The sequence below is a fragment of the Zootoca vivipara genome, chromosome 9 (genome assembly GCF_965207765.1).
Source record: "Zootoca vivipara chromosome 9, rZooViv2.hap1.1, whole genome shotgun sequence".
In the NCBI taxonomy this organism is placed as follows: Eukaryota; Metazoa; Chordata; class Lepidosauria; order Squamata; family Lacertidae; genus Zootoca; species Zootoca vivipara.
Genome location: NC_142592.1, coordinates 27613992 through 27685924, shown reverse-complemented (window position 1 = coordinate 27685924; position 71933 = coordinate 27613992). Strand labels below are relative to the sequence as shown.

At 42.7% G+C, this 71933-nt stretch overlaps 2 protein-coding genes across 5 annotated transcripts; both read left to right on the top strand.

Moving 5' to 3' along the window:
• Positions 1–13813: 13813 nt before the first annotated feature.
• On the top strand, positions 13814–38930 carry SAXO6 (stabilizer of axonemal microtubules 6). Of its 4 annotated transcripts, none has more exons than XM_035128308.3 (15): positions 13814–14031; positions 14740–14854; positions 15472–15692; positions 16212–16346; positions 17251–17430; positions 18404–18531; positions 19343–19442; positions 21188–21226; positions 21587–21762; positions 23029–23292; positions 24516–24658; positions 24838–24968; positions 31956–32205; positions 33146–33214; positions 37220–38930. In XM_035128308.3, the coding sequence occupies exons 1-15, from the start codon at positions 14014–14016 to the stop codon at positions 37333–37335; spliced, it is 2085 nt and encodes a 694-aa protein (XP_034984199.3). In that variant the 5' UTR covers positions 13814–14013; the 3' UTR covers positions 37336–38930. The 4 variants fall into 4 exon arrangements, with proteins under 4 accessions (XP_034984199.3, XP_088508046.1, XP_034984197.3 ...); XM_035128306.3 differs by having other exon boundaries at positions 13846–14031; positions 15472–15833; XM_088651920.1 differs by lacking the exon at positions 21188–21226.
• Positions 38931–50013: 11083 nt separating this feature from the next.
• On the top strand, positions 50014–54742 carry IL22 (interleukin 22). Its single transcript, XM_035127770.3, has 5 exons — positions 50014–50208; positions 51027–51092; positions 51195–51338; positions 51632–51697; positions 53325–54742. The coding sequence occupies exons 1-5, from the start codon at positions 50014–50016 to the stop codon at positions 53445–53447; spliced, it is 594 nt and encodes a 197-aa protein (XP_034983661.3). The 3' UTR covers positions 53448–54742.
• Positions 54743–71933: the final 17191 nt, after the last annotated feature.

The following is a 71933-nucleotide window of genomic DNA, read 5'->3' as shown; positions in this document are numbered from 1 at the left end:
CAACAAACTGTATTGTTACCGTATTTACATGGCTTGTAGGATCAGGACTTTAAAGTCACTGTGTCACATGAAATGCAATTCTACCCCCACCTGCTAAAAAACCATTTTATCTGAAATATAGCACAGAGCTTATTTCCTATGCTTTATGATTACACCATGAATTTTAAGAGTAGATTCCTCTTTCAATAGCAATAGCAGGTCTTTGCCTAATGTTTGTCAAATGTTTGTGCTCGAAGTCATACACAGAGCCCAACAATGATTCACTATCAGTAATTTTCCTGCCCTTGCAAGTCATTTCACCCACGTCCTTTGCAATTCTAAGAGAAGTGTCAAGTGAGAGACTCAGCCATAATCTCTAGCCACATGCGGAATATGACATGCAGCCTAAGCAACTTGAAGGGAAATGACAAGGCACATCTCCTCTGCCATATGGACTGCACAATTATCTTGAGTTGTCTATTTCAAAACCAGACTTATCTTTCAGCGAAAAGTTCCTTCTTGTTTAGGACAATTCAGGCTCTTGATCAACTTGATGGTCCAAGTAAATGGACAGGACAGAATTTTAGTGACATTCAGAAATGCAGGTTCATGGCTCATTAACTTACGGTACTTGCTTAAATGATGGCAATAAATAATCTTTCTCACACAGTAAACATAGATGGGGCAAAGTGAATAAAGATGGTGCTATTCACTTGGAATATCCGTACCACAGAGGTGTACTTATTTTACAAAACAATATTTGTTAGCATGTGGTTAAACCACTGAGCCTAGGGCTTGCTCATCAGAAGGTCGGCGGTTCGAATCCCTATGACGGGGTGAGCTCCCGTTGCTTGGTCCCAGCTCCTGCCAACCTAGCAGTTCGAAAGCACGTCAAAATGCAAGTAGATAAATAGGAACCGCTACAGCGGGAAGGTAAACGGCGTTTCCATGTGCTGCTCTGGTTTGCCAGAAGCAGCTTTGTCATGCTGGCCACATGACCTGGAAGCTATACGTCGGCTCCCTCGGCCAATAATGCGAGATGAGCGCGCAACCCCAGAGTCGGTCACGACTGGACCTAATGGTCAGGGGTCCCTTTACCTTTACCTTTACCTTTACCAACCATCATAAGATAGGCGTGAATTATAAATACAGTGGTACCTCGGTTTAAGTACACAATTGGTTCCAGAAGTCTGTACTTAACCTGAAGCAAACTTTCCCATTGAAAGTAATGGGAAGTGGATTAATCCGTTCCAGACGGTCCGTGGAGTACTTAAACTGAAGCATACTTAACCTGAAGCGAACTTTCCCATTGAAAGTAATGGAAAGTGGATTAATCCGTTCCAGACCGGTCCACGGAGTACTTAAACTGAAAGTACTCAAACCGAGGCATACTCAAACCGAGGTATGACTGTAATGTAGAGTTGCCATACACCTGGAATTTCCCAGACATAGCCGGAAAACTGCAGTACCTATGTCAGCAGTGTCATTTTGGGCAATTTCCCTTAAAGTAACTAAAAAAACCCAACTCAACAACTTTTGTGTCTGGATTTTCACTTTTTGAAATATGGCAACTCTAAATAATGAAATGTTATTAGTCAGCCCAAATGACATATCTCTGTCATTAGAAAGGCTGCCTAATGCAGATGTCATTGAGATCAATAGGGCTCTGCATTTGATTTTTTTCTGTTTGTGTTTCTATTTAGATTAGTTTACATTATTTTATCTTACTGTACTATGGAAAAGCTTTAACAAAACCTTATGAAAAAAAGTAAAAGTAAAAAGTCCTCCCAGCTCAGGGGGCATGAAACCAGCTTTGTACAAAAGACTTCTCTTCAAGAAATGAACTGCTGAGGGGACGTCCATGCAGAGGGTTTTGTGTGTGAAAGAGACATATAACAGCCTTGCACATCTGACACCTGCAAGTCACATTGCTAGTAACAATGCAAATTGCTAGCTGCAGTGTCAAACTGAGGGCACATGCAGTGTGCAAATATCTTCAAGTGTACGGCTTGCTGGATCCAAACTTTACCTTCCTCTGACAGATGGAGTCTTCCGATGGAAAGATCTGATATGAAAGCCACAACAAGTATCTATGATACAGTATTGCTGCCATGTCACCAGAGTGCAGGAAAATAAAACAAAGTGCTGGCTCCAAGGGCCCATGTTTCTTTAACACTCCAGTTAATACTTGGCCTTTGGCCTCTTGTTTTAAAAGTCTGATCCAAGGCATGTAAAGCAGCATAGGAATTCTCTGCCTGTGCCATTGCCTAATCATTTACTCTGGGTGACTCTACACCTCGTTAATCAGTGCAACACATAAAGTTTAAAATGGGAGCATTCCAGATTCTTTGTGCTTTCCATCTCTCAGATTGTCATGAGCTGATAATGACCGTAGCCAAAGCTATTGGCTGAGGCAGGATCAGGTAACCTTGTGCCCTAGAACAGTAAAGTCTCAGAAGAAAATAAATTAGGGGGTTGATTAAATCACCATGAATTTTATTTTCGGTGCAGAAAACGTCAAGCAAAGCTATAGCATGCATGAGTTGTTCCAGTTTAATGAAATATTTCAACACAGTATTTCAAACTTCGTGCCCCCCCCGTTAACTTGCATTGGAATCCTATGCCTCTAAAAGTCCCTGCTTGCGCTTGTGTATGAAATAGGCTACTTAGCTCTTAATACTACCACTGAAGACTTGTGCTCTCATAGATGTGTCTATTAAACAACATACAGGATGCGAAAAAGTCTTTGACCCTGGCTTTGTAAATGGAACTCTGTTTGGCACCATTAGCCGCAGTCATATATTATCCACATGTATCTTAAAAATGAATTATTCAGCATTATTACTTATAAATGATGCCAATCACGGAACAGTCCACTTTCCAATCCTGAAGGTTTTTCAGTGTCGGAGACAATTGCTTTCTAGAGTGATGATAACCCCTGAAATAAAGTTATAGCAATGTGTCAATTATTAATTTAAATTTAGCTGCTGGCTTTAATGCTCAGGATATAATATTTCATCATCAAGCATAGATGTGTCATATCTTGGTTCAGTAAAACCTTTTTTTTATTTCCTTCAGTGGCATGCTCTTGATTCCCAACCATGGCTACGTGGGCACAGACATTACAGCTGTATTTGATCTATGTGCTGTTTGTGTGATATATTGACAGACAATTTTCTAAACAGCGTGCAAGAGAAAGACAATTCCATTAAAAGAAAAATACAGCACAACACCAATAAAACAGCAGCATAAAAGCATATATATGGAAAAGCAAGAATACAGGGGATTCAAACACACAAAATGTGATCAGGGAAAATGTGAGCCAAAATAAGCCTTTACAAGATGTGTGAAGCAATTGATGGTGGCTGCTTCATGTATGACAGAGGGCAGGGCATTCCATAGCGCAAGGGCAAAAGTGGAAAATGTCCATTTTTTGGTCACCACCGATGGCATTCTGTATGGTGCAATGCCATGGGAAGAATTTCCTCAGCTTAGGGACAGGCAATGTAGTTCCTTCCAACTATTGTTGGACTACAGCTCTTGTCATCCCTCATCATGGGCCATGCTGGCAAAGGCTGATCGGAATGGTAGTCCAACCACATCTGGAGGGCAGCAGGTCAGTTATTGCTGCCTTAGATTATCAATTTGATATTACAGGTCTATGCATGCGATCTTTCAGGTAACCTGGTCCCTAGTTGTTAAGGGCATGATATAAGAACAGTAGTGGGGAGTGCCTGCCACTCCCCAGGCATTTTTGCAAACAAACAAAAATATTAAAAAATTGTCCAGTAGCACCTTAGAGACCAACTAAGTTTGTTCTGGGTATAAACTTTCGTGTACATGCACACTTCTTCAGATACCCGAAGAAGTATCTGAAGAAGTATGCATGCACATGAAAGCTTATACCCAGAACAAACTTAGTTGGTCTCTAAGGTGCTACTGGACAATTTTTCAATTTTTCAATTTATTTCGACTACGTCAGACCAACACGGCTACCTACCTGAAACAAAAATATGTGATTTTTAATTGGATAGTGCAATTTGTGACTTTGGACCCATCAAGCCAAAATCAGGTGAAGTAATCCAACCCAAACCCATGTTTTGGTCCAGCATCTTGATTTGAAATAGTGCCTGGCATCCAAATACGGTATCACTGAAAACTGCTGCACCCACTTTGGGAACCTTCATACCAAGTTTATCAATGATATCTTAAGAGGCAGCCTAACCTATGCCCCCCAAATGGGCAAAGTCATGTCAAAGTCACATTTTGGTCCACCATCTTGATTAAAAATAGTGCCCAGCATTCAAACAGTGATGAAGAACACCCACACCCCCATCTTGGGAACCCTCATGCCGAGTTTGGTGCAGGTATCTTGAGAGGTGGCCACACCATGGGCAAGGTAATGCCAAAGTGACATTTCGACCTGCCAACCTGATTCAAAATAGTGACCAGCTTCCAAATGTCGACAAAGAGCACCTTGGAAACTTTTGTATCAAGTTTGGGAAAGATATCTTGAGAGGAATCCAAACAGAGAGAAAATAAACAAACAGACAGGCAAGCAAGCAAACAAACAAACAAAGAAAGAAACAGTAGGTAGAAGAGCCTGCAGAACCAGGCAATGTCCCATTTAGTCCAGCATCCTGTTCTCCCAGTGACCAGCCAGATGTCTGTAGGAAACCTACAAGCAGAAACAGATTAACATCAAGACCTTGAACATGCAGCCCCAAACTCAGCTCCTCAAGATCTTTATCCATTTAGCAGTTTTGGGGGGAATGCTCATTAGATATTTGAATAACATGGCCTGAGCACAATTTCATAACCATGACTTGCCTGCTTGGCCTCTTGGTCTTAAACTACTTTCAGAAGGATTAATGAATAAACAGAATGTTGCATAGATACTTATTTGTGTTTTGATTACTGTTAAACATCAGCTTTCTTTCTTTGCAGCATTGCCATTAGTGAAAGGCCTTGATGATACAAATATCTACCATATGCTAAATGTTTTCCTTTTGAGTGTCTCCCTGCAGTAATCCAAACACAATTGGTGATCCTAATGGATTCAGACTTGACTGCAAATTCAGCCTTGCATTATGTCAAGGCCTTCTGACTTAAACCCATTTTTTCCCTGGAAGCATGGAAATAAAAATATTCACTTGGAGGCAAATCCCACGGATTTCAACAGAGCTTACTAGCAGGAAGCTTAGGAAGGCAAATGGCAGAGGGCAGTTGTAGTAATTAAAAAAACCAGAGGTGGTATTGAAAGCCAGCAGAACCAACAGGCACACTGTCCAGATCATAGCATAAATCAAGGTGACCAGAGACATCCTGTAACCAGGCCTGAAACCAGATTGAAATGCAACTAATCAGTCCCTGCCACAGTCCCATACACACACTCAAACTCAGCAGACCATGGGAGAGGACGCTTGGGCAGAAAGACACAATCATGATAGGCCACTGCAACTCTCCTGCCTCATCCCCAGATCTAGTCTGCTGCTGTACAGAGAAACCTAAAGCTAGGAGAGATTCCCCAGCCAGCCGCCCGCACCCACACTTTCATCCAGCCTGGTCTTTGTAATACAAGCCAGGTCATTATGCAGCTCATCCTGGATAGGTGCTGTTTTGCCATTCACCAGCTTGGCATTGAGCAGCAGCACTTTCAACCCAGGGACACTATTTTCAAGTCTATCCAGGTTATTTGAATAGGGAAGGAGAGTATTGCAGTGCTTCTTTTGATGATAATGGAACTGTCTCCTCCCTCCACAGCAACGTCTGCCCTCTACAACTTTGATGGCCATTCCCTGGGTCTCAACTTCCCCTCCCCTCCTTTGGAGACACTGCCCTACCTATCTGTACCTTTACCAGTAGAAGTAAGGTGCAGATTTGATTCTAGGTGCAAGCAGTCCTCCTCTATTGGCCCTTGCCCTGAAATGGATAAGAAGAGACTGCTGCTTTGGGAAAAGCAGGAAAGCAGTTGCGCAGAATTCGATGTGACTTGATCTGGGTGCATTCATTAATAGAAGTTGTAGGCACAGGTGAGAGTAATGTGTGGGCAGGGAAGCGACTGCAGGCCACCGATAAGCAGACTTCCATATGTGGAATGATGCACACAAAGCAATTTTGTCGGAGATTAATGATAGTGGGCTAGGGAATAGCTTTCACTGGAGCTGACCTTGATAAAACCCTTCCCTTATGTTCAGATTTATAATCATGGGTGGGCTAGTGGATCGTGTCTTTAAGAATGCCTGCTTGACATTAACCACCCAGAAGCATCAAATTTGGAAAGACTCCTTGCACATCACAGTCAGTACGTTTCTTTTATATTGAGCCAACACCTTAGCAGTTAAGAAAAGCAACAGTGAGCAGAGCTGTTTCACACAGCACCTCAGGCATGGCTATTGTGAAGTGTTTTGACAGGGGAAATTTTTTTTCCCTTAGGGAAAATAAAAATAACAACAAACTCTCGCTGCTAAGGCAACAGCTTTTCTACAAGTTACCTACACATATTAAGAGCAGCCAGAGTTTATTTATTTAATTTGGAAATTGATAATATGCTTTTCAGTTTTAAGTAAATTAGACAGTCTTAAACCCCACACACTTTGTGGTTTATAATCTGGACTGGGGGTTGTAGTTAACAACATCTATATTCATTTTTTTTTAAAAAGAAAACTACTGAATAGCAATAACAGTAACAATAACAATCAGTGTTTTATTTTGACCAGCAGGATATCTAGTAAACCTTCCACATTCGAATCCTAGTACAGTATAGTGTATATTTAACATTCAAACCCTGCCTGGAAAGAGAGCAACTACGGTAAATGGGAGGCTCGTCTTACTCTGAAGGATGTGTAGGGAAGCAACAGTTGGCCCAATAAAGAGGGATGTATATCTGGGAAAGGGAGCTCTCTCAGAGATCCTGTCCTAGACCATTTGGCGCTTGGAAGGTAAAAAACACTACCATGAACTTGGCTCAGAAACAAACTGGTAGCCTTTCCCTGAAGAAAGCAGTAGGCATAGTTAGGTCCATCTTAACTTAGGATGGCTATATTTCAAGAAGTAAAAATCCGGACACAGATTGAGTAGGTACGGTACCTATATAAACATAGGTACTGCTACTACTACTACTGCCAGTACTACTACTACTATTTTGCCATGGTACACCTGCATCAGCACAATCATTTGCCCCACCATGTCTCTCCCATATTGGTCTCTGCAGCCACAGCAGGCACTGTAACTCTCCAGCGGTTTGACTTTACCCCCAATGGCACACTCTTTCATGGTCTCCTAAGACAGTTGGATGCCAACCACCTTATTTTGCACCCCCTTGGTTTAGTGCCCTGTGGGGGGGGCACTTGTACCACCCTACATCCAACTCTGGGTAATAGTACTCCCCCCCCAAGGCTTCCACTTGTTCATCTTAAATATGTTTTTGGTGGCTGCTCCACCTCATGGGTTGGGCTAGATTTATCAAAAGGCTGAGTCTGGAAAATCTCTAAAGGGGTGCGGCATAGACTCTAAGTAAAAAAAAATTGGCAGAGCCATACCAATTTAATAGCCAAATGTAATGCACTACAGTGCACTACAGGAGAAAGCTTTGCGGGTAGATTTTTAACATACACAGTATGTTTTATTATTTAATCATACAATGGGACTTTGATTTGAGTAAACGCACATGTGATCGCAGCATTATTTTGTGCTGTAGTGCAGCCTGCTGCAGTTTTCCCCAAAGTATTCCATCCTTCAAGCTGTTTTTGACTGCCTACTTCCTACGTGGCTGGAGGTCAAGGAAGTCCATTGGAAATGTTGATGAAGGAGGCTGGAATCAATTGACTGATTTCTCTATGGAGATGGAAGGCCACACACACACAGACCCGCTGCAGCTACATCTGCGCTACTAGAAATACCCATATTTATTTTAATGTAATCTGAGAATAGTGATATGTTAATGCCTATCTCAAGTCAATGTGTTGATTGGCGAAAACACGATATAACATTATGCTTGATTGTAATCCATGAAGCCGGAGTTTTGATAAGGCTGTTTGCAATTATTAATACATAATCTGGCTTCTGTGGCAAGTTTTCAAGGTCAGCGGAAATGTATTGCCTTAATGAGAACAGGGTGGTTTCAGACAAGGTGACTGCAAAACAAATAAAAAACAAATAATCTAGCATTTATTATGGGCAGATTTCTCTTGCAGCGATATTCACAGGCTGACATTGCTTTGTTTCTGGTTACAGAATGGACTAACTGTCCACTGCTGTTGTTCTCACCGTGGCTGAAGGCTTAGGGCCAATATTATCAAAGACTAAAAAAGAGAGAGGGGGGGGGAATGTGCCCTTGAACTCCTGCAGGGGTCAACTAGCTGGTTGACTTACCACCATCAAGACACATTAAGGATCCCCTTCTGGTTTCCTAGATGAGTAGTGAGATGGTAGAAGTAAGGCCTTAAGGACCATGTGTGGAAATATCCAGTTGAGGACTAGGTTCGTTTAACTGTGCCAAATGTACACAATCATTGCACTGTTAGAAATGGATCTTTAGTTCTTTAATCTCAGCTGCTTTGTTTATATATTTGCTGGGCTTTTGTTGTATTAATTTACAACAGAAAATTGCTTTTGCCAAATATGCATGGTACTATGATAAAAAACGTTTGTTGGGCTTTTAGTTTTGTTCTATTTTTTTTTGTAAACTGCTTAGATACTACTTTTTATATTGTGGTGTGTAAGCTTTAAATTAATAAATGATGTCTGTTTTGCTCACTGTTCTTTAACATTTCATGCAAAGGTAACTATTACTTTAAGTTCCCACACTGTGATCTATGGACCACCTGTAGTACAAGAGTTTCATTCAGGTGCTTTGTAGCATTGTCTGTGGATTTATGGCCGAAGCCGGGAGACAGCACATCCATCACCTTCAATATTCATATTGGTTTTTAATTGTATTTTTATTGCTTCTTTTCTTATATTGCATTTTATTGTATCGAGTTCTATGAAATTCAAATTGCAATACAATAAAACACAGTATCTAATAAATAAAAGAAGCAATTGAAAATGGAATTAAAAATCACCCGCCACAGAGCATTACAATAGTTACAGCAGGAAGGGAAAAAAACGTTAAATGGTCTGCCAAAACGCTTAGCAATTTTCAGATGGTCCATAGGGAAAATTAAATTTTAAAATCTACTGTGCAAAACCAACATTCACTTCCATATTCTGGTGGTAACTTACAGCTGATTCACACATATATGAACATTACTTGATCTGAAAGCTTCCATTGAAAAGCATTGTATTTGAGATGAGGTCAGGTAAGACTAAAGCTCTGTCTGTGATGGGTGGTGGCTCTTAACAGATCATCACTTGATGCTGCAGTTCATTGACTGATAGACATGGATACCTGAACTCCTTCTTGGAATCAATATACGTGGCAGAAAATTTGTCCTAACTGCTAGTGAGTTTTATGAGCATAGTTAAATATCTAATTATACAAGTCAGATAGTCTTCAACTTGTGATGCTGAAAATGTACATGTTTGCTGCTGGACATGAAATGTGTATACTTCTGTCACGGAGAGAAAACTCGGCTAATTAAAATAATCGTATGTGAGTTATGGTGCAATTTTCAGAAGGCCATATAATTCAAGCCGAGACAAAATATGCTACAGTGAATTGTGCTGTATGCGTTTTGCTATGCAGAAACACAAATCAGGCACCAGAAACATTGAACCTTGGTGCAATATTTTCTGAACTTATTCTGGTCTCTTTTTAAGCTGGCACCAAATACATTTACTGGTATTTATTTAAACCTGTACACACACACACAAAGCACAATGCATTGCATTAATATAAGATGGAGATAATAGCCAGGTTTCTGAAACATGCAATGAGAACACATGAATGTTAACCAACCTTATCTTAACTAAGGTGCTACTGGAAGAAATATTTTTTTAAAAAACTTATCTTAACTGTTGGTGCAGATTTCACTGAGTGATTTTATTGTACTGAACCTTACCAGAATCTTGTCTATATGCCACTTAAGGTTTAAGAATAGAATTGTACTGTATTGCATTAATGGCCTGCCACCTACTGGCAATAGTTCATATTTTGTTCATCTCACTGATTTAAATTGGCTAATTGCCAGTTGCTCAGTTGGGACGGAAGAGAGCTTTTGAAGAAAGAGGGGGCCATTTCAAGTTGAACAAAAGTTCTAAATCTATGATTACAATCAATTAGTGTATTAAACACTGCAGCCCTGTTTAAAATTTGTGTTCCATAATAGTCCATATTCTACAGAGACAAGCACTTTGTGGACCGCAGCCATTGTATTTACCATAATTAAAACTTTCACAGCAACAATAATATAGCTAGCAAATCTAGTTTAAAATTCAGAATTTTACCACTTTTGATTGTCACCATTTATCAGAATTGGATAATTCCTTTTGATTACTTAGCACTGTTCAAGGTCTGAGTTGCAAAATTCAGGCTGTAACTCTATACACAGTTGCATGGAAGTAAATCCTGCTGAACTAAATGGGGTTTACTTCTGTGAAGGTATGCACAGGATTGCACTAGAAATGGTTCTATTAATCCTTGCTAGCAGAGTTAACTATGAAGGCTACTCACTGAAATGCCAGATACATGCAGGGTTTTTTTGTTTTTGTTTTGTAAGGAGAGACAACCATGATTAATATATAGTCCTCCCCCCCCCACACACTTTTAAGCTACCCAGGCTATTTATTGATACGTGAGTATCAATAGGGAAATATTTAACAATAGCGATAGTGAGCTCCCACCTGTGTTTTAAAAATCAATGCAGCCCAAGCCCAAGTTTACCATCTTGGTGAACTAGGGGAGAGGAGAGGTTAGAGTGCTGAGTCCATTGAGAATATTTTTTTCATTTTTCACAAGAGTGTAGGGCTTAATCGTGACTTCCTGCCTAGTTTCCCTTGTAATGCTTTAAAAATAATGGAAGTTGATTTGAATAAAGCAAAAGACTATGCACATTGCCAACATCACTTACGCTCCAGAAACCTATTGTAACCTGTTATTTGTAGCTACGCTGTGTAATTTTACCATTGTTATGGGTAAATCCCACTTACTTGTATAAAAAAATTGTAATTACATTATGAGGTATCCTGTGAATAGGTACAGGGAGAGCATGCGGGGCTGTGTGAATAGCACAATTTAATAACCCGGCCCCTGACCGAAGAATGATTGCATATTTACAGCTACAAATTGAACATATACTTATTTAACGAAGGGCAAGCAGCTGCTGTTTCGCTGCAGCCAAAACTAAACATTAGTACAATAAATGGGACATCATTTATGTTCTGCTCACTTTTCCTTCTCCTCTTGAATAATTTGCAATGCAGTCACCCTCTGCCTCTTTTCCACTGAGATGTATTGTACGGTAAATTTTACTGATGCGTTACTGAATAACAGCAAGAGATCATAATTCCTAAAAAGAAGTGGCAAAGTAAAACAGCAAAATATATAGGTGTCCTTCATATTTTCCCTATAAATTTCAGTTTGCTGTATATCTAAAGCTGTGTTCTTTTTGAGTTGATGCCTAAACAAATGACCAATAGATACAATTTAATTTTTGCTATTTCTAGGAAGTGGTAGCAGAGGTTACAGAATGCAGAGAGAAGAAGGAACAGCCAATATAGTGCTTACAAAGAAAACCAACAAATATGACATATGTGATTTACGCCTTTTAACAAACAGCCTGTTTTGTGGTCAGGTTACAGACCAAGCTTATTTATTCTTAAGTAAGTCTAACTTCTGTGTAAAGATGCAGAATGTTGTGCCATAAATATTCTTAGAACTGCAGATGAAGGCTGCAATACTACACAGACTTACATAGGAGTAAGCACCATTGATAAAGCCAATGTTGTGTAGCTGGGGAGAGTTAGGAACTGTGTACACCTTGTGCATTTAAATCAGCCGCCTGAATCTTGGGAACTGTAGTCTAACCCTAACATAGCTACAATTCCCAGCACCAACTACAGTTCCCAGATTTGTGTATGCAGCCTAGGTCACCTTCGGTCAGTCACCATATCACAGTATGGTGTGCCATTTTAGGGGGTTAAAACTTAATTTTTGCAAATTTATTCAGTGTGAGGTATTAAAAAAATGTTTTTGGGCATGAGGAATTCAAATCAGCTATTATTTTTGTGATTGGACAACATTTAGCTTGGTAAGTCCATGTTTGATGAAGAAGCACATAAACAGCTTCCACAGAATCCTAGGAATAAAATGGTTTCCTTAATTTTATCTTCTGAAAATGTCAGGTAACACTAAATAATACTAATACTAATACGTGGGTGGTGCTGTGGTCTAAACCACAGAGCCTAGGGCTTGCCGATCAGAAGGTCAGCAGTTTGAATCCCCGCGACGGGGTGAGCTCCTGTTGCTCGGTCCCTGCTCCTGCCCACCTAGCAGTTCGAAAGCACGTCAAAGTGCAAGTAGATAAATAGGTACCACTACAGCAGGAAGGTAAACAGCGTTTCCGTGCGCTGCTATGGTTTCGCCAGAAGCTGCTTAGTCATGCTGGCCACATGACCTGGAAGATGTACGCCGGCCAGTAAAGAGAGATAAGCACCTCAACCCCAGTGTCGTCCATGACTGGACTTAATGGTCAGGGGTCCCTTTACCTTTACTAATACTAATAATACTAAAATAAATGAATTAAATTAATATATAACTGCTTCCTTCCCCTGCATGTGAAGACTGGCTCGGGCGGATTGAGTGGATGATACCAATAGTGAGTCCAATGGTCAAGAAAGCAGATTTTGCACGTGCTGTAGAGGGAAGTGAGGGGCAGCTTGTCAACCTGGAAAGGTAGCCCATCAAGGAGAAGGAAAACTCTGTTCCTAAACCTCCACTGCCTTCCAGGATATCTTCTGGAGAAGAAAAGGCTAAGGAGTAAAGTAAACCCTATGCAAATCCTGGAGTCCCTAAGATGGTTGGATGGCACCTTGTACACCTCCTTCCAGAACTCCTGCTGCCAAGCTGCTGCCAAACGTATTGCTCTGTTTTCCTTTCCTTTGGACCACATCAGCAACTTTGGTGCTACACAGCAGTTTCACTTCAGCCCCAAAGGCAAACTCCATTGCCTCTCGAGACAGACGGATGCCAACAACAAATATAACTGCAAGTACTTGGCAATCATTTTATTATTATTTCTATGCATTTTTACACACATTTCACTTACCAGAGCAAACCTGACTTAACCAAAATATCTTTTGACTGCCCAAGTCATGTTTCAACTTTTTAGCACCCTTCATTTAGGGTGTGTGTGTGTGTGTGTGTGTGTGTGTGTGAAATTCAAAACACATCCTAACCCTAACCTACCTTGCAAGGACCCATTTTATTGCTAGGCTTTTGTCTTTAATTCTGCCATCTTTCACCCGCAAGCTCTTTTCAGGTCGATTTCCATCACAGGAAAAGGTGGAAGGGAAGGAGACAAATGTCCAGACTCCAGAATCGATCTAGTTACAAAATGCACCCTCTCTAGATACGATAGTTACACAACACCCCCCCACTCTCCACCCCATCCCGGCAAGAAACGCAGAGGGGTTTTCAAGCAACCCCGTTGCAGAAGAGCAACAGCTACAGTCCTTCCCTCTCTTGCCAAGATGCACGGGCTGAAGTCGGAGAGCTTCGAGGCTGCGAGGAAGCCCAACTGCGCGCGGAGACACCAGCGCCCGCCGCTTCCTCTCTCGGGACAACTTTGGTCCTTCTTCGTGTGCGAAGCCAGCAGCAGCAGGACCAGGCGAAGACCGCAGCAGACACCATCCGCCCGAGAGCATCTTCAAGCGGGGAAATGATGGAGGCAAGCCAAACAGGGCGCTGTGATTGGTCGGCTCCCCGCGCAGGCGCCGAGCGGGCCTGGTGGGCAAGGCCGCGGCGCTTCGTCAAGGCGACAGCCGTGTTTACAAGCGGCCGCGTCCTCCCTCTGCTCCCGTTATCACCCCGCCCCGTAACTGTCCCGGAGCGCCTCAGCCGCCCAGTTCCGTCCTCTGCTCCGTTTTAAAGCCATGCCCGTGCGCTGGAAGGTGAGACGCGGCTGCTCCTGTGGCCGCCACCTTTTCTTCTATCGGGGGCTCCAATGGCTTCTGCTCCTATTTGGCCCTCCCGTTAGTTTTAAGGGCCGTTTGTGGCCGCCGTGGGGTTGCATTCTGCAACCACTTCTCCTCCTCCTCCTCCTGCTCCCTGCTGTCACTCAAAGCCTTAAACCTGCTGCCCTAACCTCAGCCTGTGATTGGAGCATGCAGGAGGGGTGCCCCCGAGTGAGCGCTGGGGTGGGAGTGAGTCAGCTCCCACTGGAGCTCTGAATGGGTTAGTATGTGGGCACCAGCCGGGCTGGGTTGGCATGGAAAACCTTTAGGGCTGCCATTCATCTCGCATTCAGTAGTTGTGTGCCCGATGGAAATTCATTTCTGCCTGGCATGTAGGTGGGTTCGTTGATAGGGAAACTTTTAGTTGGGGGTTTCATGCCGGTGATGCGATGCTTAAAACTTAAAGGTAGCAGAGCTTGCAACAACAACAACAACAACAACAATGTGAGACACATATAGGTTCAGATATGTATTAAACTCCCATGCAGATGACCCCCCAAATTACCTGCCCCTCAAGAAAAAGATCTCATAAAGAGAGTGCAAGTGTACTCACAGGAATCTTTGCGGTAGAGTTAGGTTCAATGGAAGCTGTTGAAATAATAGGGCATCAAATCACTGGTTTCCACTTTTTTTGTCTTGCTGTAGGGATTGAGTGAGTACAAGAGGAACTTCAAATGGAGGAAATCGGCTCAGTCTAGGCTTTGTAGCTCTGCACCAGAGCAAAAATGCCAAGGGGCTGGACTTAGATCGGATGAGCTCGGTAAGCCAAATTAGGCCTTCTGTCCTTCTATAGCTGTATAATTACTGCTTTGTGTGTGTTAATTTTATAAAGTTTACCATAGTATAGAGATAAATCCCCACCCCCACATCCTGCATGACAGCAGTATTATTTTCTAAGAAGAGAACAAAAAACCAAAAAAAACTTTTTTCCAGAAAATATGGAGGCACAAAGTTGCATGTTTAAATTCAGTGACTATGGGAGAATGGACATAAATGATGATGCCTTCTGTAGCAGGGAGTCATGGTTGGATGCACCTCTTTATGTATGGCAAGGCTGGGCAACCTGTTGCCTTGAGCCCAGTTTTATGTGGGTAGCAAGGGCGGGGGGGGGGGGTCAGAAGTGCATAGCAGAGAGAGAGAAAAGGATGCCCTGTTCACTTTTGGCTTTGATCCTGTCACCACCAGCTGTGTTTCAGATTATTTCAACCACTACAAAAAAAATCACATACTGTACATGTTTTTGCAGGATCTTCTAAATTAGCACTTATTTATGATGTCCATTTGCATTTTCCTTTCTCTCCTCTTTTCTAACTGCTGCTTAGAAAGACCTGTGTAGGATTTTCAAAATGCACAGATTTTACGTTTCCTGTTTTGCAGGAATTGCAAGAGAACCCAGTTTTATTTCTAAGAGAAGAGGGCCTTATCACAACACACAAATTTCAGAGTCCTTTGAATGGATTGGGGACAATAATTCGGAGAAAGATATGTCATCAGAATATGAAATCCACCGGCCATTGGAGTTGCACACAAAAGACAACAAAGATTATGTAAATCAGGAAAATATTAAAACACCTGATGCACCCAGGCTTCCTGAAAAGGTACATTCCAGCTCTGCAAGTTCTAGATCTGAATCAACTATAGCTCTTGCAGAAAGCAAGATGTCACCACCCAAAACAATAGGGCATATAAACAAAAAAACACTATCTACCAAAAAGGAATTGGGAGAAAAAGATGGTGAGGTGAGACTACTGTACTGAAATTTCTTTTTGTTTTGATGTTGGAAGTAGAAGCTAAGACACAAGAGCAGCAGTTGAAGTGAATTTCTGTGTGAAATCTTTTAAAAATTGTAGGCCTGTCATAATCATAACACATTAAGGGGTTTGGTTATGGTACTGTTGAAGCACATTTTGTCATTGATATGAATGGAAGCAAGATTTATCTTTGAAATGTATATGCTTCAGAGATGTTTATACAATATTATGGTATGACATTGCCTTCATCAGCTTTATCCAAGAAAATATTTACACTATTTTTAAACAGTTCATTTAAGGTTCAAACACTGTTAGAGGAAAGGAAGATATATTTTCCCCAAGTTCATTGCCAATACTTGTTGACAGCTTAACAGAGTTTTGCGGAGGAAAGCAGGCCTGAATATTCCATGGTCAAGTAGCTTCCCTAGAAGCTCTGAATATCAACGGCAATTTATTTGGAAAACTCCTCAAAAGTTGTCTCCAGTGCTTGCAGCAGACCAGGTAACTTTCAAGCATATAAAAAGTAGTGTTCTTATTGTAAAGTATCATCCTATAACTGGAAGTTTTCTTAAATGTAAGCCTCACTGAATTCACTGGGGATTTCGCCAAACTTAGGTTTGTATAGGAGTTAGGTTTTCATAAAATAATATGGATGTACTTTCATTGCAATTATATTCAGGTTTACTTGGAAATAAGTTCCACTGTATTCAGTTGAGCTTGCTCCCAGTTAAATGTGCATAGGATTGCTGCCTTGATTCACCAAACCGTGGTGCATAAAATATTACATGAGTAATATATGAAGAATCTGTTTTATAGAATCATAGAATTGTAGAGTTGGAAGGAACCCAAGAGTCATCTAGTCCACCCCCTGCAATGCAAGAATCTCAACAAACCATCCCCCATCAAGTTTGAAACCATACTGGACCCTGCTTATCTTTGCAAATGTGCTAGCAGTATTATTGCTGCACCACTCTTATGCACAGTGTTTTACTACAGTAGGTAGAATCCCACAGATAAGCAGTTATCATTGGGGAGCATGACTTGTGTTTACTTAGCTGGATCAGTGCCATAACAACTGAGAATTATAGACCTCTCAATTCATTATAACCATAGCTGCCAAGTTTTCCCTTTTCTCGCGAGGAAGCCTATTCAGCATAATGGAAAATCCCTGAAAAAAAGGGATAACTTGGCAGCTATGTATAACCTTGTTGAGTGATCTAGGAGACTTAAGCATTATTAAATCTCACTGGTTTCAGTGCAAGATCTAGGCTGCAGTCCTAGCCCCCTTACCTGGATATAAGCCCTCTTTAACTCAGTGGAAGTTGCTTCTGAGTAACCGTGGTTAGGATTGCACTGTTAATTTAGCTTTAGAAATCAACAAATTAACATCTTTTCTGAACCAAAGATTATTCACAGTTCAAGTAAATCCATCCCTCCATATAAGTCTCCTGTCATTATTCCTGAAACCGAATATGAAAGGAGTTTCAAAGCTTCACCCCCTGTGAAAGAACAGAAAGAGAGATGCTGTTTGGAGGAGAAAGAATGTCCTGTATCTGAACCTGTAGAAATTTCATATGAAGAAAAGGTATTGAAGATTCATATTTAAGTAATTTTAAACAATTTCAAATAACTTTTGAAGTTAATACTTTGTATATATGAAGATTACCAGGATCACATTAGATTCTCAGCTGGTGACTCTGAATATATGGGGGGAAATAATTATTTTTTTAAAAAAATGATAAGGATTTTAAAATTATAAAGTGTTGCATTTTATCTTTTCATTGAACCTTTAGCAGTGGATTGATAATATTTGGGATGCCATGTTTCGGTGCAAAGTTACTTGCGAGTACAAGAAGCCTGGAACCCCAATGTTAAGAAAGATGTAATGGCACTATGATTTCATTTATCTACTATGTGGAAGCTGTTCAAGCTTCTAATAATGTTCCAGTAAAGTACAAATACATCCCCCCCCCCGTGTTTTGGCTGCATAACTTACACATGCAAAGTCTCCTAATAATTAGTAAGCTCCCCCTTAGGCTGTATTATTCTAATTATTCCAAAGGTTTACTCATGATATACTAAAGTGAATTTCACTAATTGGTTATCATGTATTGTTATGTGTATCCTTCCTTTTTGCTGCCTGTATTTTAAAATTAATTCCATAGTAAAAAAAAAGTGTTTTTTTTAAAAAATAAGTCTCTAAAATGCAACTTCATAAAAAACAACAACACTGGGGTTGATATTACTTCTTATTTAATTTCATTTTGATGCTTCCCATATGGTAATGGGCCAAAGTTCAGTAGTAAAAGCAACTGCTTTGCGTGTTGATGGTGCCAGGTCCAATCTCTGGTGTCTTCAACTCACACTGGGAAATATTACTGTCTGAAACCCTGGAGAGATAATGCTGTTTATAAAATACGTCAACTAAGCATTCTCCCTCGATTAAAGATATCTGAACATTTTCACATTTCAGATTTTCCCGAAACTGCTGGTACATTGAGAAGTGTCCAGACTTAAGATAATGTCTGATAGAAATGCCTCTGAAATTTTTGTTTCAGAAAAAGAAAAAGAAAAGGGACACATTTTTGAAGACTGCAGAAGATCAATCAAAGCTAAGCAAATCTGAAACAAATCTGAAACAACATAAACAAAAACATAGGTTACTTGGCTTACCTAGAAATAATAAGTAAGTATCATACGACTTACAGTTTTAGAGGGGTAGCCACATTAGTCTGGTGCAGCAAACCAACAGTATCTTGTGGCACCTTTTAAAATCAGAATTGTAGAGTTGGAAAGGATCATGAGGGCCATCTAGTCCAACCCCCTGCAGTGCTGGAATCTTTTGCCCAGTTCATTTAATCTAACATCCTGTAGGAGGAAGCTAAATATTTATCTCCAAATTGTGGCTAAATAGGATATAATTTTAATAGGGTGCGGTGCAATAGCTCTATCTAAACTAAGTGCCTGGCGTGCTCTGGTCCATGGGGTCACAAAGGGTCGGACACGACTAAACGACTAAACATCAACAACAAAACTAAGTGAGAGATTCGCAGATGCACAGAGGACATTAGTGGCTGATTATGCCCTGAACCATCTTGGTCATGGCTGAACTAAGCCAGAGGTAACAACAGGTCATCCTAGAACCTATATTCATTTGAATACACGAAACAATATAATAAAAGAGCAGTGCATCTTAGAATGTGCCAAGTGGTCTTTGTTCTGCTGAGTGAAGCCAATCCCCCCATATCTTCAAGGTGGACTTTAGACAGAGTGTGCCTCTTTTTACAATGAATTGCTGCTAATAGCTTGCTTCTCCTACAGGTAATGTTTATTTCCCAGTGTTTTGCCTGGACCTATATCATACAACATTTTCTCTCTCTTTAGTATTAGGATGAAAGATTTAAAAGAGGGGGGGGGAGAGAAACAATGACAAAGTTTATCAGATAATTGCAAAATAATAAATCTCTCTCCCTACCCTGTGAACTTGCTTTTCGCAGGAAAATGAGCACAGAATACAGTTCAAATTTCTTGTCTCCAGCACAGTATATGTACAAAGATGGAGCCTGGTTACATATCAGGGGAAACAAACCTGATCAGGTGAGTCGCCACTTTGAGTATTTCCATCTTATTTGTGAGCAGAGAAATTTGTGGTGGTGGGAACCATTTCACTGAATTTCTCCAGGAGGAGAAGTTATGCATCAGGGAAGTGGGGTTTCTCATCACCTGTGGCAGTGGTTTAGGGCTGAATCCAACTAAATCATTTCGCAAGGGAAGCTGCTTCCACAAGTTCAGTGGAACTTCCCCTCCCTCTCCTCTCCCCATGAATCCCCTGCCCTACTCCCGAAACTGCTTGAGAGGCTTGGGAGGGCCCCCACAGCATATTTGGGGTGGGTGGGGGAGGAGAGAAAGGGCAATCCTGTTGCAGTCACGGAAGTTGTTTTGCTTGCACAGTGACTTGCTTGGATACAACCCATAGGTTCCTGACTACCATTTTGCACTGTTCCAGGTCTAGTGTCCTTTTGTTTAAAGTGGTACAGTATTGCTTTAATGAATAGTTCAGGTGGGGTTTCAGTGTTTAATTTTCTCCACCCTCTTTGCAAATTGCTGAGTGACAGCGTGGAAGTATGGTTATAAAGCCTTCCCAAGGGAGCTGTTGCCTGAAGGCAATTGCTAATGTGTTTTGTAAAGTGTATGTTTACTTTTGGTATAAATTCACCTCAAATTAGACTTCTGAAATATTAATACAAGGCAATTCATAATCACAGTAGTGATTTCTGGAGCCTATGACCTGCTGGGATAGGGAAACTTAGGTGTTCTTTGTGTTTCTTCATAATTCACCACAGGCATTCTCAATATCCATTCCCATCTCCTCCCAAGGTGCCCAGTTGCTCTGACCATGCACCCATCTCTTCTGCTACAGTTTTTTGCTTTTCGGTCAATTTTTGCATGCAGAAAAATGGATCTTTAAAATAGCAAATTCCCATATCTGTGTTTAGTAAAAGGATACTAAAACTTTACAGACAGATGCCAGAAAGCTCTCAAATTTCTTGATATTTGGAGATCTCAGTGTGTGTTAATTTAATTTTAAGCACAGAGTGACTTTCTCATTGATCTTTGCTATCTAGTCAGATTGTGCTGCAAAGACCAGCAATTCTATTCCCTGAAATATATAAAGGTAATTTTAATAGCATTTTAAAGCTTGCTTAGGTTGGTGAATATGTTAATATACTAAGATTTTCCGTTCCTTAGATTTTGTGAAGTGGTTTATAATAATAAACATGACCGTACAGTGCCTGCAAGTAAAAGCTATGGGTTGTAGCCAAGTAAATCCTACTTGGAGCAGACCCTTAAAAATTAATAGACCTAAGTTAGCCATTAATATCAGTGGGTCTTCTCTCAGAATTTAGATAAAACCCTTTGTTTGTACTGTTTCTAACTATTAACATAATGCTAACAATATGAATGCTTTGATATTGTAGAGGTGTTGCAGAAATTATGATACACCAGTAAAAATTAGGGCTCTGTATAATTCTGTATATTCATGGCTAACATTAACTAGCTGTACATGAAATACACATGCAGATATTTAATCCTGCAAGTGTCAGATTGGTTACTGATAATGCATAGTTTTAAATAGGGCTGTTTATTAAGGATGCCATTCAAAACAAGTCATAAGGAGAGTAGACCACATTCTTTGTAAGCTGAACTGTAGGAGGCAGGATAACACCACAATCCCAACAGAAGGAAAGGGATCGTTTTTCATGTGAGATTGAATCTCATTTACCGTAACAAAATCAAATAAGTAAATAAATGCTATTTTATTTCTGTGTTACTTTCTTTAGGGTTCTCAAAACACCCTAAATACCATGTGGTATATGGAGGTTGGTTGCATCTAAGTTCTTCCTGCTTGGAGCAATTATAACATTTCTGAACCTTCAAAATGAAATACAATGTGGTATTAAGCAAATGCATAGCTGGTAGGCTTTTTGTGCTTGCTGCATAATTTATTTAACAGCTGTGCTTGGGCTTGGCTGCTTGTAACACTTGCTTACTTTAAAAACTGTATCTGCACTCTTCCCCTTTGTTACATGTGCTGCCCCTTATTGGTGCTGCGGCTGGTCATGTATTCTGTGACATGCTGCTCTGTGCTGTCAGTTGTGACTATTAAATGATTAATAGTTCTAAACAAACGTTACAAACCACAATAAAAAAATCCAATTTTGTGAAATCTTCATACCCAGGTGAAAGAACTTCGGGAGAAAGCAGAGACCTACAGGCGAAGGTCCCAAGGAACCCACTTTTCCAGAGATCATTTAAATCAGATTCTGTCAGATAACAACAGGTTTTGGGATTTGTCCTCTAATTCCAGTGCTGAAGAAATCATTAGCAACAATGTCAGAGCTCTAGATCTCGCAGGGTAAGGGATTCTATGTGGAGTAAGCCGACCTGGAATATGATAGTTTAAGAAATGGAATATTCATTTCACTAAATGAGTGCAATTTGTGGTTACAGCCTCTAATATTCCAATCATACTGCTTTGTGCAATGATCTTGAATTCATTTAGGAATGCTCTAGAAAAAGCATGCTAAAATGGCCATTTTGGGCATGAAATTCTCCCTTTTTTCCCATCTCCACAATGTTAGTAATGAAACATATGAATATTTGTTTGTATGTATTAATATTTTTTTGGCAGAAAACTTTTTAAACCAAGAAGTGAAATCAAGTTCAGTGAGGTTTATTGCATAGCTATTTTATTAGCAACACAACCCTAAACACATTTATTCAGAAGTAGAATCCATTGATTTTAATGAGAAATACTTCCATGAAAATATGGTGATTGTAGCCTAAGTAAGTGATTGTAGCCTAAGTAAAATTGATTTCAAGCGTTCAGCATCTTTAGATCATGCTGGAAGTATGTGTGTAAAGATCGGTTTTTGCAGGCAGCACATCTGTGCTTCCACACAAGAACATGCTACATGGGGGTAACAGGGGAAATGAATCCAGTAACTGAGTGCCCCTATAGTGCCCTCCAGTTGTTGTTGTTGTTGTTGTTGTTGTTGTTGTTGTTGTTGTTGGGTATCAGCTCCTATTAACCCAATCCAGCATGGTTAATATTCAGGTATTATGGGAATTCTAGCTGAAAGCATCTGAAAAAGCTCCAGGTTGGGGAAGGCTGCCCTTCTGGCACTATTCAGTAGGAGGGTCTGTAGGAAGCAGCAGTCATATCCAACTCTTCTATGTCTAAGTTTAAAATTCTGCACTACAGTACATACACAGGAGTTGGAATTCAAAGAGTTACTTTAGGCTCAGGCACGTCCAATGAGCTTTTGGCTTCTTTATTTAACCAATAATCATCAGTGCCATTTTGCAAACTTGCCTTTGAAAGTCATCTCAGTTTCAAAAGAGTTTTTCATGTGACCTGAAGACCCTCAGAGCTCCCTTGATCATACAGAACTGGTTATGCAATTTTTTGAATACTGGCTGCAAAGGCTTTAGTTCACAAGTTTAAAACCCTAGTGGATTCCCTACAAGCTGAACTATGTGTATGTTGGTATGAATTATAAAACTTATCAGAGTTTATACAGTAGTTTTGCTTTTAATCATATCTTTGAGTTCAGTCAGTATATTTCTGAATACATAAGGGAACATCCTGAATTCACTGCACTGCTTCCTCTTTATACAGGGTCCATGAGAAAAAGCTCTTCCCACATCCTGAATTGCCAGAACAGTTCCAGCTGAACAACACTGGGAAATTAGGCATGTCAGACGCTGCCACTGTTCCAATCAAGCAACGTTTGGTTTGGGACAAACCAGGCAATGATGAGCAACTGGAAAATCAGTCACCAGCATTAGAGGAAAAAGAGGGGGCGAAACATAAGCCGGAATTGGAAGAGATTGAAGAACTGGAAGAAAATGATAAGGATGCCAATACAGATGCCCAGCAAGTGTAAATATCTAAAATTATGTTTCAAACCAACGTCATTCAGTTATGACAATTATACACAATGTCTGTTAAGTAGGGCAATGGCAGTTTCACTATGTAATGGAGAAATCAAATCGATGTACATGAATGTGGTTAGAAATTACTATTTCAGTTTGAACTAGATTTTTTTTTGTGTCTTACTAATTAGCCACAGGAGACATTTCAAGCATTGCTATTCATTCAGAAACTGTTGGCTGCCACTTGTTGCTAATCCTGATTTGCAGGACTTGCATAAACCATAGTTTTCAAGTTTGGATGCAGTGATGTGCTAATTAAGCATAGTACGCCAGGGGACGGTGTGGTGGGACCACATGAGTACAAAGCTTATTTATGTGATGTCATACCATGTTTTGAAGTTGTATCAAGAAAGAATGATATTGCAAATTGGGAATTGCTCGAAAAACCATGCTGAAAGTTACTTTCCATGTTAGTTTCCCCCCCTCTCCTTATGGGAAGCAGCTGGAAAATGGCTGACAATGCATGTCTTGGTAACATGAGAATCATGAGATAATGGTTTAGAGATACAGCTGGTGACATTCCTCAAAGCATATTAAATATGAAAGCATCTTTTTTTAATAAAAAAGTATGTGCTCATTCTTTGATATTGATAAAGATCACAAATGGGAAAAGTTAACAAGGTAAATCAAACTTCATTTGCTGGTGTACAAATTTAGCTAGGAGCATAATGACTGTTTTGTGGTGATACTAAGATAGGACACATTCTTAAGATAGAGAAGAACAGGAAAACTAGGTAGAAAATCAGTATTACTGGAGGTCGATGTTGCACTAAAGATAACACTTTGGGGCCATAATGGTGAAAAGGGAGGAGGCTTTTTGGAAATCTGTGAGGCCAGTGAATAATGGGTGTAAGACAGCCATTAATAATTTAGATTGGATAAAAAGAATGATTCTATCTATTGAACTGAACGTGTAAAATTCCAAAGCAGTCTACCTCGAGTATTTGTGGGAACCAACCAAACCGGCAGAAATGAAGATATAACTGTATATTTTGAAGGATCTCTTGTGATTTTCATTCTGTCTTGTTCATGGCCTATATAATATGTAGAACTTTCCCTGGGTGAGCAAACAAAATAAGACTTTTGGATTTATTAATTATGGCCACCAATAAATTGGAGGATACATTTTTTTACTATGCGTATATTTGTATGTTTTGTCATATTTTTCAGAGAAGAAAACATGAATTCTCCAGGTGATATGGCCAAGTCTTCTTTGGTATCCTCACGAGAGGGTGGCAGGCTTCCTACTCCACAGCTAAGGGCACTTGGTGGAGCCCAAAGAACACATCATGACCTTACAACACCAGTTGCTGGTAACAATATAATGATTCATAGATATAGATACAGTATAGAGATAGAGACATATAGATACACCCACACCCATACAACCACACCCACACCCACACCCTCCCCTTAAATATAAAAAGAACACAAAGCAATTTATTTCTGTAAATTCAGCATTAACAAGAGTGTGTTCTCTTTATTCCTTTAGGAGGTGCTGTTTTAGTATCTCCTCCAAAAGGGAAGTCTTCATCCTCGCTGCATGTCAGGCAGGGGTCTTCAGAAAAGCATGCCTTGGCAAATCAAACCTCAAGGGAAGATTTGAAAAGAAAATCTCACAGGGTAAGTCATGGCAGGTGTGTGAAAAGGTAAAGAGCTACAGGTACGTTTTGCTTAAAATTTGCTTAGAATTACCATTTGTTTTCACTTTCTTTGTTTTTACGTCTACTGAATTAAAAGGACAAATTATCTGTTGAAGACTGTGAAGCAGTTATAGTTTTATCAAACAAACGTCATTGAAGTAAATGGGGAAATAACAGACTATGTATTCCTATTGCTAAACATTGCACGGACATACACTAACCCCTGATGGAGTGTTCTAATGCTGAAAGCACTTCCTTTCAGCCCCTCCTCAGACGCTCTGAGATTTGGGGAACGCTTTTCTTTCCACTATGCTTGAGGTGTGGAAGAGGAGGCAGGGGTAGGTACTTGGCTTCCCGGACGTCTCCACCACACCCTTTCCTGGATCACCCAGGGTCTAGCTGCCTGGGACATTATAACCAATTTCATATGTGGGAGGAGGCTGGTAACTCAAGAGAGGGGGATCTATTTGAGAGGGAGCCTCCGAGGCCCCCAAATCAGCTTATGACGCTATTCCTGATCCTAAGAAAACATTGACTAACAGTGCTAGAGGCCTGTAGCTATGCAAAGCAAATGATCTTCCCTAGACCATTGACAGCCTTTGAAAATGAGTGCCAGTTGTCAGAGGGCCTGATATGGCTACTCTAGAGTAACGACTCCAGCATAGTCTTTTTAGGCTTTTATTAAGTGCTGATTATTTACAGTGGTCAGAACGATCTATATACATGCTTAAGGTGAGGTGTCAGAACCTCCGAATGGCGATTGGCGCGTTTTCTTCCAGCAAAGAAGCTTTGGGAGACCCAACCTCTTCCCCCTACGTTTGCATCGCAATTCCGGAGTTGGGGGGATTGGCCTTCCCCCCGTGCTCCCATCTTCCTGTCCCACCTGGGGCATGGGCTCCGCAACCTTGCCTGAGCCTCGGACACCACTTCCTGACTCTCCGCTGGAGGCAGAGCTCTCCCTACTCTCTCCAGCGCTTGGGGATGGGCTGGAACTTAAGATCGGAGGGACTTCCCTGTATCCCTTGTCCCTCACATCCACCCCCCTCCCAGGCTCCTCTCCCCCCCTCCCTAGGGGCTCTCCGCTTGCTGGGGACGAGTGAAACCCCAAGAAGTCCGTGGTGTCAGAGCCTGTGGGTGTAAAAATTTCCCCCCAATCCGGCGATCTTTCCCCCTCCCCCTGAGAAGACGGGAATCCCAAAAAGTCTGTGGCGTCAAAGCTGGTGGGAGTAAAAATGTGCTGCCAGTCCTCTCCTGCCTCTGACGTAGTCAACCTCGGTGAAACCCACACCTCTTCTTCCGTATCCTCAAATTCCGCTTCCCATCTCCATGGAGAGCTGCTGCCTGCGATCCCTTCCTCCCGCCCCTCCCCCTCTCCCTCCCTTTCCATGTGCCAGGGCTTGGGCCTGTGGGGGAAAAGGGCGTGGAACTCTTCCACTAAAAATTCCTCTTGTACTTCCGTGGCAGGTATCCACTCATTGTGGGACGGCGGAGTGTCCTCCCATGCCATGAGGTACTCCAGCCCTCTCACCCCTCTCCTTGAATCTAAAATCTCAGTTGCCTCATTGAGTTGTTGGGTGTCTCCCCTTTCCCCCCCTCCTTCTGGAGGCTGATCGCTGTCCCTGAACCTGGTACTTTCTCTGTACGGCGACAGCAGCGATCTATGAAACACTGGGTGCACCCTCATGTCCTCAGGCAGTGCCAGCCTGAAGGCTACCGGATTGACCTGTTGCGTGACCGTGAAGGGGCCCAGCCTCCTGGGCGCCAATTTCTTGCATCGCCCTCTGGTGGGAAGGCCTTCAGAGGACAACCAAACCCTGTCCCCCACCCTGATGACCTCCCCCGGTCGCCTGTGGCGGTCTGCCCCCTTCTTGTATGCTTCCTTGGCCCTCTCCAAGTGTTCCCGGAGTTGTTGGTGCACCGTCTCCAGGTCCTCTGCCCAGTCCTCTGCCTGTGGGCCCTCCTCCTCCTCCTCCCCCTCCCTCTCTGGGAAAGATCTGAGGTCGCGCCCGTAGTTGGCCTTAAAGGGCGACACCCCTGTGGAGACGTGCACCGCATTGTTGTAGGCAAATTCTGCCAGTGGCAGGCTATCCACCCAGTCCGTTTGCCTCTGGCTGACGTAGCATCTCAGGTACTGCTGCAAAATGGCGTTGACCCTCTCCGCCTGTCCATTGGTCTGCGGGTGCCGGGCGGTCGACAAGCTGACCTCCACCTGCAGGAGGTTCATGAGCCGCCGCCAGAACCTGGAAACAAATTGGCGGCCTCGATCCGAAATAACCCTTAAGGGTAATCCATGCAGTCTGAATATGTGGTCAACAAACAGTTTGGCTGTCTCTTCTGCCGAGACTGCCCTGGCACACGGTATAAAGTGGCACATTTTGGACATAAGGTCCACCACCACCAACACTGCGGTCTTGCCCCTGGACGAAGGCAGGTCTGTGATGAAGTCCATGGACACTACTTCCCACGGCCTGTGCGGTGTGGCTAATGGCTCCAGCAACCCTGCTGGTGCTGCTCTGACTACCTTTGCTCGCTGGCAGGTGTCACAGCCCCTCACATAGTCTCGGACATCCTCCCGCACCCCTGGCCACCAGAAGTGTCTCATGACTAAGTGAGTGGTCTTGTCCCTTCCAAAATGCCCTGCTGTTGGGTTGTCGTGCATTTGCTTGAGGACCTTACCTATGAGTTGTGTGGTGGGCAGGTACAGGGCTCCCCTGTAGAAAAGCAACCCCCTCCTTTCCTCAAAGTCTCGTGCCTGCTCCCTCCCCCCTCGCAGGTCTCGGAAGATGCGGGTGGCGAACTCATCTGCAGCCGTCAGTGCTGTGAGTTCTGCCTCGCTCACCACTGCTGCTCCGCAGGACCATGCCGACGGGGGAAACACGTGTCGGGGTGCTGGTGGCAACTCCTCCTCCATGTACTCTGGTTTTCGGGAGAGGGCATCCGCCCTGACATTCTGCTCCCCCGGTATGTAGTGGATGGAGAAGTTGAAGTGCGAGAAGAACTCTGCCCACCTTATCTGCCGCTGGTTGAGCACCCTGGCTGTTCTCCAGAACTCCAGGTTCTTGTGGTCCGTGCACACCTGAATGGGGTGCTTGGCGCCCACCAGGAAGTGTCTCCAGTGCCGGAACGCAGAATGGATCGCGAGAAGCTCCTTATCAAACACCGTGTAGTTGCGCTCTGGCTGGGTCAGCTTTCTGGAGAAAAAGGCACAGGGTCTCCACTCTCTGTTGGCATCCAGCTGCAGTAAAATGGCCCCCACCGCGCGGTCTGAAGCGTCAGTTTCGATGCGCAGTGGCGCGTGCTGTACCACATGGAACAGGTTCTGGTCGGAGGCGAACACCTTTTTGAGGCTTTCGAACGCTGCCTGTGCCTCCTGTGTCCATCTGAACTTCTGCTTGCCTCTCAGGCAGTCAGTGATGGGAGCCGTAACTCGAGAGAAGTTCTTGATGAATTACCTGTAGAAGTTGGCGAATCCTAGCAGGCGTTGGGCATCTTTGCGCGTCCTTGGGCTGTGCCAGTCCAGGATAGTCTGCACCTTGTCCTTGTCCATCGCTAGTCCCTTGTCTGACAACTTGTAGCCCAGGAAGTCCACCTCCTTGGTGTGAAACTTGCACTTCTCCAGCTTCACATATAGGTGGTGCTCCTTCAGGCGCTGCAACACCTCCCTGACATCCTGCACATGCTGCACTGGGTCCTGGGAGTATATAAGGATGTCATCTAGGAAGACCAAGCAGTTCTTGAAGAGGAGGGACCCCAGGACGTGGTGCATGAAGGCCTGGAAGCATGCTGAGCCCCCTTGCAAACCAAAGGGCATCACCAGATATTCAAAAGAGCCCAGAGGCGTGAACATCGTGGTCTTCCACTCATCGCCTTCCCGGATCCTGATCAAGTTGTACGCCCCCCTCAGGTCGAGCTTGGTGAAGATCTTGCCCCTGCGCGCTGCTGTCAACAGATCGTCCACTCTGGGCATTGGAAACGCCACTGGTTCTGTCATGCTGTTCAGGCGTCTAAAATCCACCACCAGACGGCGCTGTTGCGTGTCTTTCTTGTCCACCCAGAATACCGGGCTGCCCCCTGCTGCCTTGCTTTCTCTGATGAACCCCTGCTTGAGGTTCTTGTCAATGAACTCCCTCAGATCCTCCAGTTCCCGGTCTGACATGGAGTATAGCTTGGCTGGGGGTAGCGTTGCCCCGGGTATCAGGTTTATCTGACAATCAAAGGACCTGTGCGGTGGCAGGTGGTCGGATTCCGCTTCGCTGAAGACCTCCTGTAGGTCCCAGTACTGTTTGGGAATCGCCTCTCCCCCCTTAACGTGCATGGTGGCCACCGTGGCTATCGGAGGCCACTCCCCTGGTTGGCGCTGCATGCAATGTTCCAGACAAAAGTCCGATCCAAATGTAATGCATCTCTGGTGCCAGCTTATGGATGGGTCGTGGCGTGCTAGCCAGCTCATTCCTAGCACTATGGGTGGGTCTGAGATGGTGGTGACGTTGAAAGCCAGTGTCTCTGAGTGCCTTCCCACTGTCATTCTCATGGGGGGGGGTCTGGTGGGTGATGGCCCCTCCCAGCAACTCCCTGCCGTCAATGGTGGAGACGTGCAGGGGAAAGTCCAGCTGCAGCAGCTGGATCTGGTGTGCTTCCGCAAAAGTTCTTGAAAAAAAATTGGCAGACGCCCCCGAGTCGATTAACGCTAAAACCGTCAGTGGGTACCCATTGGGGAGTGTCAGGGTCACTTCTAGAACCACCCCTGCTCTGGGGGGTGTGGGCTGGCGCTGCCCCTCTGTGGAAGGGAGGGAGGGAGGGGGCTGGTTTCCGTTGATTGCGCCTGGCTGCTGCCCCTTGTCTCCTGCAGCCAGGCTGTCTCGTTTCCCTGCTGTTGCGTTGAGTCTGTGGGGGCAGGCATGACAGTTCCCGCCCTTCCCTGCCATTCCCGGCGATGCGGACAATTCCTGACGAGGTGACTGGGGGAGTGGCATAAAAAGCAGTTCCCTCCCCTCCCCTCTTTGCGTTTCTGTGGCGCCGGGGTTTGAAAAGCCCGCGCGCGCGCTCCTCCGATCTCCATCAGTTCCGGCTCTGGGCTTGGTCTGGGCTGGGCGGGGCTGGGGGTGGGCCCTGGGGTGGGGTTTGGTGATGTGGTCTGTCCTGGGAGCGTGGGAACCAAGGTTTTACTGCGCGCGTCGTTTGTTTGTCATTCCATCTGGATTCCTGTCTCACCCCCACCACTAGCGCGGCTTTGCTCAACTCATCCATAGTCCGCGGTTTTTGGACCTCTCGCCAGCTCATCCTTAACGTCTGAGTGCAAGCCCAGATAGAAGGCTGATTTCACTGGATCACTGTGCAGATCCCACCCCAGTTTGTGCACCAGCATGGTGAATCTCGCCCAGTACTCTCTAACTGTTGATTTTCCTTGTGTTAAGTTATGAAGCTCCTCTTTTGTGGCTTCCATTTCACTGTCACTCGCGTACATAATTTTTAAAGCTTCTAAAAATAGTTTTACGTTCTTCATGCAATCATTTTTTTGCGCGATGAGCGGTCTGACCCATTCGCGGGCGGCCCCCGTCAAATGCCCTATGATAAAGGAGACTCTGTGCGCGTCATCTGGGAATTCCGCTGCATGCAATTCCAGCGCATAATTTATTTCTGTCTCAAATCCTAGGTACTCCCTAGGGTCGCCGCTAAACTTGGTGACTAGGGTCTGTCCCCTTCTCATTTGGACTAGCTGCGGCTGGGGCGCCCCCCCACCTCTAGCGGCTTTCTCCTCTTCCAACTTTTTCTGCAGGTCCAATACCATCACCCTTAGCTGCTTCTCAGTCTCCTCTTTTGTCCTCACCTGGTCCACCAGCTTGTTCAGCTCCTCCCGCGCCCCTTGCGCTTCCTCCTGAGCGGCATGTAATTGCTGCTGGGCCTGCGCTGTCAGGTTCCGTATCTCCTGCTTCGCCGCTTCGGCCTCCAGCCTCCAACGCTCAGCCTCTTGCGCGCTCATCGCGGCACTCCAAAGTAGCCAAAAAAAGATTCGGAGGTTGCTGTCAGAGGGCCTGATATGGCTACTCTAGAGTAACGACTCCAGCATAGTCTTTTTAGGCTTTTATTAAGTGCTGATTATTTACAGTGGTCAGAACGATCTATATACATGCTTAAGGTGAGGTGTCAGAACCTCCGAATGGCGATTGGCGCGTTTTCTTCCAGCAAAGAAGCTTTGGGAGACCCAACCTCTTCCCCCTACGTTTGTGTCGCAATTCCGGAGTTGGGGGGATTGGCCTTCCCCCCGTGCTCCCATCTTCCTGTCCCACCTGGGGCATGGGCTCCGCAACCTTGCCTGAGCCTCGGACACCACTTCCTGACTCTCCGCTGGAGGCAGAGCTCTCCCTACTCTCTCCAGCGCTTGGGGATGGGCTGGAACTTAAGATGGGAGGGACTTCCCTGTATCCCTTGTCCCTCACACCAGTGATACATTATCTGCAGGAATGGGCCGGTCTGAGATTTTTATTAGATGCTATTGAATGCAATTTCAGGACAAACTCAGCCTCAGTGAAGGAAGCCTCTCTGAAACTAATTCACCACTGGTACCCCACTCTAGTGAAATTAAGTCATAGTAAACCATCCCTATCACTTTATGGTTGGAGATGGATGCTCGGAATGAGGCTCCTACCTCCACTTATGCCATTCAATCTTTGATCATTTCTAAAATGACTAACTAGATGATCTCAAAAGCAGTCCCTTCAGCTCTTTCCCTCCTCTATTTTCACTGGCCCAAAACTCCTCCGTACACAGCTAGTCACCTGCATTTATGCATTCATGAAACTAGATTGAGGGACGCGTGTGCAGAAGTGATCAGTTAAAGTAACTTCAATGTCTGCAGCCAGACATAGCTCACTAAGTGGAAAAGGACAGTTTTGTTCATTTCCTGTGAACAGCATTGGCACAGTTTTTCACAACGTGACAGGGTCTTTTTTCAACTCTGTCTTTTCAGGATGAAGAGGATACACCACTGAGTCCTTCCCCAGCTGCTGGGCTGAAAACTGTGGATCCTTTGCCTCTGAGGAAATATCAGTGGTCCAGCCGAGATTCGTCTGGTGCAAGAAGCTCTCCAGCTTCAGCATATTCAGAGCAGACAACAAAGGTTCCTGGCTTAAAATCAGCCAAGGATCCTTCTCTGCCCTATTGGAATCCATCATGCCGCATTCAAGGGATGCTCAGGGATCCTGAGTTTCAGCATAATGGTTGGCTTACTTTCTACACAATTTTGCACCTTTTTTAGATAGGTAGAATGCCTTTAAATAAGAGTAAAATAAAAAAATTCCTTCAGTAGCACCTTAAAGACCAACTAAGTTTTTATTTTGGTATGAGCTTTCGTGTGCATGCACACTTCTTCAGATACGAAAGCTCATACCAAAATAAAAACTTAGTTGGTCTTTAAGGTGCTACTGAAGGAATTTTTTTATTTTACTTCGATCCAGACCAACACGGCTACCTACCTGTAACTTTAAATAAGAGCTTATGGATCTTGGCAGGAGCAGCAATAGAAACTCTTAATTTTTGTGAATCTGTACATTGAAAAATACCCAAATATCTCCTATTACTCTACAATGTGACCCCGCACTGAAAAACTAAAACAGCCAAAAGTAGACGGCTCCCTTAAGCATGCAGAAACTTTCTATTAAACATATTTGTTTCTTAGCATATTTATATACCTGCTACTGCTGATCGCTTGCCACAGCCACTGCCGATTGCATACCTCGCCGCAGCCGCCAATTGTCTGCCCACTCGCTGTCACCAACAGCCCACCCGCCCACTTGCCGCAGTCACCAATCGCTTTCCCACCTCACAACAGCCACCAATTGCCTGCCCACTTGCCGCAGACACAGCCAATTGCCTGCCCACCTTGCCGCAGCCACCAATCACCCGCCCAATTGCTGCTGCCAATCTCTTGCTTGCTGCTGCCATTAATCGCACGTCCCCCCTCTGCATTCACTATCCATGTATAAGACGACACCCAAATTTTGCCTATTTTTTTTAGCAGAAAGCGCCGTCTTATACACAGAAAAAATATGGTATATTGGCACTTTTGTGTTTAAAAGTAAAATCTTAATTGCTTTCCCATGAGGAGGTAAAGTATTTGTGGACTGGAGAAATGCAATGTTGTGTGCTGTTTCTTTTTAGGCGGTGTTGCAAGCCCCAAAAGGAGCTGGATGCAATTACCACTTCAGGAGAGAAACTATAATGATGAAGGTATTTCCCCTCTTTTATCCATGTTAAATATAACTAGAGCCGTTAATAGGTTTTAGGCATTTATTATTAATGTAGTCATTATTAATAATAATAATAACAACAAATAATTCTGTATTTCAGTTTCCCCTGCTTTTTATTCCTCAGTAGGAACTATGAAAGGTGTTGTAAAAATAGATATTTCATACTAATTCAGGCTAATGGAAACTTCTCACATATTGTTGCAGTCATCTGGAGTATGCTTTCTGTATGCTTTTGGCTTAGTTAAAATAGGATGTTTGCACTTAGAAATTCTAGCAAACCCTTCCATAAATGTAAACTTGCATAATTTCTGTCAAACTGTGTGATATGCAGTAAGGAAAAAGAAATGAATAGTACATTCAGCCTAGAGGAGAAAAAATTGGGAGGAAAGTGAGATAATGTTTTTCAAACTATTAAAAAGTGTGTGTATAAATATATAACCCCCCCTCTCTCTCACACACACATGTATGAATAACATGCATGTGTTATGCAGTGAACTGTTCTGTTTGTGATGATTATAGAATCCTATGGCTTGATTTTAGTTCAGTGGAACCTCGGTTGTCAAACGTAATCCGTTCTGGAAGACCGTTTGACTTCCGAAATGTTCAACAACTGAGGCGCAATTGCCAGTTGGCAAAAGCCATTGAAAAAATTGAGAAACATGCCTCAGAAGCTGTTCGACTTCCGAGGCGCGTTTGAAAACGGAAGCATTCACTTCTGGGTTGTCAGTGTTCGAAAGCTGAAACATTTAACTTCCGAAGCATTTGACAACCAAGGTTCCACTGTATGTCTTCCCACTGACTATGTTTGAATGTAGTGTTAGCTGTGGTTGAGTGCTATAAGAGCAGTCCTGAGTGAGCCTTGGCTTTGTGCACTCTCTCCTCAGGCCATGGTGGAGGAGAAACATGCCATACAAACATGCCATGTCAGAAACATGCCATACAAACCCCAAACTGTGATTAACCTTAATCATGGTCAGTAGAAACAAACCAGCTTCATTAAGTACAGTTTGAAGTTGGCTTGTTTCAATGCACAGTATTCAATATTCACCACAGTTAAGTATTACATCCGAATAAAGCTGTTGTGTAGACCTCTGTAGCTTTACCATTCCAAGATCATAAGTACGTGGGGAAAGAATTTTAGTATGCCCTGATTTAATAACTCCATTGGAACTTGAAGACTACAAAACTTAACACCATGTCTGCTACCTGTAGTAGTCCCTTAGCAGCCTTACCATCCCTTGTCTGTGCATAGAATCTTAGGTTTGGTTTCTGTTTTGCCTCTAACCATTCTTCTTCATTGCCTTGTTCTCTTGGGACGACAAAGCACATACTAGATCAACTGTTTTCAAACTCTATGACCTCCCTAAATGCACCCCTTTTTTGACATTTTAATAAGCTTTATTAGCAATTCACAAAAATTTATAGAAATTATAAAACAAAAAAGCAATAAAACTTTTAGAAGTGGTTGACTGGAATTATGATGCTAACTACCATCTAGGGCCTAGGACAAGGAGAGAAGGGTCATTCAGTTCTCCACTGAATTTCCTAAGGCTCATTATATAGCAATCCGAGACAAACAAAAAGTGGATAAATAGAGGCGACTGCAAGCTAAATCACACAATTATTTATGAGGCGGTGAAACCAGTACAAAATAACGACGCTACATAGTTTTCAAATGGGGAACTGTTGGTGAGAAACGGCCCTCAGAACCACATAAAAAGAAATACTCACAGTTTTCTTTCCACCTCTGTAGCTTGGCAGCTTTTGATGTAGGGTCATGACTTTCACACACACACACAAAAAAAGGAGGCGGAAAAATCTGTGTTCGTTGGTTTTAGCATCTCTGAATTAATGTGTGAATCATCCCTGACACTTGCCATTAAAGAGGAATTGTTTAGCTTGCAATGCCCCATTGCACAGATTGAGATGGGAGATGCTTGGAAGTACTTGCTCAGAATGAATGGCTGCATATGCAAATATCATAGAAACTGATGCACCTTCTGAGTAAGGTCCACCTGATACTTGGCTCTTTTAGCAGCTTTCAGTAATAGCTAAGACTGAAAAGTGTGTGGGCTGTGCAAATTGTTCAGCAAAGCATCTATATATGTTTACAGAAAGCCTCTAAAGTCAACCAGGTCTTCAGCAATGCCCTGCAGTCTCACCACTCTTCTTGAGATGACAGATCATTCCCAAACCGTTGCTCTGCTACTGAAAACAAATGATTAGCAGCAGACAAACTAGTATCTGCAATTTTATCTTAATTTTAAATGCACACATTTACTGTGCGATACTTAGGTGCTGAGTCTTAGCACCTCTTTAATGGTAGTTTCAGGAAAGAAACTGTAGTGATGGAGGTAGTCTGTAATTTTTATTGCATACAGTGTTTTTGAACATTTCTCAGGCAAGCTCTTTCAGAAACTTAGTGCAACTTGGTGCCACAAAACTGGCATATAAAGACAAACCAGGCAGCTGCCCTTTCAACAGCTTTCCGGTTTGGTCTCTGATGATGTTGAATTACAAAAATAGTGACTTGGTAGAAACTCTTAATTTTGTGCAGGTTTGAGCAACGTATGGTTCATGGGTAAGTATGTCCATCTCTCAGTTCATGCTACATGCAGCAGGATTGCATTGCGTGCAGCCTGCTGAGCAGAGCAGTCAGAGTGCTCATTGGAAGCGATGCATGAATCAAGAGTGTACCTCAGAATTCTTTGCAGTGTTGCAGAAGATGCTGTGGCATGCCTCTTTGTCTTGGCTCATGCTTTGATTTCCTGGAACTGGGGTGCAAGCAATATTTTCCACTGTAGAGTCTTCCGTAGCTTCAATCCCCCTGTGTGTGCTGTTGCTACATCTGTATCTTCTTACAGCTAAGTTCACCCCACGTAGTATGGTCAAAGTGTGGCCCATGAAACTGACCCAGAAACTCCAGCGGGTGCAGAATGCCGCGGCGAGACTCCTTACGGGGTCCCAGCCGCGGGATCACATTCATCCAGTGCTTTACCAGCTGCACTGGCTCCCGGTGGAGTACAGGATCAGGCTTAAGGTGCTGGTTTTGACCTTTAAGGCCTTATGCAGCTTAGGACCCTCGTACCTACAGGACCGCCTCTCCCGGTATGCCCCTCAGAGGACATTAAGGTCCACAAATAATAACATACTGGAGATCCCGAGTCACAAGGTGGTTAGGCTGGCCTCGATCAGGACCAGGGCCTTCTCAGTACTGGCCCCGACTTGGTGGAACGCTCTGTCTCAGGAGACTAGGGCCCTGCGGGATTTGTCATCTTTTTGTAGGGCCTGCAAGACAGAACTGTTCCGCTTAGCCTTTGGACTGACGCAATCTAACCCTGGGGTTACCCTCCCCTAAGGTTTTATCTTATAATGGTTTTATCTTGTAGATTTTTAATTTTAAAATGGAATTTTAACATTGTATTAATCTGCATTTTAATTGAATTGTTTCTTTTATACCTGCATTGATATTTTTGTTGTTAGCCGTCTTGACTGGGAAGGGCGGGGTATAAATAAAATAATAATAATAATAATAATAATAATAATAATGATAATTGTAAATGAAAGTACAGTAAAATGGTATTTCCACTGGACTGAGTTTGCACCCATACAAGAAATCATACATTGGAATCAGATGTGTTCATTTATGCTTTTGGTCCTTTCAGAAATGAAATACAGCACTAATAGGTTGCTCTTAAAAAGTATAATGGTGTTTTTTAAAAGTACCATACAGTTTAGGAAGCTTTGAAGGTGTGCCTTGTTTCATAATTTTAAAAATCAATCTAAATCTGGCTTCACTATCCATATATACTCCTAATCCCCCAGTATAGAAAATAATTATACTGTATGTTTGTTGGTAAATGTGTGTTAACCTTACAGCTCCTAAAGAGGACAATGTCCATTTTAGCAAGCACCTAAACATATTTTGCTTATCTTGTTACCATGGATCTGATTGGTTGCATCCCCCCCTTTGTTATGTTTACAGATGATGATGACCGATTGTCCCAGCTATCTGCTCGATCTGCTGCTTCTAGTTCACTGGCATCTCAGGTTCTAGAACGAGCGCAGAGGAGAAAGGAGAACTTCTGGGGCAAAATGTGATTGTGCTCAGCTATACTCCTGAATTGTTTTGGTATTTTAATACCAATTTGTGAAAATTATTTGAGGCTGAATTCTGGTTGTTTGCACTTACCACTTTGGTAAAAAGGTCCCACTATAGGAAATGCTGGATATTCACATCCCTTTATCTTGGACAGGACAGGGATAAATGACCTGTGGTCCTCTGGGAGTTTTTGCATGACAGCTCCTCTCGTCCCTAGTCATCGGCCTCACTGGCTGGGATTGATGCGAGCTGAGAGTCCAGCAACATCTAGAGGTCACAGATAAGGTACCCTCTGGCATGGGTTCTGGGAATGCACAACCTGTCTTTGAGCTCTACCTCATTTGGTCACAAATGTTTTTAGCTAGAGCAGTGTCAGTTTTGTTCAAATGGCATCATAGCGGAGAAGTGTTGCCATGCTACAATGTGTTCATCTTCATCATCCATCACAAAGCGTAGATCATCAAGTAAGAGTAAATAACATGAAGGATGAACCCAGGTGTGGGTAGCCAGCAACCTTCATTAATTCCTGACCTCAGCACTTCTTCATCTCTTCTGGCACTCACTGAGCTCCAAAATCCTTTAATCCCACCCAGCATATTCATACAAATCATTCAGATTCTTCGTGTCAGATACATCAGCACTGATCTTTATGCTCCAATGCAGTCTTGGCATTTACCCAAAGCTGTTATGGACCTAACGTGATTTTTTTGACTTGGTCATGTCTGTGCAGGTTCCAACAGCATTCAGTGTGGCTTCCGTGGCTGCCTTGGCAATACCAACCTGAGTCAGTTTTCATTATGAGAGTACCAAGTAAGATACAGTCACAAAAGTTACTCTCATGACCCAACACCACAGCATCCTGTTGCTTTGGTTCTGTCCTCAATATACATTTCAGTGTCACTCCCCTTCACCTGTTAGCAGTTTTATCATAAAGATGAAGCTAAATCTCAGTCCATAATACTCCAGGTAATGAAGCCCATGAGCAGTATCTGAACATTTCGCAGAAGGAAAGGTTATCGGCAGTCTGTGAGCCAGACAAAGAGACTTGTTGCCACCCATTCAGCTAGTGGTTGTTTGAGTAGTTGTTTAAAAGTAAATTTTAAACAGGCCTCGGCTCCCACACCTGCAACTTACTTTTTAAAATGATTCATATCATTGCTAATTGTGTGAATAGAATAGTGCCTAGTTTGGCCCTAGTTGTATTTAAATCACAGTTGTGTTCCTCTGTCATGATAATTTTCAGGTTTGTACACGTGATCACTGTTAGCCATATTGATGACTAGATCAGTTTTTAAAGTTGTATTTAGATCACCACAGTGGATTCTTCGCAAGACTCAGGGAATGGGAAAGAACTGAACTTGATGACAATGCAATGTTGTCTTGCTGTGCTGTTTCAGAATTATTGGCATTGTAGAAAGATTTTTAAAGCTAAAATGGGTTTATTCTTTCACAGATGATCCCACAGCATTTTAACATTTAACAGCACTGTTTATAAAGAAGTGATGGAACTTTCATTATTATTTTTTAATGTTAAGATTTTTATGATTTTTTAAAAATCACTTTTTATGTGTTCTAAAATAAAAATCAACTTGTATATTTGTGTACGTCAGATCCTTAATTAGAAATAACCCTGTTATAACTGGAGATTTCACTTTTGCATGCTTTTACCCATAATTCTGTTTTATTTCCACACTAATTGTGAAAAGTACCTCTCAAAATCCATACCATAATATTTAAATTAGTATTTTCTCTAAAAATAGCTACATTCTCAGGCTGGAGCCAGCAAGCGAGCAACAGCAGCTGCAGACTTTGACAGCAGCCCAGGGCGTGAAGGGAGAATTGTTATGGGAAGACCAGAGGGAAGTACAGGGGGAGTTCACAGCCCAGAAAAACACAGACAATTATCAGACAATAGCTTGTCTGAGCCAGTTTCCAAGCGTCTCAGTGTGGAGTAAGGCAGGAGAGGAGGGGTACAAGAAAAGGGGAAATTGACATCACAGAAGCGACAGAAGAGAGTCATTTTCACGCGTTGTTTCTGGAAAAAGAGGAAAAACGCTGAGGATTTCATTGAGTCGCCATCAGGGTGGCCATAAGTCATGGGGGCAGAGAGCTCCGGACAAATGGCATGTTTTTTCTGGAATAAAACCAACTTTTAATTTGTACATGTTTGTGTCCTGCTGCTGCTACATACATGCATACTTTGTGACTTTTAAATGACTGACAACTTTTTTTTGCAAATTCAAAGAGTACAAAATCCAGTGGTTAGCTAAATTCTTACCTGCACATTTGTAAAGATGTGAATCAGGCAATTTCATACAGGAATTTGCAATTATTTAATGATCCCTGATTGTAATTCAGAAAAGACTCACTGAACAAATAAAAATTATTGTTGAAAATATGTTCAATTAAACAGAAATCCGCTGCTGAAACCATTAATCTAGTCTTTGAAACTAGTGGCAAATGATTGTTTAAAAAGAAATAAATAACAGGTTTGTGTGTGTGATGACCCTGGTTAACTAAAGTTGCTGATATTTGGCCAGGACCCAAACTCAGTTTTGGGAGCAGGCATATTTAGCCCAGCCCCGATGACCTGCCCAACTGTGTGATTCGTGCTAACCTCCTCCTTTGAGCTAAGGATGAGGAGACTGCAAACACTGAAGAATGGAAAGGCTTGCAAAACAGCAATCTTACAGTTCATGGTGAGTCTGGTTCCCAACCACTATGACCCTGGCTTGGAACAAGAACGGGGATTTCTTCCATACCTTTCACTGAGATATAGTTTGTAAAATGTCCTTCTGGGGAATGTTGGAGAGTATCAAACAAAACAAAAAGTGCTTGGTTGTGGCAAGCACATTTATAGATCCATGTATATAGTATTGGCAAGAGACACCTAGAACTCTATAGCCAGGGCCAACAGTAGAGGCAGATTTAGGGGAGTGTGACTGGTTTGGTGACACTGGGTGCGGAGCTTTGGGGTTGCCATAGGGGATGCTGCAACTGTGATTTAGAATAGGTTTCAAATTTTACTACAGTGAAAACTTATTACTGGGGCCTCTGAGTTAGCACATTACTGCACATAAAAAGCAGTTTGAGACTGCTTGGGAAACATCTGGGAGAGGAGGAGCCTTGGGCAGGGATCTTCCGCCTTGCAACTGGGCAAGACCTACCGGGAAGAGTTGCTGACACCACTAGGCTGAGATGTATGCTTGTTTTCTTGAATAAAGAGTTAACTTCCCGGACAATGGAGATCTGCTTCCTTTATTGCTGACCTGCTTCTGACTCCAGCCCTGACACTATGGACATGAAACCACTTCCTTGGGGAAAATAAGAAAATAGGAATCAATCCAAATGTTTCACTTTCTCTTTGCAGAGATTCTGTTATTGAAGATTTCTCTTTCTTGAAAGGAGTATCCGTGGAGACTACTTAGTGCCCTGGAAATTGCCCACCTGTATATAGAAGCATTTGAAATTAAAAGACTTTCATAAAACAGGCTATATAGAGAGTTTCTTCCTATCAGATGGTGTGTGTGTGTGTGTGTGTGTGTGTGTGTGTGTAGGGTCTTGGTTCAATTAAGTTACTTTTTCCAATTACTGGGCGATTAAATACATTTGAATAAATAACACACAACAGCTTTGTCTTTTGGAGACTTGGCTTCACTGCCTCCAAAGAACGAAGCCACAGATTTATACCACTGAAGAGCACAAGATGTCTGAATTTTAACTTTATTCCTGTGTTGATCATGGAAAAGGTTGTGTGCTACTGTGTGTTCAGCTTCGTTATGTGGACCAAGTTCAGTGAATAAGATGCCAAAATAAAGCAGCAAGTACAGAAATGTCACTACAACTGAAGTGGCTTTTCTCAAGAGTTGAATAAGTAGGTCATTAAATGCTATAGTACAACAACATGAAATCTGCTTGATACGACCACTGTAGCAATGTGGTCCATGAATCACCCTGGTAAAAATGAGAACACTTTAAGTATTAGCATTTACTTTCTTCTTCCCGTTGGTACTTGCTTCTACGTGAAAATTGATTTTTACAGGTTTCTGAACATGTCACAGGTTATCCATTTGTCATCTACCTTGGTATTGTCTGAAGCGGGACAGCTTATGTAGGATTTTCCATGTTGGGCTTCAATTCCCATCATCCATGACCATTGGCCATTCTGGGTCAGAGTGCTAGGAGGTTTGAGACCAACTTCTAGAGCCACCATGTCTATCATCTGTTCTGTACTGATTGGCAGTGACTTCCCAGGGTTTCCGACGGGAGGATTTTTTTGTAGCGCTACCTAGAACTTCCTTCATGCTAGGGAGCATGTGCTCTATCTTGAACTATGGCTCATTCCCACAACAAAGCGCAAGAACACCAAATACACATAAAATCCTACTACATTCTGTTTCTTTGTTCCCATGGGGAAGCTTCTCCCTGTGTACTGGGAGGAGGGAATAAAGGAGGGAGGCAGGAGTAGCGGGCGGTCCCTTTCCAAGCAAGAAGGAGGGGAAGAGAACCCCAGCTGGGCTCTAGAGAGACACTAAGCAGAGGCGGAATTGGGCAGTGTGACTGGTTGCACCGCACTGGTACCTTCCAAGGCAGGAAAGGCCTTTTGTAATTTCCAGTCTGGGTGGGGAAGGAGACTGTTTCACTGCCGGGACGATGCTCTAGCCAGCAGTTCTGATAGCTCACCATGCAGAGCTAGGTTCCAACTTCCAGCCCCAACAGTTTCTGGTAGGAAGATAGCTGGCAATTTCTGGGTATTGAATGGATTGTGGAGAAGCCCACAGAGCTTGCAAAAGCTAACAACTTATGCCTGCACTCGGATAAGGAGAGGGTGGTGTGTGTGTGTGTAGATGCAAAAGGAGCAATTAGGAACAGATGGAAGAAGTGGAGGGGGGAGGGTTGTGAGTTAGTAGATGGTTAGAGGTCCTTTGTGCGTACAAGGTTTGTTCTGCCTGTATGAGGGTACTACTGCTTGCTTCCACTTACGTTATACTTTGAGGACAGTGTGCCTGTCAGAGATGCAGTTCTCCAAGTGGTTTAACTGGTTTGCCTCTTTTTCCAGGACATGTCCTCTGCAGGTGCAAAATTTGAGACAAATCACATTTATTTGCTTTGAATGGCTGTCATAGCATCCTCTTTTTCTCTCTCTCTTCAAAATACCCACAGTCAATCTTCCTTCACAGCGAACTGCAGAAAAGGGGGTCTACCTAGAACTCTCAGCACCTTTGACAAACAACAGCTCCCATAATTCTTTGGCGAAAGCCACCACTGTTTTAATTGCTGTCGTACTGCTGATCACCGAAGAATTGATGCTTTTGAATTATGGTGCTGGAGGAGACTCTTGAGTCCCATGGACTGCAAAAAGATCAAATCTATCCATTCTGAAGGAAATCAGCCCTGAGTGCTCACTGGAAGGACAGATCCTGAAGCTGAGGCGCCAATATTTTGGCTACCTCATGAGAAGAGAAGACTCCCTGGAAAAGACCCTGATGTTGGTAAAGATTGAGGGCACTAGGAGAAGGGGACGACAGAGGATGAGATGGTTGGACAGTGTTCTCGAAGCTATGAACATGAGTTTGACCAAACTGCGGGAGGCAGTGGAAGACAGGAGTGCCTGGCGTGCTCTGGTCCATGGGGTCACGAAGAGTTGGACACGACTAAACAACAAAACAACAAAACAACAACAACAACAAGTGCTTTAAATGCACGGTGTGAATGTAGTCTTGCATACAAATCCACCCTGTACATCCCTATAAGTTATGATTATTATTATTTTGCCTTATACTGAGTGAGACCAGCTGAGCAACAATGCCTCCCTTGTGGCTGAAACTATGAAAAAACCAGCTGCCTAGGAGTGCTGCTGTGGTTTGCAAGGGAGTGCATGTTTCGTGCAGGGCTAAGGGAAGCCAGTGCCACTTCCCTTGTACTCAGAACTATGGAAGAAGCTGCTGCCTAGGTTTGAGCTGCTGCCCTGGGTGAAGAAGAAGTCCCCTCCCAGAGCCCAGCAGTTATTATACCTGATTTATTATACGTTTGTATTCACTCCTCAACTTGGCCTTCTTGTTGTTGTTTAGTCATTTAGTCATGTCCGACTCTTCATGACTCTTCTCTTTGTTGACCATTTTTAAGTTCGGAATAGAGTAGTTGCTTTGGAAGACGATCATCAAGCATCTGCACAACATGACCAGTCCAGCGAAGTTGATGTTGAAGAATCATTGCTTCAACACTGGTGATCTTTGCTTCATCCAGTACACTGATATTAGTTTGCCTGTCTTCCCAAGTGATGTGTAAAAATTTGCAGAGACACCGTTGATGGAAGCTTTTGAGGAGTTGGAGATGGCGTTTATAAGTGGTCCATGTTTCACAAGCATATACAGTAGTAAGGTTGGTAGTACAATAGCTTTGTAAACAAGCACTTTGGTTTCCTTGTGAATGTCCTGGTCCTCAAACACTCTGCACTTCAATCGCAGAGCTCAGGCGATGCTGGATTTCGGCATCAATGTTGGCCCTTGTGGAAAGGTAACTGCCTAGGTAGGAGAAGTGATCAACATTTTCCAACGTTACACCACTGAGTTGGATTTGTGGCGCTGCAGAGGGGTTATTTTGTACTTGTTGGTGCAGCACTTTGGTTTTTTGGATGTTGAGTGATAGGCCAAGCTTTTCGTAAGCTTCTGCAAAGATATTTAGGATGGTTTGGAGGTCATCCTCTGAGCGTGCACACACTATGTTGTCATCAGCATACTGAAGCTCTTTGACGGAAGTTACGGTAACCTTACTTTTTGCTTTCAGCCTGTTCAGATTGAAGAGCTTTCCATCTGTTTGATATATGATTTCTACTCCGGTGGGGAGTTTCCAGTCGACAAAGTGTAGGATCATGGCAATGAAAATAATGAATAGAGTTGGGTCAATAACACAACCCTGTTTAACACCTGATCTCACTGCGAATGGTTCACTTTGAGAGCCATTGTTATCTGCTCTTGTTGCTGTCATATTATGATGGAGGAGCCGAATGATGTTTACAAATTTATCTGGGCAGCCAATTTTCAGAAGGACAGTCCACAGGGCATTACGATTTACAGTGTTGAAAGCCTTAGTCAGGTAAATAAACAGCATATACAGGGGTTGGTTTTGCTCTCTGCATTTTTCTTGAAGCTGTTGAGCGGTGAAAATCATGTCCACTGTCCCCCCTAGTAAATCTCCTGGGATCCAATTAGACTTGCTCTCAAGTAAGTTTGTACAGTCTAACTGCAGTCTAAATGTTGCAACTCTCTCTATCGATGGTATCTAACACTGAGTAAATTGGCAAAAATGTATAAATCTAAATCTAGTAAATGTTGGAAATGTAAAGAGAAAGAAGGTTCTTTTTTATCATATGTGGGGTTCTTGTAGTAAGGTTAAAACTTACTGGGAAATGATATATAATGAATGGAAAAGGATGTTTAATATAACGTTTGTTAAAAAACCCAACAACCCAGAAGTTTTTCTTTTGGGAATTATAGGGACAGAACTACTTAAACTATATAGAAACTCATTCATGTATGCTACTACAGCGACAAGAATGTTACTTGCCCCAAAATGGAAAGAAGTAGAAGTCCCAGAAAAGGAAGAATGGATACAAAAACTCACGGAATATGCAGAAATGGCAAAACGTACCGGAAAAATAAGAAATCAAGATAACAAACCTTTTATAAAAGAATGGAAATGGTTTATTGAATATTTACAGATAAATTGTAAACAGATAAGAACATTGGCAGGATTATTGTAATAACCTGAAGTTTCATAAGAGTATATATTTAAAATAGATGAACAAAAGAACAAATTAAGTTAATTTGGATATGCAGAAGATATTAAAAATAAATTTAAGGAACCGCAGAAAGAGGGGGAAGGAAGTTAAGATTTGAAGTGTTAAAATGACTGTAAAATTATTGAAATGTATAAACCTGAAAATCATAAATAAAAATAAAAATGTTGCAACTCTACTTAGTACCAGTAGCTATAGCAGTAGTGGGAGACTGCTAACTGCAGTGCTTTGAACATGGGGGTGCTCAAACATTGATTACCTGCATGTTGAAACATTGATTACCTGCATGTTGTTTATATTTTGTGAATACAGGAAGCCTGCAACTTAGACACATTTCAATTGTGTGCATTCATCTTTAAAGCACTTGGCTTAATTTTTTTTAAAAAGGGGGCAGGTGTCCAGGAAATAAATACTTTGGCAATCCCACCTGCAATTGCCCCCAGTGTTTTTAGACTATACAGTATGTGATTTTGCCTTCAGGTGTGATTTCTGGAAAGTAACCCCTGTGTACATTACCATTGGGAAATCTCATCCAAGAATTTAAAATGTGTCAAATTCATGCTACCACAACCAGGTAACAAGTAAAAACACAAATCAAGTTGTCAGTCTTTTATTTTTGTGGGGGTATGCAGGGGTACTGTTGTTGTTTAGTCGTTTAGTCGTGTCCGACTCTTTGTGACCCCATGGATCAGAACACACCAGGCACTCCTGTCTTCCACTGCCTCCCGCAGCTTGGTCAAACTCATGTTCGTAGCTTCAAGAACACTGTCCAACCATCTCGTCCTCGAGATCCCTAAACATTTTTGTGAATCTTTGTACTTTTGTCCATTTGCGGTATTCATTTGAACTTTAAAATGGTGATTTTCTTGAGTCAAAATGAGAGTACCCCTAAACATTTTTTAAAAGAAAAAAAAGTGCACTGCAAGTTGTTAAGCACAGACAAGTCTGTGCAAGCCCTAGGAGGATGAAATCAAAGATGAGTCTACATGGCAACAGAAGGTTGAAATCAAGGAGGAAGTGTTTGTGGCTTCTGGTGCGCATGCTATTCCACTGCTTCGAATCCTCTGTGTTTTATATGGGTCAGTTGTTGAGAATATCAAACCACTCTGACTTGCTAGTCAGCTAGGGAAACTCAGTGTGTAATTGTGGTTCGAAGTATTACCCCAGAGCCTGTGAGTGGGAATAGGGTGATTTCTGAGACATTACTGGAAAGAAAAAAGGGGGAAAGAAAACCCTAAATGGGGGTTGAGTTCTGCTTTGCTGCTTACGTGATTTTTACTACTATGCTGTGCTCTCTCTCTCTGTAAAAAATAAAATGAGGAATCAATATTATTTCTTCACGGATGAACTCTACATTTAAAAAAATTATTTTGCATTAAGCTAAAAAGTATCAGATTTAACAGAAAGCCTCTTCTTTGGTTAAGCCAGTGAACCGGCCATAGACATATAGCTTAGTCACAAACACACAGATCGATAAATTCACTGAAATAAAATGGATAATATACAGTACTTGTACGGGTAAATGCTGAGGACTCTATCCTAATCTGGAGTAGACATCACAGAATTGTCTTCTCAGAACATCTTGTCAGAATCAACTGAATTTGGATCTACTATATCAGCAGCACATGGAATCAGTTAATCCCTATGTCAACCCTGTGAGGTAGGTTAAGGGGCTGTGACTGACTCCAAGGTCACCAAGTAAGCTTCATGACTGTGTGGGGATTTGAACCCTGATCTCCCAGGTACCAGTCTGACACCCTAACCACTAACACCTGCCGGGCTTCCTATAGCCCTTCTACTATAGGGCAGCTCTATAAATTAAGTGGGTAAATAAATATGGGGAAAGCAAAATGCAGGGCTGTTTTAAGCGGGTCGGGCGCCCTGGCGCTGTGGTGCGCGGATTGCTCCGGTGCCCCCGCCCCGTTTCTTCCCGCGGCTGGTGGGCGGGCGCAGCGCGGTTTCCGTGCGGCTTTGCTGTGCAGCGCCCCCCTGCCGACCCGGTGCCCTAGTCCCCCGCGCCACTCAGCCTACCCCTAGAGCCGGTCCTGGCAAAATGTCACTTAGAGAAGGTTCTGAAATATTTTCCTTGAAGTTGCATTAGTTTTATTCTGGATTGTTTTATTTGATATTTTAATGTGTTATAAACCACTCTGAGTCCCCCCCTTAAAATATAAAGTGGTATAGGAATGAAAATCATAATCATAATAGAAAATTGGTCTACAAGGGGCTAATAGATGATTTCACTCATCTTTGTCTAGGACCACATCTGCCCCTTACACTTAAAGCAGCATTATACCACTTAAACGGTCACAGAATAGGAAAAGTGGATAGAGAAAAGTTCCCCCCCCTCTCTCATAAAACTATAACTTGTGGACATGCAGTGAAGAAGAATGTTGGTAGATTCAGGAGAGATGAAAGAAAGTACATGTGGCATCGTTGAACTATAGAATTTGCTCCCACAAAAGGCAGTGATTGCCACCAACTTGGATGGCTTTGAAAGAGGGTTAGGCAAATTCATGGAGGATAGTCTATCAAGAGCTGTACCAAGAACATTTGAGCTTTAAAAATGTGAATAATATAAATAAAACATGCTCCATGCATCATGATCTCTATGGCCCTCAGGGCACAGTCAAGAACTTTGAAGTTGAAATGGATTGAGACGGCAGAATATTGACTTCCATAGCAACAGGCGGCGTTGTTCTCTTGTGGATCATGACCATGCCATGGTGGTGTGCAACATTTTCCTCTATTGGTATGCAGACAAGTAAGAGCACATGCCCTGGCTGTTCTCATCTGACTCTAGAACTGTCACCACAATTGTCATATATATATAATTTTCTGTTTTACAATTTAAAGTACTCATTTTTACACCCTTAAGATATCAATGACTTCCCTCCTCTTTCTATGGTTCATTTTACATATCAAAAATCCCTGCATATTTTTCAAAAACTATACCATTCAGTATTCCATTATTACATCAATCAAAACTTATTTACACTGTTAAATTTATCTTAATGCTGCCAGCGTTTTCAGCTATACACAGTTATTTTCCATATATTCAATAAATGATTTCCAATCTTCTCTAAACATGTGTTCTTCTTGTTCTCTTATTCTATATGTTAAGTCTGCAAGGTGCGCATATTCTGTCAACTTAAGTTGCCCTTTGGTTGGGACCTCGCTTGTTTTCCATTTTTGGGCTAATAAGACATGGGCCACAGTAGTGGCATACATAAATAACCTTTTTTGACACCCGGGAATTTCAGTCTGAATTATCCCCAACAGAAAGGACTTTGGTTTTTGGGGAGATGTACTTTTAAAACATTTTTTCCCACTTCATTATGGATCATTTCCCAATACTCTTTTACCCCTTCACAAGTCCACCACATATGAAAGAATGTTTCCTCAACCTCTTTGCATCTCCAGCACTTATCTGATTCAGTCTTATACATCTTAGCAAGCCTACTCGGAGTTAAAGGTCACCACAATTTTTCAAAGGTTTTGTTTAGGAAGTCAGTACAGCATCCCAACATGGGTCTATAGGTTACAAATATATACAAACATATACAGCTCAGCATCACTTAAGATGTTGTTTCAATGGTTTACATGTCCCTTACACTCTCCTTAGGAAGAGTGGGGCAAGCTATTAACACGGTTGACATCCTAAGGCTTGAGTCTGGGCAAGCAAATGGGTCTCCTCCATAGAGACTGGGCACATAAGGTTCGTTCATGTAGCATTGCCACATCCATGCCCTTGGAAACAGAGATGGAGTTGATGGAGCCAGTTCACCATTGAACTTATCCCTAGGCGCCTCCTCAAAAGAGAAAGACTCTTCACTGACAGAGGAAGGTGCATGGGCCTCCTTAATGGGCTGTGACTGTTACACCGGTGGTATCCAATAACACAGAGGTGGTACATTCTCCACACAACCTGCTCAGGCCTTTGCTAGGATCCGGATCTCCATCTCCCAAGCTGCTAGGGTCCCCCTTAGGTTAGTCTTCTCCTGGCATCCTGCATTCTCATCCTACAGCCTGCTGGGTCTTCTGCCAGGTCAGTTCCCTCCAATTCTCTGATCTTAAGTCCCCCCTGCCCCCTGCCCTATGCCAATCACAACATTTAGTTGTTGCAGTGTTACATTTCACATTTTAAAAGTTTCATTGATGCATCAAACTCAATGAATGGATTCTTAATGATAAATAGCTTGTGTGGGGGATAGCTGTATGGATTGGGACCCTGGTTGAGGAGGAGGAAGGACTTTCTTCTTTGGTCCCCTGCCATGGTCATGATGATCCATATCAACACACAAACACACACCACCAATGCCTACTTTTTACACGCCAGTCACACATTGGCCAATTGCGTGAATGCTGTCACATTTAGTTTGACCCTAAGTTGCAGCTGTGTCGGGAACAAACCCATCTTTCTGCCCCCAGCCTCATCAACAGGGCCACTTCATAAAAATTACACAGTAAAAAGCCAGTGAGGTTGTGTCTTGTGGCTTTTTTTTTTTGGGTGCCGTGGTTAGTAAATTCTCAGAAGCGATGGTGGAAAGTAAGAGACCCGATGATGTCATTTTAACTCATCGCTACCTATCTCTCGAACAAGGTGGCAATGGGTATATATAGGGGAACCCTCAACTCCTTCACAGCACAGCAAAAGCATCACAAGTAAGTAATAATTCCAAGTGCTTATATAATTAAATTGCTGCATGTTGAAATGTAAGTTAGATGCATAAATTATAAAGCAAAAAAATTTTTTTTCACTATACCATTACTAGATCTTTGTCTATCTTCATTGGGAAATTCTCCTTCTGTGTGTCTCTAGAAGGTTCAAAGACTGCAGCTGCGACTTGGCTGAACTTGCCACCTTTCTTGGGGAGCCATGAATCCACTTGAGAATGGGACCAGATGCTTCCTTGTCTGGGCGTTCTGCTGCGGTTGCCTCCCTCTCATCTTCTTGGCAAGCCCCGTGCCATTGAAGGACGCAGATATTCGTACTAACCACTCCTGCGAACTCACAAGAAACAACTTCCAGAAAACCTACTTCAGGAATCGTACATATACTTTAGCTAACCAGGTAAAGCAACTGGCCTGCGTGCTGCATTTTTATCTGCACAGCTCTCATATGCTTTGTACTGTCTTGTGATTTCCCCCACTTTTGCTCCTTGACATCCTTCCATCCTGAAAGGAGGCTAACCTGCCTTCAGGTATGTGCATACTTTAAGTATGTACGCCGCTTTGGGAAACCACAACCCACAGGATTATATTCAGCTGCCTATGAAGTGTAACCTTCTAGAGCTCTTTTTTTAATAAACAATTAGCCACACAACCCACCCATTGTTATCTTCTACCTATGGGACTGGCAAGTGTGGGGCTTTAAACGTTTTGTTTGATGCTCTCAGTTCTGCTTTTCGCTTCTGATCTGTTAGGTAGCTCATTGGGCCTGCTTACCTTTGCAGCTTTCACACTCACCAGGTCAACACTGACACTATAATACCTTAATAAAAAAAATTCCTTCCAGTAGCACCTTAGAGACTAACTAAGTTTGTCTTTGGTATGAGCTTTCGTGTGCATGCACACTTCTTCAGATGTGAAGAAGTATCTGAAGAAGGGTGCATGCACATGAAAGATCATGCCAATGACGAAATTAGTTGGTCTCTAAGGTGCTACTGGAAGGATTTTTTTATTTTGTTTTGACTACGTCAGACCAACACGGCTACCTACCTGTAACTAGAACTATAATACCTTGGCATCCTTTTCTATAGTTCTATGTCATGGGCAGCAATCTCCTCCAACTCGGTGTGGAACTGGAGAGCTATATAGACCCAAGGAGCTGGTGTGCAGAGCCTCATCTTTCTGCCACACTCATTCTGTCTCTCTCTCTTTTTTAAATAGGGAAGACTCTTTGATAAGGACACAGATAACAGATTTGTTGGGCAGCATCTGTACACCAACATCAAGGTGAGATTCCCATGTGCATTAAACAATATTTTTATTCTCTCTTTGTACATTCTTATTCTCTTGTTGTTCAAGGTATATAATTTCATTATCTTGTCTTTGCAGGCGAATGATCGCTGCTACCTAATGAAGAGATTAACTGATATTGTGGTGACAGACGTCCTCCTGACCCTCTCTGGGGACAAATATCCCAGTGCCCAGGAAGTTGCAGGTTTCTTGGCCGATTTGAATAAGAAACTGAATGGCTGTGTAAGTGTCATCTATAGCTGTAGTCAGAGTTTCCCACCCCTGATCCTCAGCTTCCTTGATATTTGACCTGCTTGGATGCTTCTCCTCTAGGGAGGTGGGGAGCAGGGTTTTGAACTTGCACCTGTGGCTGGTAGTTGGCAATATATTTCTAGACAAGGCAATCACCAGCGCCGAAGGTAAAGGAGGAAACCTCAAATCAAAACATCCAATCTTTCTGCAGTCAAGTGCAAGACAAGCGAAAGGTGTGAAATGAAAAACCACATTGTGACTTAGCTGCATTCCTTCCTTTTCAGAAACCACTGGGAAATAAAGAACACATTGAAAGGAACCTGCAGCAAATGAAAGCCAAATTACAACAGGTATGTTGCTTTTTTAAATTTGTTCTGTTTTATTTATGAACCACTTGAATGAAAAAACAACAGTAACCCTCAAAGCAGTTTATGAAAAAGATTTTTTTTAAAAAAATAAAATTAATCTCCCTTTTTTGTTCATAGCTGAGAGCTAATTCAAATGTTTAGAAAAGGCATGTTTTATACAGTCTTCACAGACTGTAGTCCCTCAGAATACACGCCAGGGGAATAAGGTTTGAATATGATCCATGTTAAATGAAAGCCGCATTGTAGGGAGAGCTGTAGGATATAGCATAGGGGTGGTCTATCTGTGGACCCCCAGATGTTGTTGGATGGCAAATCTCATCAGCTCTAGCCAGCAAGGCCAATGGTAAGAAACCCCTCTTTGCATTGTAGCTGCATTTGCTTAGCTCACATTCTTATCTGTTCCCTTTGAACTTTTATCCAGTACGAAATATTTTGCCGCCTGAAGGTGGAATAAAAAAAAATGCAAGCCTTTTGCATTTCATTCAGAGGTGGAATTATTATTATTATTATTATTATTATTATTATTATTATTATTATTATTATTGTTATTATTATGTATTGAATCCATTGAGGTTTGATAAGGAGAAATCTGCCAGATTTGGTTTCTCACAGTTTCCCTTTAAAAAAAATAAAAAATCTTAAGTTCAGGTTCCATGTGAGTGACATTTCCACTTTTAAAAAGTGCTCCTGAAAATTAACCAGCAGTTTAGTCCCAATTTCATAAAAAAATACATACAATTGCATGCAATTCTGTCTCATATATGCATTTTTGTAAAGCATATTCCCCTTATATTCATATTTCCCCTAATATAATGTATTTTTGTATGCTGTTTTCACCAATATATGCATTGATACCCATGCTTTAACTTGGTAAAGGATGGCTGTGTTTTGATTCACATATTGTTTGCAAATACAGTGCAAATTTTAGGCAGATTTGCCTTTAAATGTGTGCTAAATTGAGGTATTGTCTACTTTCCCCTTCACCCAATCCCTTTAAAGAAATAATTATGCAAAATATAAATGAAGTTATTCATTTTTATCAGAATCTAACAGAGCTCAATGTAAGATCCAAAATGACCCAAACAGGATCAATGGTACTATAGAGAGAAAATGTTCAGGCTGTTCAATGAGCATTCTTGCAGTGGATCTTGTCTCATTCCGCTCAGGTGAATTGTCATATAAATTCCCATTTGGCCACTGTGGCTCACAGAAGGCAACTCCAGGAAAGACATACCTGAGCAGAAGCTGATCTCATGCCTGTGTGTTCCTCCATTCACTGAATCCTGCAAAAGAGAAAAATACCTGTGGCATGTTAAAAATGAACCTAGGAAGGGAACCCTCCATTGCGAATCTTTCCTATTTAACTCTTATGCAAGAACTCTGTTGCCTATTGCACAGAACCTGTTCTACTCATGCACTGGTGTATCCTTCTGAGATCTTGGTTAATTCAGTGAGGCTTATGTAGAAAAACCTCTCGAGGGGTTGTGCTCTAATTCTTAGAGTACCCCCATTTTTCCCTGTGTGTGTTCCCCCTAAAATTGACACAACGTCTTTTATAATCTATATTGTCCATTCCGATGAAGAAATTGTTTTTGCTTTGATTTTACAGTTGGGAGAAAATGGGAAAAACAAAGCAGTCGGTGAGCTTGATTTGCTGTTTGACTACCTGGAGGATGCCTGCACTGCAGCGCTCAAAGCCCCCAACAAGAACCACAAAGGCAAGAAGAACTGAGTGGGCAATCAGGATCATTGCAGCTTCCTTCGGTGGTGGCCTCTGTGGAACAAGGACAAATGCAATGGTTCGCTTTCAAAGGCAGTAGACACAAATGTTTTTACCCATACAGAACTCAACGGAGGTATGCTTTCATGAGACCCATTTTAAAGTATCGATCCAGCAGTTCTCAAACGGCTTTATCTGGATTAGTGGCAAACTTTGACAGAACATCTCTACAGAGTGAATCGAGGGCCGGCAAGTTAGCCTAATGCAAAACAAATTTACTTGAAAGGAAGGGCCAGCTCGGACATGTGATTAGAAACTCCTCTGGACCTGTCCATAAAATGCAACTCACGCCAGTCAGAGTTTAGAAGTATTATGAAATGGAGGAATTTAGTCTTGATTAAGGGGGGTATTGAGGGGAGGTTGGGAGATTAAAAATGAGGCCGCTACTCAATTTATGACTTTGCTGGGCTCAGATGGAGCATCTATTTTGTTACTTGGTGCCTCTGTAACAAAGACCCCAGTTTTGGTGCTAGCAGAAGAACTTCTTGAACCACCACCATCATGGGAATTAGGGTGTTAATGTTTAGATCAGCCTTCCCACAACCCAGAACCCTTCAGATGCTTTGGTCTACAACTCGTATCATAGCAGACATTGACCATACTGGCTAGCTCTGGTGGGAGTTGTATTTCAAAACATCCAGCAGGTACCAGGTTAGGGAAGTCCGATACAGACAAGCCACATGGAAGCATCTCTTCAACCTGCACCTCTTTATGAGCCTGGTGGTCCTGCATCCATTGATATGCTTGCTTTGGGATCTTTTCTTGAAAAAGCCCAATGGTTTCAATGGAATTCATTTTCAAGTAAATTGAAATATAGGGGAAACGTGCCAAGCACTCTGAAAGTTAAGTTCTTTTTTTACACATAAAATTGGATCTTCCGATAGCAAACTTGCTTAATTACATCTAGTTCACAGGTATCTGAAGAATCTTTCCCTTTTCTGTTTACTTCTCTCCAGAGGACAAAGTGTATTGCCTTATTTAAAGAGCATTTTAGCAGATAGTACTATTTAATTATAATTTATTTAAAATTGTATCACATAATTTATATGAGTGGAGATTTATTTATATGATGTAATATTCTGTACCATTCTAGGAAATGTTTATGAGTTAAGCTTAATGGCAGCTTTTATGTAGTAATGATGCCTGTCAAAGTTGATCATGTCCATTTTATTTATTATGAAAATATATATTGACTTAAAAAAAGGAGTTTCACACGTGGTTATTCATTAAAAAGAAATAAAAACCAAGCTCAGTGATACATTTGTTTTGCTTCAGAAAATGACATGGACAAGAAAGCAATAGATTTTTTCCCCAGCCTGATGTGTAAAATCAGCATGGGACAACATGTTATGCTAGTGGTATGTTAGCTGAAGGTTGCTGAAGACTCTAGAACTCTAGAATGATGTTCCATGATCCAATTACTCCCTATTCACAACTTTCCTGTGTTTGAGAAAGAACCTAGCTCAGCGGTCCCAGGTTCAATCCCTCACATCTCCTAGGAGGGCTGGGAATGTCTCCTGTCTGAAACCCTGAAGATCCATTGCCAACCACATGAGACAATACTGAACTTGATGGATCTGTGGCCTGACTTGGTGTGCAATAGATCCACATTTTTCTAGGGTACTTCTACACTAGGTATTTACACTGGATTGTTAGTCTTTATCCACTCACTTTTAGTACGCAATGCCAGAGTTGGTGATGTGTTGCAGGAAAGTTTGGAAAGCAGGTGTGAGGAAGCTTTGGTTCTCCAGATCTTGATGAACCACATTGGCCATGCTTGATAGGGATGATGGATGCTGTAGTACACCAAAGGTTCCACACTCCTGCTGGAGAGGAAAGGGCTTTGCCAGTAAGAGGGAACATTCCTTACTCTTTGCCTGAAGTCAGGTGCAGGGTCAGTAGCTTAGGGGAACTGTGGGAGTGCAGAACTCTTGGGTTACTTTCAGGGAAGTGGTGGAGGTACAGAGGAGGAGGGAACTTTTCACACGGGGAACAACTTTGTATTACACCATCCCAGCACTCCCAGCTTCCAGCCCTCTTTGTGTGAGTTCTGTTTCCTCAGATATTGTATTAGCTGTTCTTCCATTTTGTTGTTGTTTAGTCGTGTCTGTCTCTTTGTGACCCCATGGACCAGAGCACGCCAGGCACTCCTGTCTTCCAACAGCTCCCGTAGTTTGGTAAAACTCATGTTCGTAGCTTCGAGAACACTGTCCAACCATCTTGTCCTCTGTCGTCCCCTTCTTGTGCCCTCAATCTTTCACAACATCAGGGTCTTTTCCAGGGAGTCTTCTCATGAGGTGGCCAAAGTATTGGAGCCTCAGCTTCACGATCTGTCCTTCCAGTGAGCACTCAGGGCTGATTTCCTTAAGAATGGATAGGTTTGATCTTCTTGCAGTCCATGGGACTCTCAAGAATCTCCTCCAGCACCATAATTCAAAAGCATCAATTATTTGGCGATCAGCCTTCTTTATGGTCCAGCTCTCACTTCCATACATCACTACTGGGAAAACCATAGCTTTAACTATATAGACCTTTGTCGGCAAGGTGATGTCTCTACTTTTTAAGATGATGTCTAGGTTTGTCATTGCTTTTCTCTCAAGAAGCAGGTGTCTTTTAATTTCGTGATAGCCTACATCAAAAGAAACTTAAAAACAAATTCAGAAGTACAGTTCCGGTGCTGGATAAAACACCCCCAGAGAGCAAAATTACCCTCAGTTAACTGCGGCTTTGCTGAACATTTCTCCATGGCTAACATAATCACTTGCCTTTCCCCATTGCCACTGATGAAATCAGTTCAGTACCAACAGCACACTTCTCAATATCAGTAGAGCTAAGGAGCTGGTATCCCTGCACTGTTACAACACTTAGCATGAGTCTGGGAAAAGTTTTGCGCTATTGCTATGCTCATTCTGAAACACATGCAGCTGAAGGAATTCGGGATGGCGATTGGTGGGGCATGAATGGCTGCACAGTTGAAGTTACTGTCGTCATGAGAACAGATGTGTTTGAAAATGCCTGAAGTCATTCATTCATCAGCTGCAACAACAGAGCTATATTTAAGGGGTAGGTCTGTGTCATAGGAGGCAGCATCCACCCCGGTCTTCCTTCTTATACCGTCACTGCCATTCCATTGCTCACGTCAATATCCTAGCTAAGAGTCTGTGAACATGTAGCAGTGACTAAATCCCACCTGTCAGAGTTGGGGAATCTTTGACCCTCCAGATGCCAATGAACTACAGCTCTTATCTGCTGTTGTAGTTCAGCAACAGATGGATGGTCACAGGTTCTCCCTAAACGGCCTCAGCCCCATCATTCAGCACGGACACTGAGGTCCAGCTCCGAGGGCCTTCTGGCAGTTCCCTCACTTCAAGAAGTGAGGTTACAGGGAACCAGGCAGAGGGTCTTTTCGGTAGTGGCGCCCGCCCTGTGAAACGCCATCCCATCAGATGTCAAAGAAATAAGCAACTATCTGACTTTTAGAAGACATCCGAAGGCAGCCGTGTTTAGGGAAGTTTTTAATGTGTGATGTTTTATCGTGTTTTTAATATTCTGTTGGGAGCCGCTCAGAGTGCCTGGGGAAACCCAGCCAGATGGGTGTGGTATAAATAAATAAATAATAATAATTATTATTTCCACCCTTGCCTTGTTATTATTATTATTTCCACCCTTGACTTAGCTGAGGCTCCATTGTCAAGTTTGGGAAAGAAATGCAATGCTGAGAATATTTTTGCATTTAAGGAGCGATGGATGGATCTATGGAATTTTTGCATTTAAGGAGCGATGGATGGAAACCATGGAATTTTGGTTTCTCATTCTTTCCAATCTTAAGTTCAGTTCACCACATTTCCACATCAGTTTGCATTTTTTTTAAAGTGTTTCTTTTTAAAAAAAAAGAAAACGTTCTCATGAAAATTCATCAACATTTGGCAGAGTTACTTTGCCTAAAACAATGAACTTTTGTGTGTTATTTTCAATAACACATTAATATTTATGCACACTTTCCCTTATTCCGTGCATTTTTTGTAAACTTGGGTTGGAGAACTGCATTGCAAAATTCGGATAAGTGTGAATTTCAAAGGCTGTCTCTGTTTTGGTTCATGTCTTATCGTGGAAAGTGGGAAGAGGGGATAACCTTTAAATGCAAACAGCCATATTTCTCTTCCATACCTACTATGAATGCATTATTTCTCACATGAATGAGCTGCGGGCTTTGTTTATATCAGGGAACTATTCTTGAAAGCACTGGTGGGATGATGGCAAAACATGCTCTGTGATGGGAAGAACATGCTATGCACATGGGGACCTTGATGCCCCTCCTGAACTTTCTTTTCCTCTTTCCACTTAAACAAGCATGGGGGAAATAGCATCTTTTTTTTTAATTAAAAAAAGCATCTATTGCAGATGCATAGAATAGAAATGCCACATCCTGCTGAGTAGGGGTGTGTGTGTGTGTGTGTGATTTCTTCATTATGACATTTGTGAAGTTATTAGGTCAACGTCACCGAGTGATTCCTCGTGTACATTTTCCGACCAAGCTCATTTGTTTGAACATGGGGTGGGATTGCTCCATAACACTCACACAACACAACTCCCCCTTGCTCTTCTTTCCCTGCACCCCAACTCCTCAAATCTGCTGGGGGGGGGATCTCCCAACTCTCCAGAGCAGAGATATGGGGTACACAGGGGAGTTGAGAGTAAAGGTAAATCCATTCCACCCCCAGTGTCTGTTCTACTAGCAGATGGGCTTGGTTGGGTTTCACCCATAGTTTTATTCTAGTAAAATTTCTCTGCCTAAAGAAATGGAAATGAGGCTTCACTGGCATCTTTGTGAGAACCACAGCATGTCTCTATAATAAAAATGTACACTGGTACTATTTTATCAGTCTAATCCTCTGCATTTTCACATTTCATTATTATAATTCCCTTGAACTTTTACTTAATTAAAGCAGTCTCAATAACCCAATAACACTGCAGTCTCCTGTGCTATTTCTAGCCAACCCTTATGGATTAAATACATAAAGCAGAAGACTAAATAGATTACTGTATTTCATTCATATAGTGTTTGTTTGTTTGTTTAATAGAAGGAGAGAGAGAAAGATACATTTTTCTATTTGTTGGGCTACAAGGTACTTACAATTCACTTGCACTAATAGCTTAAATGGGAAGCCGCACCAATAAGGAATTCCTGTAGTTTTTAGCACAGCACTGTAGCATTAGAATGATCGGAGACAGGCCAAGGTCTCTGGGGACAGGTCTGAGAAAACAACGATAATTTTAAGATTCATATTTAAGATCACAGGTCTTGCTTAGGGCATTGAAGATTGGATCGCTGATTTTATATGTCATGGACTGGCTGGATGAAGAGGAGTGGGGGGAGGCACCAGCTGGGGAACCCCCAAGTGAAACCCCAGAGATACAAAGGCTGAGAGCCTGGGGATTGCTGGTGGGACACTGAGGAGAGGTCAGAGGGAGAGGATTGGGAGGAGGGCCTGGACGCTGAAGGGGGAACAGGAACAGGGTTTAGTGAGCAGGAAGAGCCTGTGACAGGGGGCAGTTCAGATTCCAAGGCTGAAGCAGAAAAGCGGGGGCAAGAGGCTGCTGAAGAATCCAGGTATTCTCCCACTTCTGCTGTGACAAGTTCCCCTCTCCCCAGTGTTCAAGAATGTGCATGATAATAAGGAGGGCAGAACAGGGACTAGTGGTGTGCAAGCGCAGTTTGAGACTGCTAGGGGAAACATCTGGCAGAGAAGGAGCCTTAGAGAGGAGTAGAAGGTAGGGACCTTCACTCCTGGCAACTGCTCCTACTGGGAAGTGTTGCTGAGGCCACTAGGCTGAGTTGTACAGTGGCACCTCTACTTACGAATTTAACGCGTTCCGAATGCACATTCGTAAGTTGAATCCCATAGGAATGCATTGGGAGAAAAAAATTGTAAGTTGAAGCAACCCTATCTAAAAATTTGTAAGTAGAAAAAATCCTATCTAAACCACATCCAAGATGGCGGACGGAGCTCCATTCGTAAGTAGAAACATTCGTAAGTAGAGTTATTCGTAAGTAGAGGTACCACTGTATGTTTTTTTCCTTGAAGAAAGAGTTAACTTCACTGACAGCAGAGATCTGCTTCCTTTATTGTTGACCTGCAGCAAACTCCAGCCCTGACATTCTATCTTTCAAAACCTACAACAATATCCCTAAGCACTGAGAATGAATGAGTTTCTAATTTTGTTTGATAGATAGCATTGAGACAAACGGCAAAGGTAAGGATACTGACGTAGTATCCTTTACTGACCACGTAAATGACGCGGAAGTTCTCCCACCTTTTCACCCTAATAACTTTCTAAGCTTTAATGTGTCAAATAACCCTAGAGCTTAATGTATTGCCATTTCAGTTCTTTGTTCTTCAGATACTGGTCCCCTCCCAGTTATCCAGGTCTGGCTATCAGTTCAGCATCTTCTGAAATCAGCTCTGGTGAAGACCAACACACACACACACACACACACACACACAGCTTCTCTGTGGTTTCCGTATCATTCAGCAATCCTCTCATAATTTGTCATCTCAGACAGTACCACCTTCCTGTCTGGATTCCTGCTTCATGACATTCTACTGCTCCATGCCTCACAACCCACATCAGATGCATTAAAGGGACAACATCTTTCTAGGTCAGCTATTGGTGACCTACAGCAGCCTTCAGCAGCCTGGGTTGTCCAGACCTGATAGAAGTTGTAGCCATAACATCTGGAAGGTACTAGGCTGGCAATCTGGCAACCCTCTCAGTCATAGGTCAGCAACGTCCAGCCTATGGGCCGGATGCGGCCCACGAAGGCCGTTTACCTGACCCACGGGCCGCCCATGAACCAAGCCGCCCACTCGGCAAGTCCCCTGCGCACTGCGTTAAACTGGTGCAACGCAGCATGGGGACTCGCCGAGCGGCGCCAGAAATGGCGGCTGCACCTGCGCAGACACTAGAAATCGCATCTGCGCAGCTGCAGAAGCGATTTCCTTTTTTTTAAAAAAAATATTTTTATTAATTTTCCAATTAAAACCAATTATATCACATTCAATATTTCAAATTATACACATATATATATCAATCAAACCGAATGTTATGCCAAATCATCTAAAGAATTTTTTATTTGGGTTCCCATGCTTCAAGAAATTGGGAATTCCTCGCAACTGTCCACTGCCGTCTTTTTTCTAAAGTTCAAATCGTCCTCCAAGTTCATAATAATCCAGATCTTCCCCTTACAGTCACATAGATGTTTTCCACTTTCATCCGATTGTTTCCCAGCCGCTGAGATAAATATCAAACAAAGTTTCACAGATGTTCTTTCTCCTGTGTGAGTTAATCAGTCCAGCCTCCCCATAAATCTTCTTAATGGAGCTCCTTGTTGCGTCGAAGCAGCCCAAAGCAGCGCCATCTCAAAAAGCTCAAATCACTTTCGCTTTCTCTCATAGCCATGAAGATTCACGATCATTATAGAATTTACAGCTTTTTCAGGCAGGAGACCCAAACATCAAACCATAAACTCTTGGTAAATTAATGGATCTCCTTGCCCTATAGCTGAACTTAGCTTCAGGTCGCTGCTCCAATTTAAAGTGCGTCACAACTCATAAATCCTCCGAGCGCGTCCAGAACTCCTTCCGCCCGACTAGGGGGAGGCTTTTCTCATCGGCAACTCCACATCTTTAAAAAAATATGCTCAGTAACAACAGTTATAAAGTTCAACTCACACAGTCTTTTGCTTCTCTTTCACTCCAAACAAGCCAGGACATCGCGTCCAGGAAGGTACGAGGCAACAATATGAAGGAAAAAAAAAAAAACTCGCTTCCCTTATCGCTCCGTCCCCATCAATCCTTCTTCCAGATGTAGTACAATCTTTGACTCCTCTCCTTTCAGCAGCATAAATTTCTCAGCAGTAAACAGCGCTTCTTCCCCTCCTTCTGAAGTATGTCCATAGATTTAAGCCTAATTATCTTCTTTAACCATGGAAATCCCCGCCATGCAGATTAGCGTCCGGGAGTCCTGGCCCTCGTAAGTGCTCAGCCCAAGCTCCCCCCACTCCAAAAACAGTCGGAGTGGGTCTGGGGGCATCGCGGGCCAGCGGCCCCTCTCCGTAACCCCCGGAGAGAGTAGGGGGTTGCCGTTTACTCCCCTAGCAACCGCCAAATTCCTTACGAAGGTCAGAGAGATGGAAAACAGGTCCGCCATTCCTGCAGGCGGAAACCGGAACCTGCAGAAGCGATTTCCGGCGCTGCGGACATACGCAGAAGCCATTTCTGGTGCTGCGCTGCCCATGTCCGGGATGCTGGAAATGGCTTCTGCGCATGTCCGGCCCATGTCTGTCCTACAGACGATAGTCCGTTTGAATCCTCCGGCCTACAGACGGAAAACGTTGCCGACGTCTTCTCTCACTGATCTCCTGTGAATAAAAGGGAAGCCTATATTGATGACGTTCTCGGGGGAATGTTCTAGAAAGAAAACTAGAGCTTTATGCTCATAAATGCCACCCTGTTGGATTTTGTCTGCTTCCACTGCCTATCCCATCTCTTCATCTACCCAACTGTTTTGAAGAATTTGGAAGGGCATGTGCGTGTGATTCCCTGCTGATTCGACAGCTCAGCAATGTGAAAGTGATTAGAGAGGAACCGATTACAAGCCCAGTATAAAGTTGAAGGATTGCAAAGGACTAACATCTTCACAAAATATTTGGGATGTTCAGAAACTAGATTGAATGCAAGCAATCGCTCCAAGAAGGGGTTCCCTTTGGCTGAAATGAAAGGCATGGAGGAGAATAGCATGCATTACATTCCAAAGCTCCCATATGATCCTTTGTATTTCCAGTGAAGGCGAGGGGAGACACTCATCTGAAAGCCCAGAGAGCTGAAAGGCAAGCGATGCCACTCAACATAGACAACACAGCACTAGACAGACCCAAAGCCTAACATGTTGCAAGGCAGCAGCGTCTTATTTCCAAGAGGGCTACATAAATTGTATTCACCTCAGCACCTTATTTTCAATGCAAGGGCTTATCATGATGTCAATACTAAACAAATGGCGCTGTTCGTTATTCAAAGAAGAAAACCCACCCCTTTATTTATAGTGAGACGCATAACAAGGATTAAATGGTAAAGCACCCGCCACAAATGGCAAACTGTCACAACATTAACTTGTCACCTCCGCGTGGTGACTCTGCATACAATTAGCAGAGGCTTTTATCCTACCGGGAGGGGGGGGGGGGATTATGTACGGTAACTTAAACTCTAATTGCAAGAGCTACTGCTCTTGAAGAAATGACATTGATTGAATAAAATGTTTTGACAAAAGGAGAGAAAATAGATTTTATTCCCTAGCTATAACAATAAGGATAATGTCCCAGCTCAATGCGATGTAGATTTGCACGGCTCAGTTGAATGAAATGAAAATGCCGGTTAAGAACAGAGGAAAGTTGGCACAGGCTCACAGAGAGGGAAGCAGAGCTAAATATGTTTGTAATCTGACACAAATAATCCTGCACATGTCTACTAAGCTGCTCAGATCATCTGTGCATGTCTTCTAAAAAAAGGGGGAGGGACTTCTACTGAGTTAAATGGGGTTTAAGCACAGTGGCACAAAATAAATAATTGTGGTTATTGTTGATAAAAAAAGGATTTATTTTTTAATATATATTTTTTGAATAAAAAAAGCAAATGACCATTCTGGTAAATTGTTCCATTCCTTTTCCTGCCCACATGGCTCTTCCACACGGACAATATGGATGGAACATAATGGGATGTACATAGAAAACACACAGTAGGAAAACCAATTTCAATTCTGCATGTGCATTCAAGATGAACAAAGTCTGGATAGCTTTATGTCAAGGAAATGGAACCTGTGGATACTGTTTATTTTAATTTTATTTATTTCTACAAATCATATGCAGTGTAATTACAGGAGACTCAATACAATAAAACTAAAAAATATATTAGTTAAAACTGTAAAGTCAGAGTTTAATTAAAAACCCTGTGGGAATAATCATAATAATAAAAGTCTTCTGTAAACACCTGGAAGTTCAGCAAGGAGAGGTCTTGTCAGACCTCACCAGGAGGGGAATTGAAACAACAAAACCATTTTTTCTTTCTTACCACTAGATGGCAACCTTGTAAAGCCCTTGTGGGTTTGTTTTTAAACTTTAGCAAAAGGTATCTTCTGGCCACAAGAGATGGGGAGATCCTCAATCAGAATTTCATTTTTTGGGGGGTTAGTTTAAAGGGCCTTATGAGATTATCCATTCTACGTGCAGGTTGCGAAATTGTGGGGGGAATTTCTTCTAATATACTCCACAGGTTTAAAATTTCTAGCTGTTGGGTGGGGTGAAAAAGAAAGAGCTCAACAAAAGGATCTTCTGAGACATTTTTGGGGCAGATTCAACTACGTTTTGTGCTAGTGGAAGCCTGTTACCACAATGGACAACCTTTCCCCTTTGCATGTGATAGGAGAGAGGAAAGTGTTCTGTCTGGCAAGCAGAAATGCTCGAGTTGCTTGAATACTGTAACACAATGTTGAATTTCACAGTTTGGCTGCAGTCTATACCTGGGAGTTGGGAGGGGGAGGAAATGTGGTTCACTTCATATTTTAATGCGGACCTCCCTTATTTGCACTTCCCAAAACATAGGTGCAAAGCAGAGCACACCTATCCTTTCAAATTCACACTTCTCCAAAGTTTGCAATGCAGTTGTCCAAGCAAAATACGTGTACAAAAATGCCCATATTCAAATGGGCACAAATATTAGTGAAATAAAATAATATACCAAGATGCATTCCGTTAGGAGAAATTGTGTTCTGAAATCTGTAAACCAACTAAATCTGTCAACTAAAACGCAAATGGATATGGAAATGTGCTGAAATAAAATGAAGCCACAACCAAGGTTCACTGTAACCTCACTTCTTGCAATGAGGGATCCACCAGAAGGCCCTTGGAGCTGGACCTTAGCCTCCGGGCTGAACAATGGGGGTGGAGATGCTCCTTCAGGTATACTGGACCGAGGCTGTTTAGGGCTTTAAAGGTCAGCACCAACACTTTGATTTTAATATTGTGAACTGTCCTGTGATCTTTGGCTAAAGGGCAGTATACTTACTACAAGGACCTTCTGTGCTTAGCATTAAATTGAAAAGCTGCTGACACTGGCCCATTCTGCACCATGCCTTGTTTGACCGTGAACTAGGGAGTGAGGGCGGTGTGTTCCAGTGCTTCTCTTCCTACCTGGATGCCATTTCCAGCAGGTGGTGCTAGAGGACTGCTTCTCAGCCTCCAGCTATTTATGACATGGGTCCCAGAGGGGTTAATCTTTTCTCCCATGCTTCTAAACACCTACATGATGAAACTGCTGAATGAGTTCATTTGGGGATTTGGAGCGAGGTGTCCTCATCAGTATGCTAATGGTACCAGGATCTCTTTCTTCTTTTCATCTGATTCAGAGGAGGCAGTGGAAGTGATGAAGTGTAATGGAGGGCCAATAAACTGAAACTCGATCCTGACAAATTGGAGTTGCTGGATGTGGTAGAAGAGCAAATTTCAAATAAGTGATGTACAGTGGTACCTCAGGTTAAGAACTTAATTCGTTCTGGAGGTCCGTTGTTAACCTGAAACTGTTCTTAACCTGAGGTACCACTTTAGCTAATGGGGACTCCCGCTGCCGCTGCGCCTCCAGAGCACGATTTCTGTTCTCATCTTGAAGCAAAGTTCTGAACCTGAGGTACTATTTCTGGGTTAGCGGAGTCTGTAGCCTGAAGCATCTGTAACCTGAAGCGCCTGTAACCTGAGGTACCACTTGAGTTTGTGCATCAGAATCTGTGGATTTGGAAAGTTCATATAAAATAGCGAACTAAACAAATTTCTCCCCATCTCGAGTTGGTGGCTTAAACTGCTCCATTTGTTATTATAGGCAGGCATGCTCAAAACTTCCAGTTTGTGCTTCTGCTGACTTAGTTAGATCAGGGTCCTACTTCTGACATTCTACAAGACTTTCATTTATCTGTGGTTTCAGGGAAGGGGTGGGTGGGTTTGCACAGGCATACGCCTTTCAGCTCCCAGAAAGTTTGTTCTCAAAATCACGTAAACACACCGAGATGCCATCTACAACACAGCCTAGAGCAAAGGGGGCTGAAAGAGTCGAATAGAGAAAGATACAGAGAGTTCCGGGATAGGAACTGGAAATAGGCTACCCCACTCTTCTTAAAGATATTGTGCAGGCAAAATTTGATTAGATGTAGCAGAAGCGATAGCTGTCTCTTTGGCAACCCTTTGCAGGAAGGCACTCGGTCTCCTCTCCCTTAGCATTCTGAATCTGTCTTGCTTTAATTTGTGGGCCAAGGCTGGCCTGGCCTTCCCAGGGCATTAGAAAGGAGGGGAGGTTTCTTGTGGAAATCCCAACAGGATTCTGCAGAATCTTGTTATGAGTTTGTGGGTGCCAGGCCCCTTTAAGCTCTGGATCCAGCAAGTGTTAAAAGCTAAATAAGCCAGGCTAGTATCCCAAGTTCAGGTGATCCCTTGGGCGATCGGCACATTAAGAGAACAAAAGAAAAGTGATGGGCTATTAAGGGAGCAATGGAAAAGGGGCTCTGTGCCAGGTAGCAAATGGGTTGGGCCCCTCCTCCAGCTCTTAGATAGTGAGAATGACAGAAGCTGGAGTTTAGAGTTGAAAGGTGTGTGCTGTGACCTAGAGGAAAAAGCAGCAGGCTGGAAAAGCAGAGGGGGAAAAGAGCCATGCCGGCTTTCTGCTTGAATTCAAGGCTGCAGCTTGTGGGAATGTTAGGGATGTGGATTAGGATACATTATTAGATAGATCGTATCCAAGCTTGTGTTATCAAGCTTCCAATATCAGCAGAGTGACATTCCCCTTTTGTGCGCAGCAAAAGTGTGCGTTTAGGTTTGTTAAAACCCCTACAACATTATACTTCCTGGCAAATCCCCTTTTTCCCTCTTAAAAGAAATACACGACACAATAGTATTAAAATAAGATAGAGTTTACTCACATGACACCCTGAGTTAACAGCGTAACCTCAGAAAGGCAGGCTTACGTAGAAAAGTTACAAATATGTACATCTGGAGTCTACTTAGTAGAGTAAGGCTCCATCTGGTCTCTCTCTTGGCAGCAGGCCGAGAGGGAGAACCATCCTAACTGGAGATTCTCTGGAGATGTGTTCCCATTGAAGAAGAGATGGCTAAGAGAGAGAATGGCTGCTGGCTAGGGGCTTTTATCTGCCAGCTAATCCATCTCATCTGCATGTCTGGAGGAACAGGAAACTGACTTTGGTCAGGTGTTCCTCCAGGTGAGTTCCTCTTAGTGGACACTCTAGGAACTGTTGTGACTTGTCTGCCCCAGTATTCCATCCCACACAGCTATGGGAGAAGCAGGACCTTCTTGGGGTGTCGATGCTGTGAACCCCTCCATCATGGGCTCAGGTTGTAAATATGTGCAAATAAACAATATATAATAATAACACCACAGTCTCACTGTTCCTCATTCCCAAAAGGAAGCATGAACCCTGGATAAACTCCTGGTACCCCTGGAATCTGGGCTGCATCAATAGGAGTATAGCATCTAGATCAAGGGAAGTAATAGTACCACTGTATTCTGCTCTGGTCAGACCTCACCTGGAGTACTGTGTCCAGTTCTGGGCACCACAGTTCAAGGAGGATACTGACAAGTTGGAACGTGTCCAGAAGAGGGCAACCAAAATGGTCAAAGGCCTGGAAACGATGCCTTATGAGGAACGGCTTAGGGAGCTGGGTATGTTTAGCCTGGAGAAGAGAAGGTTAAGGGGTGATATGATAGCCATGTTCAAATATATTAAAGGATGCCATATAGAGGAGGGAGAAAGGTTGTTTTCTGCTGCTCCGGAGAAGCGGACACGGAGCAATGGATTCAAACTACAAGAAAGAAGATTCCACCTAAACATTAGGAAGAACTTCCTGACAGTAAGAGCTGTTCGGCAGTGGAATTTGCTGCTCAGGAGTGTGGTGGAGTCTCCTTCTTTGGAGATCTTTAAGCAGAGGCTTGACAGGCATATGTCAAGAATCTTTGATGGTGTTTCCTGCTTGGCAGGGGGTTGGACTGGATGGCCCTTGTGGTCTCTTCCAACTCTATGATTCTATGATTCTATGAATCTTGTACTGCCTGGAGATTGGGATGGCATGCAACCATATTTTTTAGCTATTTTGAAATACATTGGTTTTAAATATTAGAGCAGGGGTCACAAACACAGCTGAAGATAGCCCCTGGCACCTGCAAAAGGGTACACATCCCCTCAAAAATCCACATTGCATGAGAGATGGGAAACTGTTTACTCTTCCTTCTCAGTTCCTGTTTGCACTGGCTAAGCCTTACTGCCTTACATGGCAGCTATTTTGCGTTATGCCTCAATCTTAAGAAGTCCATTCCTGACTGTTACTCATGGCATTATCTTAAAAACTGCAAATGTGCACACTGCCCCCATAAGATTGTCAACCCTTGTATCAGAGGCACAATCCACTCCTGTGGCTATACACACATGTTCACAGGAAGATGGCTAGGAACATACAGGTTTCTGCTTTAGGCTGAGTCTGACCTTTCATTCTTGAAAAATGTGGTTTAATGGGAACTCTGCACATGGTGTCTTGTTTATATTTGTTCTTAACAGGAGGATGGTAAGCCACAGACATGAACAGGTCTTCATAAGCCTAAATAAGCACCTGGAACTATATTTAATGCAGGAAATGCCTCAAGTTTGGCTGTTAATTATCCTTTTCTAGGAATGGCTTCTCTCCAGCAAGCTTTTCCCAGCCTAATTGTAAGCATTCTTGTTTGCATTTCCTGGGAAATTCAAGCTCAATTCCTGCTGTGAGCACAAGGATTTCTCTTTAAACATGGTAGGAACTGCTTTTAACTCATGATGGCCCATGACAGCTCACTGCCTGTGTCCTATTTAGTGTCACTCATTCCCCTCCCAGAAGTTAACAAGATTACTCTGCAAATTTAGGATAATACCAATTGATACAAGCCCCTTCCCTGTAACTATTGCACCCCAAGTTGTTCAAATTTTGGGGGACACACATCCAGATGGCTGTTTCTCTGTTTAAGATGCTCTCACCTTGCGGGTGGCACTGTGGGTTAAACCACAGAGCCTCGGGCTTGCCAATCAGAAGGCCGGTGGTTCGAATCCCCGTGATGGGGTGAGCTCCCGTTGCTCGGTCCCAGCTCCTGCCCACCTAGCAGTTCGAAAGCATGTCAAAGTGCAAGTAAATAGGTACCTCTACAAGCGGGAAGGTAAACAGCGTTTCCATGTGCTGCTCTGGTTCGCCAGAAGCGGCTTTGTCATGCTGGCCACATGACCCAGAAAGCTGTACACTGGCTCCCTCGGCCAATAATGTGAGATGAGCGCGCAACCCCAGAGTCGGTCACAACTGGACCTAATGGTCAGGGGTCCCTTTACCTTTACCTTTTAACGTTGTTAACGTGGCAGAAGCAGACTTCTCTTTTCCTCCATTTTTAGCTGCCTTCCCTCCTTGCATATCCTCCCAACTCCCTTGACTCTGGTTTGTTAATTTCTGGACTAATCTGTCTGTTTCAGTTCATGTCAGTTTCTCATTATTCCAATCTAAATTTCATTTCTCTGCATTTTCCACATATTTTAAAAAATCCTTATGAAAATTCATCGCATTTAGGTCAAATTTCTCCTAATATTTCTATTTTTTGTATGCAATTTTGCCCAATATACACATTTTTGAACATCAGTTCCCCCTAAAATAAATATTAGAAGGGTGCCATCTTTGTTCTTTCAACAAGACTTTTCAGTCAAGATCCTTCCCAGTCTACATCTGTAGTGGAATTGTTTTTTTTTTAATATCCATCTTACTTTATTTTATTTTGCAGTGTTATACAATTACAATATAAATGAATTGAATACAATTACACAATTCATCATTCTTTACAGTATAATCCTCACTGTATATAGATCTATATGTAAATATATATTTTCCTTATTTCTACCATTGTGTCTTCCCTTCACCAAAATTCGGCTTCTTTTGTTTTTCATAACTTTTACATTGTGTTATAAAAGGTAAAGGGGCCCCTGACCATCAGGTCCAGTCATGTCCGACTCTGGGGTTACGGCGCTCATCTCGCTCTATAGGCCGAGTGAGCCGGCGTTTGTCCGCAGACAGCTTCCGGGTCATGTGGCCAGCATGACAAAGCTGCTTCTGGCAAACCAGAGCGGCGCACGGAAATGCCGTTTACCTTCCCGCTGGAGTGGTCCCCATTTATCTACTTGCACTTTGATGTGCTTTTGAACTGCTAGGTGGGCAGGAGCTGGGACTGAGCAACGGGAGCTCACCCCGTTGTAGGGATTCGAACCGCCGACCTTCTGATCAGCAAGCCCTAGACTCTGTGGTTTAACCCACAGCGCCACCTGGGTCCCTTATATTGTGTTATAAGTATTATTAACTAATTTCCCATTAACCATCTTTCTATCTTTAACCCTTACGAACTTGCAACTTGGCTTCTCGCAACTTTAACCCTTGCAACTTGGCTTCTCGCAACGAGGGAACCTCCAGAAGGCCCTCAGTACTGGATCTCAGTGTCCGGGCAGAACAATGGGGGTGGAGACGATATGTTTCATCACTTGCTGTATGTCACTCGTGACTCCCTGGGGAGGAAGGGCAGGTTATAAGTTTAATAAGAAAAAATAAAATAAATATATGAAATGAAAAGTTATGTCGAGGGTGGAGAAGCACAGAAAAGAATAGATCCCCGTATGTGGAAGACTAAGGATCACTGCCTAACTTGTAAGAATATGTTTTTATCAACTTTTCCTCCTTATTCCCCAAAATCACTCAATTTGCCAGGCTCCCCCCCCCCAAATTCTGCATCTTTTCATGATTAGCTGGCAATAGCAGGAGTTATTTGTTGAAAAATGGTTGAAGGTTATGCGTCTTGTCTTTTGTTTCAATATTGCCAGTTTTTTTTCATCTGACAGCAGTTAAGGCAATAGGAAACATCCTTAGGCAATTGTGATGTAAGCAGAACTTTTGACTAGTGATGAGTAAATGTTTCGGTCGCTATAGAACACACAGACTGTGATACAAGAAAGGAAATTGTGCTTGGGGTTTCCGTTGCTGAGCATGGAAGAAGATGGGTGAACACCCAGAGGTTTTTCTTTCTTTTTACCTTTCTGGAAAGCCTGGACTCTCGAAGGTGACACCTAACAGCAAAAAATAAAAATAAAAATCTCACAATGCTATGAGTTATTTCCTGATTTCCTTCACCCCTGAAATAAAGAAAGGGTGTGTGTGTCTGTGCTTGCCAAAACAGCTCTTCGTCCTAAACCGCAGTGTCGCTGTTTCAAGAAAAATTGTCACCTGTCACAAACGCATCACTCTTTCTGCTCGGCATTCTAGGGAATGCACAGCAATTCTTTCCAAAAGGGTCTAGAAACAAACCTCAAGAAGGCAAGTTGCGTGCTTCGTAATTTTACGACAAACCCCGCTAATTATAAGGGGAAGTCTCTGCCAATTAAAAAAGGTCACTGCGCTTTGTCAGTGGAAAAGAAAAGTGACGATGTTTTCCACTAGAAGGAAGTTTTCATTGTGTGACATTTGATAAAATGGATTCTTCTAGCCGCAAAATTCCAATGAGAGAAGAGGCGCAATAATAACATCCTAGCCTCAGTCCAAAAGCAGGAGGGTTAAGGCAGCCCTTAGAATAAGTCTCCTACCTCTCAGTGAGCTATGGAAAACCCAGACGCCCTGGCGTTGTGTATATTTACATTGAGGGTCTGCACTTGGTAGGCCATCCTCTACCCCAGGGTTTTCCCAAACTTGTGTCTCCAGCTGTTTTGGGACTACAATTCCCATCATCCCTGACCACTGGTGCTGCTAGCTAGCGAGGATGGGAATTGTATTCCAATAACAGCTGGAGACACAAGTTTGAGAAACCGTGCTCTACACCATGCTGAAATATTGATATGATGAAGGATGGCAATTGTTTTTTAAACAAATAAAAGGTACCAGATGAAATAAGCTATGGTGAGCAAAAGTTTGATGTTATATTATAAGTCTGACCCATAAGGCGGAGTGACTTGATTGTCTTAGTGCCTAACTACATGCTCTATTAATTGCATGGCTTGCAGGTGTGTTAAAGGATCTTTTTTTAAAAAAAACAACCAGTTCCTCAACTTACTGTGGAACCCAACTTGTGGCCCTACCAAGGCAGTGGGGCGGTGGGGGGAAACAGTATCCTTGTTTTCTTGTGTGGCTGAGAGGCATTTTTGCGTGCTCTGGTGCGGGATTTTGAGGTAGGGCCTGCATTCAGGGAAGTGCTCAGCCCCGGAAGCAGGGCCTGGGAGCAGACCAGACAGAAGGCTGGTTAAAGGTGCTCAAAAGACCCCCCCTAAGGGATCTTGGAAGGCAACATTTTCTGC

Excerpts from the sequence above, each read along its gene's own strand:
- SAXO6 (XM_035128306.3), top strand. Across the intron at positions 16,347-17,250 it reads CAGTGCTTGCAGCAGACCAG|ATTATTCACAGTTCAAGTAA; the intron begins GTAACTTTCAAG and ends TCTGAACCAAAG. Across the intron at positions 19,443-21,187 it reads GGGGAAACAAACCTGATCAG|GGTTCTCAAAACACCCTAAA; the intron begins GTGAGTCGCCAC and ends TACTTTCTTTAG.
- IL22 (XM_035127770.3), top strand. The coding sequence starts at position 50,014 with ATGAATCCACTTGAGAATGGGACCAGATGCTTCCTTGTCTGGGCGTTC. Across the intron at positions 50,209-51,026 it reads CATATACTTTAGCTAACCAG|GGAAGACTCTTTGATAAGGA; the intron begins GTAAAGCAACTG and ends TTTTTTAAATAG. Across the intron at positions 51,698-53,324 it reads TGAAAGCCAAATTACAACAG|TTGGGAGAAAATGGGAAAAA; the intron begins GTATGTTGCTTT and ends TTGATTTTACAG.